Here is a 53393-nt window from a genome sequence, read left to right as displayed (position 1 = left end):
ATTTTCTTTAACTTATCTGGTCTTCCCTCTGCAGCTTGTTCTTCTTGTCATGGAGATGCAAGTATCTCCAAATCAGATCAAATCTGTCACGAGACACGATTTTATTGAATAATTTGACAATCACATGCTTATTTTGTTGCCAATAATTATGTCTTGATGGAAGACGAATTAATCCCATGGCAAAACATAAGCTTATAAATGCCTTCATTGTGGGAATATCGACTGGTGTCCATCTTGGTGAGTTTGGTTGGGGGGGGATTTTTTTCTACGCTCCTGTTCAGCATAACGATTTGTTTCATCAACAAGTTTTTTCCATATTAAATCATCCCAAAGTAACTCAAAATAATGTTGTGCAGCGGCTTCTTCTGGGTGTTGAACAGTTGCTCCTTCTAACAATTTAATTCTTGGCTGCAACTGAAGCGAAAAATCATCCCGACCCATTCCTCTTGAAAGCCTTCAAAGTCAGATTCATTCTCTGAATCGCTATCAACTTTATTCAATTGTAACCCATCATTTAAGTCAATATCATTATCAGAATCATTCAAATCCTCAACTTCAACGTCGCTACCCTCGCTATCAACGTTTACATCAGAGTTGTCGTCCATCATTTTATTGATCAGTTTTCAAGTCAACAGTTTCTTTTCCAACCATGTTTTTTTCTAAGTTTCACTGCGCATGCGTGCTTTAACCATTTCCTTTGTAGGTGAAGAAGTACACAAATATTTGTTGATGTATTAACAATTTTTTTTAGAGATGCTACACATATATGTAGTAGAGTACAACCGTAGTCGTATTAGGATAAAATGGGATATTACGACTGCAGGCGTATTCAGGACAGAATGAGGTATTACAACCGCAGGCATATTCAGGATAAAATGGGTTAATAGTCTTTGAAAAATATTCACTACTAATTCTGGCAACATTTTTTTAAAATTGGCTACAAAACACTGAGATTGGTGAATTTTTTGGGCAACAACTTTTTAAAAGCCAGGACCATCCCTGTAATGTGTATGCTGGAAGTTCAACAGCCACATGAGGCCTCATTGGCTGGTTGGCTGCTGTGATTCTGATGAGTACATGCATGGTATTGATAATTTGTTGTGAGCAGACAATCAGCGGTAGTTTACAGCAAGCATGTTAAAAAGTATTTACTTTTAAGAATATACTGTCTTTCAATTAAGTCCCAAATCAAATGTTTATTCCCTAATTTCCACTATTTAATTCTGATTTAAAATTCAGGCCATGTCAGGATGAATGTTATGATTAAATTTATATTTTGGAAATTTGTTTACATCTGCACCGATTATTTATTCCGATACCGATTATACCAATTGTTCAAATAATCAATCCAATTATGAGTATGGCCAATTAATCGGTACATCTTTAGTATATATCAGGGGTGGGCAAACTATGGTTTGCGGGCCGCATGCGGCCTGCCAAGGGCTTTCATACGGCCTGCCAAGGGTTTTCATGCAGCCTAGGAACAAGTCATCATTCGCACTGACTCTGTTTATGTTACTGTTTATCAAATAAATGTGCTTCTTTTGAAGTTTAAGTTTTAAAATATTAACAACATATTAACAACTGAAAATTAATTATGATGTTATTTAGAATAACCTTTGTTTTTGCTATTTCAAATATTAATTATTTTACTTAATGAACTATACGGCCCGCAACAAGGTGTAAATTTGTGTATGCGGCACTTGCACTGGAAAGCTTGCCCACCTCTGGTATATATGGTAGTGATCATGTATTTTGATAATAAGAATACACTAATTTGGTAGCCACCAATTACACCTTGAGTGATCTGCAACAAAGAAGTGACACTACTGTTAACACAGACTACCATATCGAGTGCCCTCAAAAACTTTTGGACCTATTGGGTATTTCACTCATAAAATTAGACCTGAGTGAAATTAGATTTTATCTAACCTAACTCAATATTTTTCAATTTTAATTGATAATCATTTAAAATGTAAAAACCCCCCATGATTTTTGTTTATGTTCTGAAGCAGAATCAATTTCTCTGCACTAATTTGATATTGGAAACATTCTCTCTAATGAGGACTTATATACATTTGGTGTACCCTCATCAGACCAAACATTTTTTACATTGTATTTGGCACATTGCATACATCTTGGCCTTTTCTTTGCATCAGTTACATTATTTACTTCCATAAATAGTAATGAATGTTTCCAAAAATCATGTTACTTAAGAAACATTTTTTCCATCATGTTTTTGGGATGATTTAATAGTGTTGGATTCAACAAATTTACCAATTATATTTGAGAAAATACTTCTCTCAACTGACTCTGATAATGGACTTTCATTTGCCTGGAAGACGCTAAGAGTTTTTGATAAACTTTAAGGCTTTACAGATTTTTACTCTCGTTTTCCTAAAATTATAAGCATCTTTCAGATATTATCTGAACACTTAATTCTGTGCAAGAAGCAAACAAGCAAAGATCCTGTCAACTGCAACAATAGAATTTAGACTGGTTTACCATACTAGTTTATGTACTAAGCACGTGCTTTTGTATGTTCTTGGATTTTTAATGTAGCTTTAACAAGTGTAGCCATATTGCTACAATGTCTGCAGTGTCGCAGTTTCTAACAATGTCTAGCACTGAGGCATCATGCAGCAGACATGTCCCACCTGGAAACATTATCTTGACACCATGCCAACCAGTCTTAACTCTATCCTCTTAAAGCTGAGCACCAAACAAGGCAGCCGCCAAGTATGATTTTTATAAGTCATTGGTATGATTCAGCCGAGGTCCAAACCTGCGACTTTCTGCATCTTTGGTAGACTCTCTAACCACTTATGCCACCAGAGCAGTCTCACATATTTTTTTTGTTTCATTTATCAATAATGTAAGTAGCACCAGACAATGACTTCAGACCAGACATTTAAATCAGTTGTTTATTTACACAAATATATGCACAGAGACATCAGTCTTTTGTTTGAAGTTTGATCCAACTTATACGCGGGTATATACATATGTGATCCCCCAATTCTTACATGCTTTTGAAGGCAAGACCATCAAATGAACACAAAAAAATTCATTTTATGGTACAACAGATTGAAACAGCCACAAAAGTGATCTCTGTCTACTGGCCAACTGAAAGAAAGCTGGGGGTGTAGTGGATGAACGCTTAACATGTAGAAAATTACTGAAAGGAAAAATATGCACGATACTTTTAAACTATCTTTATTAGAACTCTAAAATGGATTTTATTTTGTAATGGATTTGATCATTAAAGCAATGACATAAGGGGGTATTTATTTTAACATCCTAACTTTTTTACTTGACAAAAGTGCAGTTACAATTTGGATATTAGTGTTACCAGTATTTTTATTAAAAATCTGTAAATAATATTCAAATATTAAAAATATGACATTATACTTTATCACTTATTATTCAAGTTGAAAAACCCTTCGATCAGGCAGTTACCTTCCCTGTTATTGCTTTTGTTATTATTGTTGTCATTATTGTTATTATTTTTGTTGTTGCTACTTTGTTAGTGTTCTTCTTACTGCTGCTTTGGGATACTTTTTATGCTCTTGCTGTATCTAGGAAAAAGTAGAATGATAGGTGGGATGATGCTATCAAATGAGGGAAGGGTGTAGGTGGGATGATGCTATCAAATGAGGGAAGGGTGTAGGTGGGATGATGCTATCAAATGAGGGAAGGGTGTAGGTGGGATGATGCTATCAAATGAGGGAAGGGTGTAGGTGGGATGATGCTATCAAATGAGGGATGGGTGTAGGTGTGATGATGCTATCAAATGAGGGAAGGGTGTAGGTGGGATGATGCTATCAAATGAGGGAAGGGTGTAGGTGGGATGATGCTATCAAATGAGGGAAGGGTGTAGGTGGGATGATGCTATCAAATGAGGGAAGGGTGTAGGTGGGATGATGCTATCAAATGAGGGAAGGGTGTAGGTGGGATGATGCTATCAAATGAGGGAAGGGTGTAGGTGTGATGATGCTATCAAATGAGGGAAGGGTGTAAGTGTGATGATGCTATCAAATGAGGGAAGGGTGTAGGTGGGATGATGCTATCAAATGAGGGAAGGGTGTAGGTGGGATGATGCTATCAAATGAGGGAAGGGTGTAGGTTTGATGATGCTATCAAATGAGGGAAGGGTGTAGGTGGGATGATGCTATCAAATGAGGGAAGGGTGTAGGTGGGATGATGCTATCAAATGAGGGAAGGGTGTAGGTGGGATGATGCTATCAAATGAGGGAAGGGTGTAGGTGGGATGATGCTATCAAATGAGGGAAGGGTGTAGGTTTGATGATGCTATCAAATGAGGGAAGGGTGTAGGTGTGATGATGCTATCAAATGAGGGAAGGGTGTAGGTGGGATGATGCTATCAAATGAGGGAAGGGTATAGGTGGGATCATGCTATCAAATGAGGGAAGGGTGTAGGTGGGATGATGCTATCAAATGAGGGAAGGGTGTAGGTGTGATGATGCTATCAAATGAGGGAAGGGTGTAGGTGGGATGATGCTATCAAATGAGGGAAGGGTGTAGGTGTACTGCAGTACTCAACTTATTCTTGTGCCTTGTATAGTTATTATTATTGATTAGCCTCATTCCTGCACATCAAACCTAAATAATCCAAGTTAAGATCCTATCATTGTAAAAAAAAGAACAAATACTAACACTGTATATGCACACTTCTGCATTTAAAAGGTTCAATTAATTTTACAAAAACATGATAACACAGTCAAATGTCTAAAAATATTTGCTATGTTACAAAGGAAAGGCAACATAGCTGATATTTAAGTTAACAGAATTGCTACACAGATATCTTCATCTTTCTGGCTTCTACTTCATGGTATGTGAATTCTTTCTCAGCTTCTCTAATGCTTCACTAACTGGGACTTTTACACACCCATCACAAGAGCATATTGTTCCAGAATTGCTCACAGACTACACTGTAAAAGCAAGTTATCTCCGGTGACAACAGGTAGGCTCCAATGATATGCAGCTGCCTGAAGCAGGGTTAGTCCAAACTCCAGTCCAAGGAATGTTTCTACAACAATTCCATTGAAAGTCCTCTTCAGGATAGGTTATTTGTTACACACTTCAAATATTAGGCAGCTTGGTCTTTGCATTTTGACAAATTTGAAATAAACGGAATGAGAAAATGGCGCACTATCAAAGTCTAGGCTTTCATCACATGAGCCACTTAATGATGTGATAATTCTTTTTCCCTGAAAAAAAGAAACAACAATCAGTTTACAACTGTGATGCCAAATTTGGCAGCCAAATAAAATTAAATTATTGGTAGAGACTATATTAGATTAAATGGATTTGTGAGGTAGTAGTAGTTCTCCTAAGGTATTATGATCAGGTAATGTATTTGAAAAAAGAAACTACGTTGGGAGGTAGGATTGATGTCTGTAATTTGAGAGAAAAAAAAATCCAATCCCTGCAAAGATCTTTAAATAATTGCTCTTGCCATGATTTCATAACAAATAAGTAGTTATATCATATTAGCTACATAAGAAAAATTATCAACAGCAAAAAAAATGTCATGGTCAGAAAGAAAATCCCAGCTCTCCACTTGCTGAATAATTAGATGCTGCATTTTTTTCACAACTATCATAACATTGTAAACAGTCATCAAATCTTTATTTTGTAGAAAACAATATTAGAATAGAATATTTCATCTGCATGTCATAAATCAAAAATTGTCATAAAAAATGGTAAACCCTCTGAAGCTTGGACTTTCAAAGTTCAAATCCCATAGGCATCTATAACATGTGCCCCCAAATTGATAAGGGCAAAAAATGGCACCTACATTAGAATACAATATACTCATTGCACAAACATTGTATCTCAGGAAACTCCTCTAATCTGACTCACCTATTCTCATTAAGGTAATGTTTACTGGTAGTATATGGATTCCAGGAACCAGGACCTCATCTGGGTTTGTGACACGGCTATAATTTAGGTATACACCGCCTGCCTTAATTACTCTCTCTGCATCAACTATAATAAACAAGAAAAAATTAGTAAAGCCTGTGCATAATAACCATTCAGAAGTAGTTGGTATGAACAGATGGCATTTATACTGGCAAATATCTATTGCCTCAGTGTCATTACTGAATCAGGCTTGTCTGTATATTATCATGTATATAATATGTGTGTAATATAATATGTCTGTATACATTGAGGCAGATGATAATGGACTGATACTATTTTCTGTTTGAATCAGATGCCTATCATAAATGCTTACCATATCTAATTGGGCAATGACTTGGGAAACATTCAATGGTCCCTCACTGTAACCATGTAACTGGAGCCATGAAAGTGTACTGTGTGTGATACAGATGAGATTGCTTATACTGGGGTACATTATCATGGTCCTTTGTTATAATGCTGTTCAGAAAAGCCAAGAAAGTGTACTGTTAAAAGAATACTGTGATATAGGTGAGATTGCCTTGTACTGGGTACATTATACAGTGGTCCTTCACTGTAACACTGTTCAGGAGTGCCATAAAACTGGTCCCTTATTGTTAGACTGTTCATGGGAGTCATACAAGTATCCTGTGATATAGGTGAGATTGCCTTGTATTGAGGCACAAAATATGGAAAACAACGAGCCATGACCATGACCTTGAAGATAGCACCCCCGATATGATACATGGCACACCACCTAGTGATGATGTACAATGTTTCATCCCTTAATCTTAAATGACTTCAGAGTTGCAGAGCAGAAGGTAAAAGGTGACATAATACTAAAAAATACTGACCAAATGATCTTAACCTTAAAGATCATGCTCCCAATATGATATATGATACACCTTCCAGTGATGATGTAACAGTGTATCATGTTTTATCCCTTAATCTCAACTGTCTCTAGAGTTATGGCACAGAAAGGTAAGTGTGATGGAAATGGAAACCATTTAGCAGTAATCTTTTAGATACGACCCTCAATGTGGTATGTTGTTCATCTGGTTTTAACACCATTTCTCAGCACAAGATAGGCTATACAAGCGGCCAGTATAACTGGTGGAGGGAGAACCCATGAAAACCTGGGTAAGAACCACTGACTCATGGGAAGCCACAGGCAAGCTTTCTCACATACCCACACTGGCTGAGCCTGTGACATGCACCATCGCTGGCAAAGGTGACATGACAGTGATCAGTAAAGACAAGTACTTTAGACCACTCAGCCACCCAGGGCCCCCAGTGTAATATGCAACACACCTTCCAGGAGTGATGTACAAGCATATCACATTTCACCCCTTAATCTCCAGTGTCTTTAAAGATAAAGAGTGAAAGCGAAACAATGCTGTATACTGAAAATATTGAGCTGTCACCAAGGCTTTGAAGATAACGATCCCAATACGAAAAGGGAAATGCTAAACACCTTCTTGTGATGGTATACAAATATACTAAATTTCATCACTTACTTTCAATCAGTTTTAAGGTATGGAGAGGAAGAGAAAGTGTGATGATAAACGTTAGACACCAAGCCATACCTTGAAGGTAGGACCCCAATGTGGTATAGCTGTACTCTTGACCTTGAAGGTAGGACCTCAATGTAGACTAGCCATACTCTTGACCTTGAAGGTAGGTAGACTAGCCATACTCTTGACATTGAAGGAAGCCCCCCAATGTAGACTAGCCATACACTTGACTTTGAAAGTAGGTAGACTAGCCATACTCTTGACCTTGAAGGTAGGTAGACTTGACCTTGAAGGTAGGTAGACTAGCCATACTCTTGACATTGAAGGAAGCCCCCCAATGTAGACTAGCCATACACTTGACTTTGAAAGTAGGTAGACTAGCCATACTCTTGACCTTGAAGGTAGGTAGACTAGCCATACTCTTGACCTTGAAGGTAGGTAGACTAGCCAATGGATACTCCTGACCTTGAAGGTAGGACCCCAGTGTAGTATAGCCATACACATAAGTCTGTGCAGTTTACAGTTAGACTCTTCTTATAAGTGAATATATGCAGTGTATCAAGTTTCTTTGAAAAGGGGTGGGGGACAAAAATAATTCAACTCGAACAATAGGATCTATGACTATACCCGTTTTATATCAGAGATCATTTTATACTGAGGCAACTTACACTGAAGGACCTCTGTAATCCATATGTAAATTATTTATAAAGTAAAAAAAAAAATTATAGGTGAAATGACAAATACATTCCTATGCATTCATTTACATTCTGGTGTGAGTCAATTACATACTGCTGTTTTTTGTGGGCCACTGATGAGAACAACAAGAACCATTATCACAAAAGCATTTAAAACCTGATGCATAATACAACAAGAGGTCAAAGATGGTCTGATATTGCCCACCTGCTGTACATAACTTTATAAATGACCATTTCACTAAGCTGACTCCTGTAGCATTTTAAGAACACAACTCTGTCAGACTATCTCCTAGCCTTTATATCAGATAAATTTTAACTACTTTAGTCTCATATTTCATTTGTAATGATTTTACAACTTTAATTGTTGGAACATTATAAAATGTCAGGCATAGGGAAAGTATAAGTACTGAATTGCATATGTAAGTAAAGTCCAACAGCAAACTGCACAGATCCAGATCTGCCATCACATATTGCACCAGCAGATCTAGATCTGTGCAATTTGTTGAGAATAATCAGTAGAACAAACAATATAGACCCTGATCTGCAGGAACATTATGCTATGGCCGATCTTGATCTTTGTTGTTTGCAGTTTGACTCAACTTATAAGCAAGTATACATGGTAGATCCAGTATGCAATGGAAGATTAAATGAGCAAATACAATATTCATCCAATGACTAACCTGTCCTATTGAAGCATTTGGCCCTAATGACCAGATCCATGATGGTTGTGCCTGGTTCCAGGAAAAGCTCAGTGGTGGGAGCATTTTTGAAGAGTAGCCTCAATTCTGTTGCACTAAGACTCACCAGACTGTTGATATCCTCACTCCAGAGGGCTTTAGTCCATCTTACAGCTTCTGTCAGACCAGAGGCTGGAGAAATGGAATTGTCACATCTTATAAATTGGAACCCATTAAAAAGTACCTATTTTAGCCAGTAAAAATATGCATCCATCCATCCATACATACATACATACATACATACATACATACATACATACATACATACATACACACATAAATACATGTGTGTGTGTATGATTTGGATTTTTAACGTAGTTTAACAATTTTTCAGTCATATTGCTACAATGTCTGCAGTGTGGCAGTTTATAGTGATGCTGTCTAGCATTGGGGCGTCATGCCACAGACATATAGCATAATGTCCCACCCAGTCAATTTATCCTGACACCAGGACGACCAGTCCTAACACTAACCTCTTAATGCTGAGTGCCAAGCGAGGTAGCTGTTAGCACCAATTTTGCAAGTCTTTGGTATGACTCGGCTGGGGATCGAACCCATGACCTCCCACATCAGAAGCGCATGTTATAATCACTAGGCCACCGGAGTGGTACCACATAAATACATACAAAGATACATACATGTACATACATTCGTATGTATGTATTGTATTGTGTGTTGGCCTTTGTACTTGATAATATATATATATATATATATATATATATATAAAAACTTTTTATAGGGTATTAAGGTTGATAATATTAGAATTACTCATACCTACCTTAACATCTTAAATAAAATCAGTTTTACTGTTATGTTCAGTCTTAATTTGAGAGGATTTATTTATTTACTTTATTCACTGGAATTACAGTGCTCATTAATATTTTCTGGACTAAATCATTATTCTGGGATTATTGTGAATTCATTCAAGAACATTTTAGATAATATCATTGTTGTACATTAAGCCTGTTGGCACCTTAGCACATTTGAGGCTTTTGGTACATCAGCACTTTCAAAATTGGAATTCATTCGGACTACCACTGGAATTTCATTTGTAACTTATGCATTTGGACCTGTGATAGAACTTTAAGGACTATTTGGGATTAAATTCATGATAATGTTATGTTTCTTTTCAATTTTCACTTTTTATTCTAGGGAAATAAATGATTTTTGAATTTTACAAAACTTGTTGGTTTTTGCTCTTTTCTGTTACTTAGCTTAAGATTATAGAATAGTAACAGTATACATGTATCAGGCCTCCAGAATCAGCCATATATGCCAGACAAGTCAGAAGAGAATTGATTTTTCAACAGACTATAAAATGTGCAAATCATACAATGGGAGTTTCTGCAGCAGAACTCATATTCAGAGTGGAGAAATTAAACTCATACATGGTACTGACTGTATATGTAAAATGTATAATGTAACAGAGGTGAAATTGCTTTGGGGTTATGGTAGATGGTACAGATCTGTTCTTTAAAAAATATTAACAATTTTCATATTTATGTTGCTGGGTTGAGAAGTGCATCAAAGCAGGCTTTACATGAATTTCATACTACAGAACCATAACAACCACTAAACATCATCCCACATGCAGACACATTTTGTATAAAATAGACCTTAGTATAGCAAGGAGAGTGATTCTGAGCAGTTGCCAGCCTCTTTAACAACTGTTACACTAGAGTTTTTTTGAAAATCAAAAGTTTACAATATGGTATTATCAAACACAAATAATCTTTCTACCTCCATCTTTACATGTTTAAATATTTGTTAGTGTGGTGCTGCGATTATTAATTATTGACAGGTCTGTAAGCTTTATAGCTAAATAAAGATTAACTATCATAACTGAATTCAAGCACATTGAAAAAAGTTACAAGAGAATTGAAATAAATACAGTGTGATCCCACTATAACACAGTAGTTGGGAGCCATAAAACCCGACCACGTTATATACCGAACCGTGTTATATGCAACCAAGTCAGTTAGCTTAAGAAAATGTACCCCCCCAACAAAAAAATGGGGGTGGTGGGTAATAAATGCGGGCAGTAAAATACGTGCTTTGTCAGCACAGTTACCATCTTGAATTGATGCATATTAAATGAGAAATACACCTGTAGTGAAAACAGAGAAGACATAATATAATAGTTTACTTTATTTAGAGAACCATGAATTGGTACATATACGTGAATCCTGTTTATATATAAATGTCTAATGTATAGCATGAATAGAGTATCAACACCATGTACTCGCCTGCGAACCTCATCATATACATTGAATCCACAATACAAGTGATTCCATCGAAAATATGCACATGCAGCTTTAAAATATTCATTAATTTTGTAACAGGTCATATTGGTCTGAATTCAGTGGAAAAACATAGCACAATCAATTAACGAATGATGAAGCACATTTACTTTAAAGTACGTTCCAAGTCGGTAAAAGTTAGTTTGCGTTTTAAGCCGCTGTTGGCATAAACTTTTTCCCTAAAAAAAGGAAACTTTCACAGCACAGTTAACATGTTTCAGTCACATTGGAAAATGCAAAATTTCATCAGATTCCATCACTTTTATTTAAGTTTGGTACTGACTTCCTTTGAAGAAAAGTTCTTTGCTGTTATTGAAAGAATGTAGTTGGCTTTCTTTGATGAAGGGTGCATGCGCTGTTGATGTCACCGCTAATGGACAGCTTTGTAGGACCAAACGAATGCCCATTTCTTATTGTAGCAGCAACATCAAATAACTGTATTGCATGATTGAGACTGGTATTTTTTCCATTTGCTAAGTACGTTTTCATAACAGTCGGTGCTTCAAAGGTAATCTGTTTCCTTTGAAATTTCAGCAAACTATTTTATCTGGGTACATTTTTAAAAAGGAATTGGCCATCATTTAGACTATTCTAGTCACTGTCCCTCCATGCATACTGAATAAACCAATAAGTAAGAGTTTTTTTTTTTTTTAAATTTATACATTTGTGGTAGCAGTGTGGTGCTGCCTTCCACACATGCGTCTGAAAATTAACAAAGGGTCAACAGACGATAGAGACACAGGTGTTCTGATGACAGGGATTATTACAGAAAACGTGAGCGTTCTGAAGGATTTAATTCTGAGTGAAACGAAGAGGAATTTTACTTACCATCCACATACAAATGTCAGTCTTTGTAAATATATTAATTACTAGCGAGAGGCCAAAAATCCAATGAAAGATAGATTACGAGACAATGCCTTGTCCGGTTGATCTCCGTTACCAGAAATGTCAACAACAAAAAAGCGGATATTTCACAACATACAGAACTCATGCTAGATGTCAGGATAAGCAGATTATGATATACCAATGCACTGTTTAGATGGTTTGTCAGTATGGACAAAGAATTTGTTTATGTAACAATAGATAAATTTCAGTGTATTTTATATCCAGTTTGTGGCTTCCTTTCATGGGGCCTCTGAATTTCTGCACTCCAAACCAATGGCTGTATATACAAGTTTAAACAGCCAACAAAGTTTGCGACATTAGCGAAGACCTATGCGATCGCAGAATAAACTTTTTATACGTTTTTTCTTCTTCTTACTTTTAAGAAGAAAAAAATAGAGAAAAATACTTTTTCATGTACAAGAAAAATACATATAAAATTTCACGAGCCAAGCCATGATCATCTTCTATTACTCATATGCGATCTCTTCCCCAAAATGATATGTAACTTTTTACATTATTTTCATACTTTTTAAGATTTTTTTTTGTGTACAAGAAAAATATATATATATGAAATTTCGGGAGCCATGCCATGACCGCGTTATATCCGAATTCGCATTATAACAGAGCATGCTATAGCACTGTAATGTGGCCAATTATTTTCCAAAGTCATTGAAAATTATTCTAAAAATAACTGACTCAAATGCATTTATCAAATGAATACTTTTGCCATAAATCTAGTTGTGTATGTGTGTGATTTGGATTTTTAACGTAGCTTTAAAAAATTTTCAGTCATATCCCTATGATGTCTGCAGTGTGGCAGTTTATAGTGATGTCTAGCACTGTGGCATCATGCCACAGACATGTAGCATGATGTCCCACCCAGTCACACTATCCTGACACTAGGCCGACCAGTCCCAACACTAACCTCTTAATGCTGAGTGCCAAGCAAGGCAGCGGTTAGTTAAATTTTTGTAAGTCTTTGGTATGACTCAGGCAAGGATTGAAAACATGAACTCCCACATCCGAGGCGGATGCTCTAGGCACTAGGCCACCGGAGCATTTTTTAAATCTAGTTGTAAAAACATCATTGATTATATTTAACAAATTAACTTCTAAAGCAGAAATTCTAAAATATGTTTTCTGTGAATCAAAATGGTTTCACCGATATATGCAATAAAACCAGCTCTTCTTCTTTTACCTACTGACATAAGTATGACAATTTTAAAAATGAATCCCTCAGTGGCCAACACTCCACTGGATGAAAACAAATGTCAAGGAATTAATGGTACCTCAGATATTCCTCAATTATAACAAAATTTTCAACTTTTCTGCTGTTGTGGACATCATGGACGTCAGATTCTTTCAAGACCAAGTTCACCTCATTAGAGATTCTTTGGTGACAATCCCATTTCAATATGCCCATCCATTTTGTGTGAGCAGCAACAAGATTTGTTAAGCTGGCCATCGTATTAGATGTAAGACTGACACCATTTTATAATGATGAACAAAGTGTCAAAAGAAGTGTTTTCATTTAGGGCTCACTAGATGCCATAAGATGACTTTTGGTGAACACCTCTAATCAAAATGAATTTCCATTTAAGAATATAAAAATATGAATTTCAAGATGGCCACCATAGCAGTCATATTAGCTGTTAGATCAGTACCAACTGGACAAACAAAGTCTTCTGGTGAAATGTTGATATGACTTTCAATTTAGGATAAGTAAAAATAAGATTTTTTTAAATGATCATTCTGGAGATCAGCGCCATTTTCATTTAGACATCATAAGAAGTATTGAAAATTATATGTTGATATAATCATTCATTCTGTGGAAGTAGCAAAAACATTTTCAAGCTGGCCATTGTGGATGCCATATTGGATGTCTGAGCAACACCATTTTTATTTAGGACCAACTAAACACACAAGTATTCTTTTAGTAAACACCCCCATGATAATATATGACCATCCAATCAGGAGAAGCAGCAACAAGCAGATATGACTTTTCATTCTGGAGAAGTAGTGATATCAAGATTTTCAAGATGGTCATTGTAGTGAAAACATTGGATGTGTGAGTGTCACCATTTTCATTTAAAACCAGGAAGATATCATAACAAGTCTTCAGGTGAAACCCCATGTCAATTTATTTTTCTTCATTCAGGAGGAGTAGCATTAACAAGATTTTCAAGATGGCTGCTATGGTGGCCAATCTAGCTGTCATATCAACACCATTTTCATTTAGGACCAACTAGACATTATAACAAGTCTGGTGAAAACTATATTAATATGACTTTCCGTTCAGGAGGAGCAATAACAAGATTTTCAAGATGACTGCTGTTATGGCCATATTGGGTGTCAGATCAGCACCATTTTCATTTAGGACAAACTTGACATCATATGTCTTCTGATGAAAACCCTATGTCGATACGACAATCCATTCATGAGGAGCAGCAATAACAAGATTTTCAAGATGGTTACCATTGTGGCCCTACTGTATGTCCAAGCAGCACCATTTTCACTGTACCAACTAGACCATGGGATAAATGTATGTGTAAAGTTTCATGACAATCTTCCAAGCAGTTCAGGAGAAGTGGTAACAAATTTGTGCAGGTAGACAGATGGAAGGGACAACAAACTATGGACCATGAGAGCTATCAAGAGGTAAACTTGTTTACAATGTATATTACCTAACATCCATAACAGCTAACTTTCACAACAATTTGATGTAATCAGTTTCTATTATTTTGTGGAGGCATAAATCGGTGGATACTGGTTTCACATTACACCAAAGAACAAACTAATTAAGCTATATGATAAAATGCAAGTTGCTGTATCAGGAAAATTGAAAAGCACAAACAACAATTCTCAGCTATTTTATGATCTCTGAGATGATGGTATAGCAAACATTATGTTTCCTTAGAATCAATGATCACACTATTAAAGAGTATATAATGCTGTAAATGTTTCAATTATGAAATAATTTGTTGTAAATGAATGAAAACATGAAAGTTTCTGATTTCTATATGAAAGTTTCTGATTTCTATATCTTTTTCTGGGGATTCCTTTTGCTACAAAAAAACTAATTCTAACCAACTGCATAAAATCTGCAGTGATAAATGCATTTTACTTTCAAATTATGTTGTTGATCTCAAATAAGTTGTCAACTTAGTTCACAAGACTGTTAAGAAGGCTAAGAATATAGTGTAGGTTCATTAGGGAAGTTAACTCAGTTGGGTGTGTGTGGAAAAGCAATGATTATAACGGCAAATTATATAACTGAGCAAAGAACTGATACCTCAGTTGTTTAAATCTCAAAAATACGTGACAAAGATATGACTGAAACAATAACATCTCATTTAAAAACCAAGAATCAAGTAAAAAGAACTTGCCTGAAATCAATCAAATATAGTAGATTTTGAAAGAAACTGCTACTGGAATATTCACTGAGGAAGCCAATAAAAACAGAATAAAGCTGAAGATAGCATCAAATTACAATGGGTGCCACATATATCAATATTAAACTTCATGAAAGTATTTGATGTATAAACTATAAACTATTTTTTTTATCAAATACACACACCATAAAAATTCCACATTGCATCATGGGTAAACAAAGGTTATTAAACTATCATCTGTCAGTGGAACTAAAAATAGATTATTTGTGAAATCTTTGAAAATCACATTGTGCAAAAGAACTACTTCAGCATGCTCTTAAGTTCTGTAAAAATTTAGTACTTTCTGAAGCTAGTCCTTAAATCATCCAAGATGGCCCTGAATCTAAAAAATTTCAGTCAAGTTTTCATTATCAGCTTCATCTAAAAGTTTTCAGTCAAATTTTTATTGTCAGCTTCATCTAAAACATTCAACATGCAAATGTTGTGTTTTCAAAAGTTCTTTGGATATAATTTGAATTGGAAGAAGTTGTTTTGTCAAAATCGAATATTTCTGATTTCCAAGATATTCCATGCCAGCCTAACATATATGTTTATCAGAAATTACCTTAAAAATCCTGAAGAATAAACACTGTATTATAACTGTCCTTACTGACTTGCCATTTTTCTTCTAATGTTTCTTGTATATCCACAAAACTTCTGCGCCAGCCATATCTGGGCCACAACTTTTTGTTCTGCCATGTCTTTGCAATTTAAAACGATTTGTGAAACAAATTTTTATTTTATCTGATTTTATCTTCTGTCACCCAACTAGTTAGAAAGTGACATCATTTACCCAACAGTGACATTATTCCCACAACTGCTAACTTTTGAAACTCCTCCCTGAACTGGGGGGCTACTTCACAATGGCACAGAACATGATGGGTTAAAAGTAAGAATATTTTGCGACTTTTTCAATGATGGTTGTTGATAGACTTTTGCTATCTAATAACAACAGGAAGAGTGATGCTGTAGTCAACAAATTGCAGGAAAAAGGTGGAGTACTCAGCCACATAATGAAGTAATATAAACTAAAAAGTACCATTCCAAAAGAATTATGATGCTGGTATCATATTATATGTGCAAGTAAAGTGAGTTTTCTAATAAGTTCAACTTAAAAAGAGAAACTTAACAGTGTTCCCACCCGGGAAAATATCTCAATTGATAAATCACAGTAATTAATGATGTAATGCTATGCAATGTCACATGATGTCATTTGGTAAACAAAGTATACATATAAGCCATGACAGCATATGTAATAATTCCTGTGACAGCATATGTAATAATTCCTATGCTGATCCTTGATGCAATAGTACTTACTGCCATGGACTAAACTGACAACTTCCTCTGCAACTGTCTTTTGAGCCATACGATTCTCTGGACTAGCCTGGCCAGAATAAAGGTAGATTTGATTATCATTAATGATTCAGAACCACGGATTTAATATCTGAAAATTACAATAAGTCATCAAGTTCATGGGTTTTATTCATCATCAAGTTTTTAAAAGGTACACCTGTGAAGAAAAATGAAAAAAAATCAAAATAATAATAATAATAACAATAACCTGACAATGTATGAACTTTCCTAACTAAAGCCGTATTAACATGATTGCCAAGTTGTACTCTTTTTATGAATAAAGACTGTTAATAGAAATTAAAACCAATAAAAAGATTTTTAAAATGTGTGATAAGAACTACAGTTTTGCACTTTTCAAGTAAAGTGCAAATTTCTTTTATCATTTATTTAGTGCAAGTACTATTTACATGGAATAAAAGAATTTACCTTCTGTTTTCTCATCAAATTTTCAATTTCGTCATCTGATAAAAAGGTGAAAAGTTTTACATACTTTTCCACTTCTGTATCTGGAAGATTGAGGAAAAACTGAAAGGAAAAACGCCTATATTAAAACCTGTTATTACCAATAAATCATTGATAAAATGAAATGTGCTTTCAGAAGGATTTTAATGTTTTAATAATAGTTCTACTCGAATGAAGGATCAATTTGAATAAGTATTAAATTTAATTTTCATATGCGGTTATTTGGCATTATTTTTTTATTTCATCTTCAGTATTATTACTAATTGAATACCTTATGCTTTTTCTCTATTTTCTCTCTATCCTTACTTACCTCACATATCGATTTAAGGCAGTGAGTGTAAAATTATAGCTATTGGATACCTTATTGGATGTGTGCATTGAAACAATATAAAATCTGCATTGAAACAATATAAAATCATTTATAATTCTTGTTTCAAAAGGTTAAAATAAAAAATAAAACAAACACATGTAAAAGATAATATTTAATTACCAGATTACAGTATTGACCTTGATTTATTAAATATTAGTAGCTGTGTTATTCTCAAGGAATGAAACACTGTAAGAAAATGGGTGGGTCATCATCCTACGTGGCTCATTTTTCACTAGGGATTTAAATTCGTGGTTCAGGGCAACAACAAAAGCCATGAAAATTGGCCCCCCATGAAAACTAATGATACTACAGTATCTTATCTCTTCCAGGATGGAATTACCATCAACTATATAATACAAATTCATCCTCCTATAGCTGAATCATCCCAGAATGTTTTAGAAGTTTTGAGACTAAGACAGCAGAGACTTAGTCTGTTCCCAGTTTCACTAGCCATGTGCAGTGGTCATTATCTTGTTAAGGTCAAGACTACATTTGGCCATCAGAATGGTGTGGGAGGAGAGAATCTGGCAATAGCAACAGACTAGTTTTACACAAACACCCCAACTACATTTACTTCTCTTTCGATAATCATGCACAACAGGGTCTAAAAACAAAGACCACACTATAAGACCAACAGGATGTCTACATCCTACAATCCCTCCTGGCAGGCAGGACTTTGCAACCCTTCCATAGTATGTGGCATGTATGCCATCTCACAGTCACCAACAGGGTTCATCAGTAGCCTGGCAAGAAATCCCCATACCTGTATTAAAGGGGCTCTAATGACCAGTGACCTGTGGAAGCTGGATAGGAACCAGTGACTAGTGCCTGGTCACCCACCACTGACTGGTGACTGGTCAATGACTGGGTGGTGACTCTGATATGTTAGAGCTAGACTGTAGCTCTTCCCATCAAAGGTGGCCTGATCTGTCTGTTACCATCACTGCACTATGGGCTCAAAGGGTGATACTTCTCCCATATGTGTGGGTTTTGTGCACACTTTCTACCATCACCAGGCTATGGACCTAGAGTGGGTGTCTTCACAGAGACTAGGAATGAGGAGTGCCCTTCACCAACACAGCGCTAATCTTCTTCTTCTGAGGCCCATGGGATGCAAAGAAGGATATAAAGTTTTTATGAGATGAGAAGTAAAAGGGACCTTTCCACCTCCCCTTACAAGTGAATCTGCTTTCTGCAAAGTCCCAGAACTCATCCAACCATAAGCAGCAAAATGAACACTGTCTGTTGACAATTAGTACCAACAAGGCAAATAGGAGGTATCCCATGGGGCATTTTTATGCCCACTTTTGTGCACATTCTGCATCATACTGCTACCAAAATCTCTGAAAACAAGGAACAATTATCAAAAATGAGGTGTCAGTGATAAGTAATGGCAAGTGTCCTAGACCACTTGGCCACCTGGGCCTTGTTACCAGTGAAAAAACACAAACTAACATCACCAGTACTTAACCTAAGTATTGAATATAGTGAAACCAGCAAAGTGAAATCTAATTATAATGGATCAAAATTAGTGGAGAGCAATCCTGACTCACTATAAAACTGAAGTAAATGGTGTGTGACCACCTGAACACACCAATAGAAGATAATGCTGTTGTATAATCCAATTCCAAGAGTCTAAAAATAAATGTAGACTGAAACAGTTGTGAATTTGGGGGGATATGTGACAGATTTAAGTGGCATATACTCTGGGAATATAGAAAAGCAAATTTAAATGCCAAACATGCATTCTTGACATGAGAGAAGGTTTTGGCATTGTACTAATCCAATATTTTAGCCACAAATGAATGACAGCTACTGTGCATGGTCCTATGATGTGTGGAACAGACTGGGTCTATCTTCTTTTTAATTTGAACTTTCTAAACCTTTCTTTCTCAAGGAAGAGGACAAGGGTCATTTCCATTCCAGAAAAGTAATCTATGCAACTGTGACAGACAATGTATAACTCAAATTCAAACTATGTTTTCCTGTATTCACCATATGGTTTTTGAAAAACGTACCTGTTCATAATACTTGGCTTCAGATTACATGTGCATTAATGATAGTCTGACTGACAGTAACTTCATTGTTGACTGATGTTTCTGTATGTTTCCAAGTCAAGATGTTGCCAAACTGATACTGTGTGCTGAGGTTATCTGTACAGTAGATGTGTTAGATTGGTCCCTGATATGCCAACACCCATTTTCAGTAAGATGTGATCATTTGTCTGGGCACCTGGGTACTGATGCATGCAGATTGGACCATTTTGTCTGGGCACCTGGGTACTGATGATGCAAGCAGATTGGACCATTTTGTCTGGGCACCTGGGTACTGATGCATGCAGATTGGACAAATTTATAATATTGATGAACAAGATGTGCATAAACAAGGACCTTTCATATTCAGTGGATAAAAAACAAGAACCTTTCATATTCAATGGATAAAAAACAAGGACCTTTCATATTCAATGGATAAAAAACAAGGACCTTTCATATTCAGTGGATAAAAAACAAGGACCTTTCATATTCAACGGATAAAAAACAAGGACCTTTCATATTCAATGGATAAAAACAAGGACCTTTCATATTCAGTGGATAAAAAACAAGGACCTTTCATATTCAGTGGATAAATCTTGATCGTACCTGATATAGTTCATATGGTGAAGTTTTGTCTGGACTAAGCCAAATGGCATTCCCATCTGATTTCCCAAGCTTGACTCCTGAGTCTGTGGTTATTAAAGGGACTGTCAAACCTGAACAAAAAGAGTAAATGAAAATTAGAATGAAAGCATCCTATTAAAAATGTATTCCTACCACTATTGAAATGCAGCTAATAAGCACAGATCATTGCATTCTTTTGTGGCAAAGTCATTTTAATAAACTTTTTAAAAACTATAATGACTGAAGTACAGCTAAATGTTATCACAACAGGAGTGCAATACACCTAAATGCATTTAATAAAAATGAGTTGACCATACCTAAATGCATTTAATACAATTGGAGTTGACCACACCTAAATGCATTTAATACAATCAAGAGTTGACCACACATAAATGCATTTAATACAATCAGGAGTTGACCACACCTAAATGCATTTAATACAATCAGGAGTTGATCACACCTAAATGCATTTAATAAAATCAGGCGATGACCACAACTAAATGTATTTAATAAAATCATAGTATCACATTGCAAATTTTACAACCTACATTTTCCTTCTTTGTTCATACTCATCATGTGGGGTTATATAGGTATTTATGTACCTAATTAGGTAGAATAAAAAAAAAGGATATGCTTGTGTGTGACTTGGATTTTTAATGTAACTATAACAATCTATCAGTCATATCGCTAAAATGTCTGCAGTATGGCAGTTTATAGTGATGTCTATCATTGGGGCATCATGCCTCAGACATGTAGCATCGTCCGACCCAGTCACATTTTCCTGAAACCAAGCCGATCAGCCTCCTATCACTAACCTCTTAATGCTGAGCATCTAGCGAGGTAGCTGCTAGTACCATTTAAAAAAGTTTTTGGTATGACTTGGCTGAGGTTCTAACCTGAGATCTCCCATATCCAATGCAAACACTATAACCACTTAGGCCACCGAAGTGGTCAAAATAGATATGAAGAGAAGTAGATAGGCAGGTACAGAGATTTTGATAATTCCTAATACTCCTTCTTTATTAAAAATGCATACAAATACTAATCACACATTTTAGAACTTATCAACTCAGTGGCATGCTTGCTGTTGTACTACAATAAACATAAATCTGACTGCAAACAGGAATTCATTTGGACCAGCTGACAATATATAGACTGGTCAAGACGGTCTATACACAAGCAATGGGAGTTAAAAGCCTTGCAAAGTTATACTCCATGACACCTGGCTGGTCTGGACAGGATATTAACCCATTATCCACTAGCTGTCAGTCAGTCTTTTCAACAAATAACCCAACATGTTGTATAAAGAAGTGTTAAAGCAATAAACAAGTCATTCAGATTCATCAAGATACAAAGTTTTATTTTATTGCAGACTTAAACAAATTTTAATTGGTCTGTATGTAATAGGGTTAATGATGAACACATGGCTGTAAAAAAAAAATCACTAAAACCTGAAAATTAGGACACAGTTGCATAGTTTGTACATGACTCATCCACTTACCGATTTTCATAAATGAAGCTGAAATGGTGTCCAAGACACAAGCACACAGAGGATAATGCCAATGTCACTTAAGAATGAAAACTGGTTACATCCACATACAAATTTTCTGGAGTGTAGATGAAAGTGGGTCCAAAATAATATGAGTGTAATGACTGGATATGTGAAAAAGCTATTACCATGTAAAAATCTCCTCACATTGACCATGTTTTGGTATGGATGAGTTACTCAAAGTTACTCTCATTGCAATGCATCTACATATAAATTTTCATGACTGCTGGTCAAATAGGGTCTAAGATATGGAGGTGTAACGATTGGACAGCTGAAGATACAAAGACTGTAGGGCATAAAAATTAGATCACACTAACCTATTATTGGCATGGTTGAGTTGGTATTTTTGAGATGCATTATATATTAATATTTCATAAATGAAGGTGAAATAGCATTCAGCTGAGTGAGGGTGTAATGAACAGAAAGAAGAAAATACAAATCACATAAAATGTAAACATTGGGTCAATGAGACCAGGCTTTTATACAGGTAAGTCGCTCACTTCTAGATGATTCCTCAAACCTATTTTTTTAAGTTTAGGTGATATATAGTCTAAGATATTATGAATAAATAGATGAAAATACAAGTCATTTAAGCAAAAAATGATGCTATGTGACCTAGTTTTAGTACAGCTGAATTTCTCTCCCAAAGATGCATCCACATAAAAAAAATATGTGTCTGGAAGAAATAGGGTAAAACATTTGTGGATGTTATGAATGGAAAAACTGAAAATACAAAAGTAACTCCAGTGTAAAAATCAAGTCACAGTGAGCTAATTTTGATATGTCTGAATTACTATCCATGAGATGCATCAATATACCAATTTTCATGTCTTGGTGAAATATGATTCAAGAAATGTATGGCACATGGAAGAAAAAAAGAATGAATTAACACACAAACACAAGATTGAACATTACAACAAACAAACAAATTGGCTAAATGATACATTTCATACCAATCTGTAGGTAACAGCTGCTAGATGACACTAAAGACAAATTATGCATTGTCTGCAAACAAATGTAACATTATAACTAATGAATAATGAGAAAAGTTTATGTTGATCACAAGTATGCAATAAATTACTTTAACTGTAATAACTTGCAACTTTCCTACTTTTTTCATACCAATATTGACATTTCTTTTGAACTTACCAAAAGCATTGACTTTTGACTTCTTACACAAATATTCATGCCCTGCTGTTATGTTACCAAGCTGATCATTTCCTCCTATCTGCAAATATAGAGTTCTATGACACTGTAATCTTTTCCAATTAAAGAAGAACTTGTTAACTTTTTGGGGCAACATATTGCTGATGTTAAAGAACTAGACAGTGGCTATAGTATTAAGCGGTTTGGATCAGTCCCACATAACGGTAAGCATTGTGAAATTTAATCAATGTTTGGCAGGTGATGAGGAATCATTTCTTTGAAAGCTGAACTGCATGATAATTTGTATTTTGGACTGGTATGAGGTCTGAATAGATTTGCTATTAAATAATACCTGAACAGCCTATCTATTAACAGCAGAGGTAAGACAAAGGTAGGGATTAGAAATCTCCCCATGCAAGAGTAGTACCAGTTTGGCAAAATGATGCAAGTTGTGAAAGTAATTCTAGTTGTGGATGGACTGGTATGAAGGGAAGAGATACTTTCTTGCTGGCATTTTGGTTTTGGTTGATATATGTTTCTGAGGTATCAAACATGTAGCTTGAGTGGTTTAATATTGACCAGAATTGTTAACTATCTAGGACACGTGTAAGATTACCTTTCTGATCATATCTCTAGTACTGCATTAGCTACGTTTGTTCATGTGACATGAATTAGCAGGGAATGGTTTGATTAATCTTGATTGGTAAAAATTATTACAATAAACTGTTTGTTACAATTTATGTCAGCCCAAATTTGAATGCAGTAAACTGGGATTATAGTATACCTGCTTGTCTCCTCAAGGAATTAAGCGATTAGTTATGTCACTAAACATAAACTGTATGTACTCACCTAAAGCGTTGATTCCAACTGCAAACTACACAGACCCAGATCTGCTGTCACATAATGCACCAAACAACAGAGTTCTATGCAGCTGGTTAGAAGTAATCAGTAGAATAAATAGCATTATACTGCAGCAGATCAAGATCCAAGTTGCTTGCAGTTGGCATCAACCGATAGTATGTATATGTGGTATATCTAGGTGATTCTGTAAATCCTTTTTAATTCTAGGATTCTTGTTTACCCAAAGGTTGATGATCTTGTGGGTTTGATCAAACAGAAAGGTCTGGGTTGCTTGTTATTTGGGCAAGGCTTACATGGAGCGTACAGACATACACCTATTTACTTTGATACTATTCTTTCAATGGGTTTATGCTCAGAAGCACATGTCTGTCAGAGAGTTATTATTATCTTTAGTCAAACTTTACGCAAAAACACACACACAGACATCTCACAGTTTCCATCTATGTCAATTTAACCATAGTAACACACAAGTTCAGTGTCTGAATGATCTTGACAGTTAACAAGTTTGGTACATGAAATGGTGGAAATTATGACATGATAATTAAAGATGGAATGTACACCAAGAGTTCATGCATAAGCAAACAGAAATTATCTTCTGTGTCCACCAGTGTCCACCATAAGTTTCACAAAATTTTACAAGCTGATAAACGTTGCTTATGTTGTAGTTCTTCCTAGTTCTGTATATGAGGCCCTTCTAACTACAATCAGTAGGTTACAGGTCAGTCAATGTTTTAGATGTAAGTCTTTACAGAATTAACTAACCATATTTTTACCAACCATGTCATCTGACTTTGTAAAACATCCTTTGTAAAGTCCTCAAAACTGAATGAAGAGATAATTATATTGTTTATTACATAGCTGACAAAGACAGGAACCACTCTAAAAGTAGTTCAGTCACTCACTTCTTGGCAAAACTGCATCTTTCAAAAATATAACCAACATGTGGTAAAACAAGTCTCTTGAAGAGGCCTATACTCTACTGAAAATAATTTCCAGGAATTCAAAATAAAACCATCTCTTCTTTCTAACTACTGACTGCTGAAATCATCTTTGATATTTGTAAGTGATAAGATTGTCAAAATTATCCATTGGCTTCAGCCAAAACTAATTTTAGTCTGGCAGCTTCTTCATTTAGGACAAACAGAACACCATTAATGACTTTTCCTGAAAAGCCCAGCTTTATATGACCATCCATTCAGCAGAATTACAGACACATTTCAATATGTTCATTGTGGTAGCCATACTTGAGGTCAGGTCAACACCAGCTAGATATTCATCTTCTAATGGAAAGCCCATGTTAACATAACTTGAGATTTAGAAGGACTAGCAATATTTGCAAGATGGCTGCCATTGTGGCCACAATGGCTGTCAGATACGTACATTTTCATTTACTATTGACTTGACATCATATCAAGTTTTCCAATGAAAACACAATGCTGATATGACTTTCCTCCCATAAGGGGTAGTGATACAATTTTAAAGATGGCCACTTTGGTGGCCAATTTGGATATCAAATTTGCACAATTTTATTGATGCCCATCTGGACACCAAAATAAGTTTCAGATGAAAACACCATGCTGACATGATATTCTGTTCAGGAGAAAGAGCATAACATGATTTTTAAGATGGCAGCTGTTGTGGACATATTAGATGTTAGATTGACAACATTTTCATTTAGGATCAACTAGAAGTCCTTTAGTGCAACCATTTATCAGGCAGGATAGTGATGACAAAATTTTCAAGATGGCTGCCATGGCATCCATAATCACTGTCAGATCATCGCCATTTTCATTCTTTTTGTGAAAATCTCATATTGATGTGACCATTTGTTCAGGAGTAACTATAACAAGGTTATAATGATGGCCACTGTGACCAGTAGAGCTAACAACCAAATGCAACTGTATCTACATTCCAAACATTAATCCTTACCTTTTGATCAGTGGGTTAACTTACAGATATCGACTACTTGAGCATACAGCTACATGTTGCGTTGTCAGTGAATTTCATGAGCATGAGCAAGTATTTTCCACGAAAAACAACATACTTAGTGGTATTAGGTATTTTTGCAATTTTTCATGTGGAAAAATGCAAAGAATTTGACTTACGTTTATGGTGAAAAAGGTAAACAATACCATTTTTCCTTGAATAGAATGAGGAATCACTTACATTGGAGTATCAGTGGGGGTCAACAGTGCAGTTCTGTTTACTTTTTTGTAAAAGAGGATAGGCATGTCTATCATGTAATGTAACACCTGTGTGCAGTTTTTAACAGCCAAAATACCTGAATATGTCTAGGAGAAATATGCTAGAGAAAAAACTTAACAAGACTCTTGTAAACTACTTCAGTGTGTAAAAGAGAGATAAAACTGGTCAACTCAAATGAAACTCTTGATTAGTACACTATATATTATAAATACAAAATCCTGTCATTTACCAAGATGCAGGTAATGCTGACCTTCAGAAAGGGGAGATGGGGAATTTCTAAGATATATGACACTGCATCTACAAATGACAAATGAGTAGGTCAAAGATTTATATTTGTATTGCTGTGACCTTGACCATAAGGCATATCACACTGTGATATTCAGCACACCATTTTGTCATCACATATAGGTCTAAAATTTTGATGATCATAGCTGCCAACCCCAGAGTAAAAAAATACTGATTACTTATGACAAAAATACTGATTTTCAGGAACAAATACTTATTTTTAAACTTTAATGCATATGTAAATATTTACATCTACAACCGGGGACCTGAGTGGCCGAGTGGTCTAAAGTGCTCACCGTTACGGATCATTGCCATCCAACCTCTGTCTGTGCGAGTTTGAGTCTCAGGCTTGGCTAACATGGGTACATGAGAAAGCTTGCCAGTAGCTTCTCCTGGGTCAGTGGTTCTTCTGGGGTTTTCCAAGATTCTTCCTCCACCAGTTATACTGGCTGCCATGTATAGCCTATCTTGTGCTGAAAAATGGCACTAAAGCCTACAACAACAACAACAACTACATTGACAATAATTAGTAAAGTATGACAGTACCTTACTTAATTATTTAATGCCAAAGATGCACATGTTGCACTCTTGGACCTTCTGAATAGGCATCCTGTTCCATTTGGGTGTTCATTTAGAAGGTGCAAGAGTGCAACACACTCAGGCAAAGACCATTTATAGGAGCCTTTTCTACACTTTGTTTTACTGAACTGTTTTCATTCTAGCACACAAGTAATCCTTTGTGATTTTACTGTCTGAAAAACATGTGTGAAATAAACTGTCAGCAACACTAGTAACTGAAACAGGAAGATTCATTTCTTAATGCAATTTAGTAAACCAAACTTCAATTGAATGAAATCACGGTTCTCTCTAGTATTTATAAATACTGTAAGTTCAGGCTGAGTTGCTGATGAAGTAGCAGCAAGCTGATGTTTACTGGCTTTTCATGCAGTTTTATGTCATGGGTGCCTTTATGTCCAATAGCAAAATCACATTACACAATTTGCTAAACAGAAAGTTTTCTCCTTTACTAGATGGTTTCACGTCTAAACAAGATGGCACAATTGTCTTTCCAGTTCTATTTTTCTTTTCTGTCCTGGAGACAATTCTGAATCTTCTGCTTTCCTTTTTGACATGATTAGTAGTTGAATATTACAAAGATGACATACAGTGATAGTGGCAACTGTTTGCACAACCCAATATAGCAGTTAAAGACAGGCATGGTAGCCTCAATTTCAAATGAACCAATCATATTTTAAAACTCTGTTCCTATATACATGTGATACATTTCTATTAGATTGGAACAGAGTGCCTGTTCTAAACAGACAATTGCAGGAAAATTTTTCAATTTTTTAAAACTAAAAAATTGATTTTTAACAAAGAAAAACATACATCTGTATTTGGGTTCAAAATACAGGACAAATATGGCAAAAATGGGACACTTGGAAGCTATGGATGACGTATCAGAACACAGATGCTAATCATTGATTTACATGATCCCTGGCCATGCCCTTGAGGAAGTGGTTGTTCATGCTGTGCATAACACACCATCCAGTCATAATATATACCCTGTAAAGTTGTATTACATATCCACAGCATTTCAAAAGCCCCAACAAGGAGTCAGACAACCTTGACCTTTGATCTGGGGAACTTACTATGGTAAACAACACAATGTGTATTCATCAAATATTCCTGGGTAAAATCTCATCAAAATCACTCCATGACTTGCACAGTCATAGACAGGATATAAATGTTAATGGATGGATGTATGCACAGATAGACATTGCCATAATATGCCAAACATTAGATGGCATGAAATAAGAGCTCAAATACATAATGCCATAAGTTTTTATCCAAAGTAAATACTCTACCAAAAGCAAAAACCAAAAATCAGTTGTACAACCTGTATCCTACAATTATAGTTTTCCAGCAAATGAAGCCAGTCATGGGCCTGAAAAATCTGATAAGTGAATTCTGTGAAACACATTCCTTCACTGCTCTGCAATCTGCTTTTCACACTGAAAAAAAAAAAGAGTTAATGACTGATATCATTAAAATGGTGATATATAGGCGAACCATAAAAACAAAATAATTACAATTTCATGTAATAAATACTGAGTCCCCACATCTGTTTTTGAGACAGTGATTCAGCAGCTAACATGAAATCATAGAGATAATGAATAGCACGGACTCATATCTGTTGCTGCATAGTGATTCAGCAAATTCAAGTCTATGCTGTTCAATCTGCATATGATTTCATGTGAACAGCATAGATCCTGACCAACCAATTTTGTGCAACAACATATGATTTCATGTGAAAAGAAGCGACCCAGATCAGATGTCATATAATAAACTAGCAGATTAGGGTAAATGCTATTCATTCTACATATGATTTCATAAAACAGCAGTGACTCAGATCTGTTGTTGCAAAGTAGTCCAGGAGATCAGGGTGTTTGCTATTCATTCTATGTATGATTTCATGTGAACAACAGAGATCCAGATCTATTGTCACATAGTGACCTAGCAGATCATGGTGTGTGCTATTTAATCTACATATGATTTCAAGTGAAGAGCAAAGACCCTGATCTGCAACTGTATTATGCTTTGCTGCATAATCCCAAAATCAAAAATATTCAATAGTGAGAAAAGTAGGTCACTAAGACCTACTGAAGATTGCTTAATTGCAAAAATGTGAAAATATAACAAAAATTTCATTAAAATATGTGGGATCCACACTGGGAGGCAATTCAGGCAAATAGTCACCACACTGCCTGTCATTTCATCCCATTAAATGAAACTCTGAGGTACATTATTTGGCTATAAGTTTAGTACAAAAGATTCTTTTAGTGAATGTTTAAAAGCAGTCAGAGTTTTGACTTTAACAAGCTTGCTTCTCCCTATTTTCAAACCACTTTGACCTGTTCTGGCAGGAAAGAGAAGTCACTTCACCCTAAACATGGCCATTGGCATGAAAAGCAGGTAACTCAACTATTTAAGTAACTCTAGATAGCACTCTTAAACACCAATTTACCTCAACTTCCTCAGAGTATATTATATGACAGTGGTGCCTATTTTCAGCATAACCAATAATGTACTACTTACCTATTATTATTATTATTATTATTGTTATTATTATTATGCAGGTTTTGCTTTCCTGGTATTATTCCCCATTCCAAAATGAATTTCCTCATCCAATTAGTAACTGGAGGGCAAAAACAAAAATAAATAAAGTCCCTGTCTGATAGGTTGCTTCAGTCATTTTGAACACTGTCCTTCTTTGACTTAGACCAAAACAGAAAGGACATCTGAGTAGAAAGGGAGGAGGGAATCTGGTAAAAATTTAAGTATTATGTAATTAAAATCAGTTTATTCCACCCCCTTTTAAAAAAGTGTATTTCAAATACCATAACATAATATATATTATAATTAAATTGCTGACTTCTGCCAGCCTGGAAGGGAAGCTGATGGCCTCATAACAGACTTTCAGAATGAACATACAATCTGTTGGCAGTAAGGTTCCCTACTGCTTACAGGCAATGGTTTGGCAACTTGTTACTGAGACAATCAGACCTAACATTTAGATGCCTCCACTCTGGTACAATACCGAATGGTACAATACTGAATGAAGGCTGAATGAAAAAAGGTGGTGTGAACCAGCCAAAAAGTCAATATTTTTTTAATTTAGTTATGTTTCACCAATAAAATTTACCTGATCACATTAACATTCAGATTACTTTCAGCTACCTACTAATCCAGCCCTCCCTGAAAGATAAAAACATTATTCTGTCCCTAGAGCATACAGACAATGGGAAGCAACTCTTACAGGTTAACTCTCCTGTCTATCCTCAAGGTTGCTACTGGTATACCTGAAGGCAACCAGTTTTCACCCAAGTGAAATCTGATATAGGATGCTCGTATTGCAGGGAATGCTGGGAGGGATTTTTACTAATGTGATAAGGTAAGTGTTATCAGAGAAAGAGAATTTGCTAAAAAGTTTGATTTCACTATCAAATATGTTACCTGATCACAATGACAATAGGAGAATAGGTAAGAGTAGGAGAAAATACTGAGCATCCCACTTGGGTCTCAGTCACCCAGATGGAGCATGATTGCTCTACTAAAAGGATGAATTCCCTTTGTTAAACATACTTAATTTGTATTGTGTGTTGGCTTTTCTCCTTCATTATACGCTATGTATATTTAATTTGTGCTGAGTAAATTGACCTTTGTCCATAATTAAGGGTAGGAGTTGTGCCTACCTGACTAATGTCTTCTTATTTTGTAAAGAACACATTCTCAATGACTTTTGATTACTGGAGGTAAACATGTTTACAGAAGTTGACTTCAAGGTGTACTTTCTTTTTTTTTAGAAATTAAGAATGTTCTTGAGGCAAACATTGTACAAATATGACGTGAAAATGACCTTCATTCTAGTTCTGTTATTGTGTCCTAGCTTTTTCAAGGGCTCAAAGAAAAATTGCAATAACAAGATGAACAAATGTGTACAGAACAATAACCTACCCTAACACCAGGGACAAGAGGATGAAATTCATAATTGCACCACTTAGTAAGTGTGTACACAAAAACCATCAAAATAAATGGGGACACAGATAAATGCAAAATACACAAGGACTGGGGAGAGAATATCAAATGCATCATGGAAACTAGAAACCGCAAAAGCTTTTTATTCATCAGAGACATTCCACACAGAGAAAGTTGGATGTTATAATGAATGAAGTGACTAAGGTGTCCATCAACAGGCACTATGTTAATGTTTGTTCTAGGCCTCTGTTTATTAACTGAAAGGAATTCACCTTGGACCAGGAAAAGTGAAAGTAATTTAATAATAACCAATAAACAGCTATTAAACTGTGATTTTCTTCAACTTAATTTGATATCTGACATTGGTCATATTTGTTTCTTGAAAGTCATTTTACGAATCTTACTGTGCTTAAAATGCAGTATAATTTTGGTTAAGCTGATATCTCTTCCCTTCTCTCCCTCATCCTCTTGTCAATTAATACATTTCATCCAAGTTATGACCACTTTATCATACACATGATCTTGTGAGCATCATGATCTCATTTCATGGACAAGTATGCCTCATAACAAGATTTACCTGTATATATGTGTTGCTAAGCTGTGCAAGCAAGACAAGAGAGAAAATTACCTGTGTTTGGCCAGCATCTGTGACATTCTGAAGCTTCTTCCTATCACAGACAGGAAGTCTACAACATTTTGATTCTTGTACCAGTCCAGGTTATTGAGTATTCTGCATTTTAAAAAAAGTCGTATAACAAGATCCAGTTATTCAGCTTGTATAATGTATAATGTATAATGTCTTGCCTTTTGACCACTATTTCAAGGACAACACATGCTAAATAAAAAAGTAACTTACTTATATCCAATTAATGAAAATTATTAATCATTATGATTATCATTAATATAAATATTAAATTATGTTCAAATAAATACTGTATATACTCGCTTAAAGTTGAGTCATCCTGCAAATTACAAAGATCTAGATCTGCCATAGCATAATGCATCTGCAGATCAGGGTCTATGTTGTTTGTTCTATTGATTACTCCTAACAAACTGCACAGCAAACTGTGACAGCAGATCTGGGTCTATGCACCTTGCAACTGTACTCATCTAATAAGCAAGTATTTATGGTAAAGATACTGTCAACAGGTCAATATTAGTAATGCCAACTCCCAGTGAAAAGAAATAATTTATTCTACATAGCTGCTGAGTGCTGAAACCAGCTCTTCTATTTCTGAGTGATAAGATTTTCAAATCAGTCACAGTGGAAGCCATACTGAAAGTAAGATCGGCACTAACATGACCAAACAGTCAAGGAAATTAACACAATTTCCAAAATGTTCATTACAGAAGCCATATTAGATTTCTGCATGGTACCATTTTCATTTCAGACCAACTGTCATCCTATGAAATCTTCAGTGAAAACTCTATCTTGATATGACCATCAATTCTCAAGAAGTAGTAATAACAAGATTGTCAATTTCATATTGGATGTCAGATCAGCATCATTTTCATTTGGAAACAACTAGATACCATTGGAAGTCATCACTGGTGAAAACCAAATGTCAATATGATATTCCATTAGATGGAGTAGCAACAAGAAGCTTTTCAAGATGGCTGCCATTGTGGCCATGCTGGATGCCATATTGGCATCATTCTTAAGATAAACTAGACATCATAAGAATCTATCTGTAGTATTAGTTGACCAATCTGGTGGCCTAAGTGGTTAGAGAGTCCGCCTCAGATGCAGGAGGTCGCGGGTACGAACCCTGACAGAGTCACACCAAAGACTTACAAAAATGGTACTAGCAGCTGCCTTGCTTGGTGCTCAGCATAAAGAGGTTTGTATTAGGACTGGTCGACCTTGTGTCAAGATAATGTGATTGGGTGGGACATGATGCTACATGTCTACGGCATGATACCTGTGCTAGACATCACTAAAAACTGACACACTACAGATATCATAGTGATATGACTGGAAAATTGTTAAAGCTACATTAAAACTCTAAGCCACACTCACACACAAGTATTCTGGTGAAAGCCTAATGTCAATATAACTTTACATCTATGAGTAGTAAGATTTCATGATAGCTACTGTCATGGCTATATTAGATTGGCACCAATTTTGTTTTTGTTTAAGACCAACTGAACATTGTTAAAAGCCTTCTGGTGAAAACCCCATGGTAATATATTCTGTTCTAGATCAGTAGCAGTAACACGATTTTTAAAATGACCATACTGATTGTCCAATCTCACCATTTTTAACTATAAACAACAAGACATCAAAATAAGACTTCTGTTTAAACACACATGTTGATATGACTTTCTATTCAGGACTAGCAATAACATGATTTTCAAGATGGCTGATGTGGTGGTGACATAGGACAACAGAATTTTCATTCTTATCAAACAGACACTGAAAGAAGTCTTTCAGCAAAAACCCCTATGTTATGACTATCCATTTGGGTAATAATAGATTTTCAAGATGGCTACAGTGGTGGTCATAATGGATGTCTTTGCTGAATCATTTTCATCTAAGACCAACTAGGCATCATAAGAAGTCTTCAGTTGAAGACCCAATGTTGATATGACTTTCCATTCAGGCACAGTAGCGATGACAAGATTTTCATGATTGCTTTTGTAGCAGCCATATTGGAAATCAGTTCAGCAACATTTTCATTCCAGCCCAAAAGTAGTCTTTTAGTGAAAACCCCATGCTAATATGACTGTTCAGAAGTAGCAAGAACAAGATTTTTAAGTTGGTTCAGGTCATTTAAGTGGCCAAATTGGATGACAGATCAGCACCATTTTCTTTTAGGACCAAATAGACATCATAAGAAGACTTTTTGCAAAAAATCTTATGTTTTTTAACCATCCATTCAGGAGGGGTAGTGACAAGATTGAAGTAGCCATATTGGATATCAAATTGGCTCTATTCTTTTTTTAACCCAACTAGACCTCATAATAAATCTTAAAACCCCATGCTGATTAAACCATCCATTCTGGAGAAGCAGCAATTACAATGTTTAAAAGATGGCTGCTGTGGCAGTTATACTAAAAGTCCAAGCATCACCATTTACCATCTAGACCTTTGTATGAATGTGTGTGTAAAGCTTCATTGTAATCCTCCAAGTAACATAGGAGGAATCGTGATAACCAACTTACATTAATGGATAGACAAATGATGAACAACAGACCATCCCATCAGCTCTTCTCATCTATTACCACTTGAGCTAAAACAAAAGGAATTACCCTTTGTAGAATTGTTTTTATGATAAGAAAGCCATCCTCTTATGAGGTCTCCTTTTCAATGCAGAAAGCAATTCAGTATCCAGATGTGTGCAAAGGTTTGCTTTAAAATCAGGTGTAATGATGAAAGTATGTACATTTATATATCATTAACTGGTTCAAAAATTAAATGGTTAATCCAAAAAATATAAATATAAAAGGATATTTTATCTTCCTACTCTTATGTTACGTGTTTAGGCTTGAATAAACAGCAACACAAGAAAGAGTGAAAAAACAAGCTTTGAAAAATTTAACAATTATTCATTTCCTTGGAAAAATACTGTAAAACTAACAAAATAAGAACTTCTGGTTTTAAGAATCAAATCCAAAAATAATCCAAGAATAATCCACGAATAAAATTTTTAGAAGTCCTAATACTGAAATGTTTTAATGAATTCAAGTTTGAGTTTCAACAAAGAATCCTAGATGGAAGGCAATGACGTATGCTGTATCCTGTATAATCTGGTTGTCTACAGTTCCTTGCAAAACACAATAAATAACCCTCCAGTTTTGGAAATCAAAATTTTTTAAGAAATGTCTTTGTTCAAGAATTCGTAGAGCACACATATATTTCCAGAAAAAAAAGAATTAATCCTTTTGAATCCAAATAATCTGAAGAAAAATTAACATATAACTCGAAAGCTCGAAATCTGGTCACAGACACTTTCCAGTGTAAAGTAAAAGCCCAAAACTGAGAAATTCTTATCATAACATCTGTATTAAACCAAAGCTACTGTGTAAAACAGATGCCCGTATGAGGGTCACATGATCATGTTCCAGAATCTCATCAAAATTATTTACTTGTTAAAAATCATACACACCCAGTATGGCCTTGAGTACGACCAATGATTTTTCACTCTAGGAAAGAAATTTAAAAAATTGTTTACCAGTTCTGAATCAGGTATGGAAATAGGTCAACTATTATTACCTATTCACATTGTTTACGTCTTAAATAAAAAAGAAACTCTGAACTCTATACTGGACAACTTTACAGTAGCATGTAATAGAATTTAAAAAATTTTAACATCACTACATTAATACCAGATATATTTCATTGTGTGGTACCAAAAACATAATAAAGTGTGACCCCGCTATAAGACAGTAGTTGGGAGCCATAGAACCCGACCGTGTTATAAGCAACCAGGTCACTTAGCTAAAGAAAATGATGCATATACCCCAAAACAATTAAGGGGGGGGGTGTGTACAAATTGCGGGCGATAAAATACGTGCTTCATCGGCAGTTACCATCTTATGTCACTGCATATTAAATGTGAAATACACCTGTAGTGAAAACAGAGAAGGCATATATATTTTAATTTCTTTAGAGAACCACGAATTGGTACATATACCTATATACTGTTTATATATACATGTTAATGTATAGCTTGAATAGAGTATCAACACCATGTACTCACCCGCAAATCTCATCACATACATTGAATCCACAATACAAGTAATTCCATCGAAAATATGCAAACACACAGATTTAAAATATTCAATAATTTTGTCACAGGTCATATAGGTCTGAATTCAGTGGAAAATCATAGCACAATCACGTAACGAATGACGAAGCCCATTTACTTTTCAGTACCTCCCAAGTTGGTAGTAGTTTGCATTTTAAGCTGCCATTGGTAGCGTTCGTAAGCATAAATTTTTTTCCCTGCGAAAAGGAAACTTTCACAGCACAGTTAATGTGTTCCAGTCATATTGGCAAATGCAAAAATCCATCAGATTCCATTGCTTTTATTTAAGTTTGGTACTGACTTCCTTTTGAAGAAAGGTTCTTTGTTTTTATTAAGTTGACTTTTATTGATGAAGGGTGCATGCGTTATTGAAGTCACCACTAAAGTGCAGCTTTGGAGAACCAAAAAATGCCCGTTTCTTATTGTGGCAGCAACATCAAATAACTGTACTGCATGATTGAGATGGATTTTTTTTCTCCATTTGCTTATTATGTTTTCATAACAACTGGTGCTTCAAAGGTAATGTTTCCTTTGAAATTTCAGCAAACTATTTTATATGGGTACATTTTTAAAAAGGAACTGGCCATTGTTTGGTCTGTTCTAGTTACTGTTTCTCCCTGCCTATTGAATAGACCAACAAGTAAGTTTTTTATTTACAATTGTATTAGTGGAGTGATGCTGCCTTCCACGCATATGTCAGAAATTTAACAAAGGGTCAACAGATGATAGAGATGCAGGTGTTCTGGCCTGATGATAAGGATAATTACAGAAAATGTGAGTGTTCTCAAGGATTTAATTCTGAGTGAAAAGAAGAGGAATTTTACTTACCATCCACATACAAATGTCAGTCTATGTAAATATATTAATGACTAGCGAGTGGCAGAAAGTCAACGAAAGATAGATTACGAGTTAATGCCTCGCCCAGTTGATCTCTGTTACCACAAATGTCAACAACAAAAAAAGCAGAAATCTCACAACATACAGTACTCATGTCAAGATAAGTGGATTATGATATAACAATGCACTGTTTAGATGGTTTGTCAATATGGACAAAGAATGTGTTTATGTAACAATAGATAAATTTCAGTGCATTTTTATCATGTTTGCAGCTTACTTTCATCACGCCTCTGAATTTCTCCACTCCAAACCAATGGTTCTATATACATGTTTAAACAGCCAACAATCGCCAATAAATTAAAAAATTGCCAGATGGTATATTTTGCTGCCAATAAGGAAAAACTCCAAGTTTGTGACAATAGCGAAGTCCTACGCGATCCCAGAATAAACTTTTTACACATTATTTTTTCATTCTTTTAAGAAGAAAAACCTATTTTTCATGTACAAGAAAAATAAATATAAAATTTAAGAAGCCATGCCAGGGTCTTCTAGTATTATTCATACGTGATCTCTTTCCCAAAATGATAACAAACTTGTTATGTTTTTGTCGTACTTTCAAGAAAGATTTTTTTTTTCATGTACGAGAAAAGTACATGTGTATGAAATTTCAGGAGCCACACCAGGACCATATTATATCCGAATTTGTGTTATAACGGAGCATACTATTGCAGGGCACACTGTATTTTAATGAGTGGCAAAGCCATGAATTAAAATACATAGCTTTTGGTACCACAAGATGAAATATATACAGTATTAACATAGGAAATAAAATTTTCTTTTTATTATATACCAGACTTGCTCAGAATTAAAGTTTAGAAGATTAAAATCACTCTTCAGCACAACACATTCTCCACCCCCTTTTTGTAAGCTCATGACACTTTCATAGCCTGATCATTTAAAATATATGTGCTGTTGGATTTGGTGAACCTAATATGTCACAAAAAAATACATTTTTTTTCATTTTCTATACTACTTGACCCTATCGGAAAACAATCCAAGTCCAAATCAGCAATGCACCACAGCGGGTTTGTCACTGTTCTCAAGTAAAGGGAAATAACTTCACAGATACAAAAACAGCGTCTTTTCAATTATTTTATCAAAGATTAATTTCCATGTCTGAAATGCAAGGCAGTTTCTATTTATTTGTTCCAGCTCAAAAATTACTAATTTTTGTTGTTCAACTTTCGTAGACATAAAAAATCAAGCATCATATGGCATGATGGGAAATCTTATATTTTCACAAGCAAATATATAATTATATATTTTTCACATGTGGAAATATAGGAATGATAAAAATATGAACATTATTTCACAAGTAAGTCTCCATCTTTTACAATTAAGTGTAAAATAAAATATATTATAAGTTACATTTTTCCTTTATTACCCTCAAAGCAGCAAGATAAAGGTATATAAAAAAAAACTATGATTTGTAATACTTACCTCAGGTGCTGTAGTTTCTTAGATGAATTATTCCATACATACTGTTCATGATTTGCAAAGATTCTTTTCAGATTCTCACTTATGCCTAAAACATTCTTCTCAATTGTCTCAGCATCAATGGGTTCTCGATCTTTTGTCTTACCAGAGGGATCTCCAATGGCTGCAGTTGCACCACCTACCTGCAGAATGAAACTGATCCATGATCTAAAAGGCTAACCATTATACTATAGTTGGGGGGGGGGGGGTCAAAAAAAATTCTAAACACATGGACATTTTAACAAAATTCAAAATGATTTTTATTTTCATGAAGTGCTTCAAAGTTAAAAGGGACATTTGAAGTTAAGTGTCTCCATTTAAAAGTGTTTTGGTAATTACTTATGGAAACCAAATTTTGCTTGATACCAATAACTTTACATTTAAACTTATTACAAAGACACAATTCATGTATATTTTATGCCTCAGCGAATAGTTGAACATAATGAATTCTTCAGACTGACTCAAGAGACGTAGCTTGTGCCCCTGCTAAAAAATTGTGTATATCAAGCCAAAGAATCTTTGAAAAAGGTCTTAAATCTGCAGCAAAGCTAAAAACATACAAGGATCAAATAAATCCTGTAACGAAAGAAAATACAAATAGTAAGCAGAAAATGACTTTATTGAATCAATCTGGGATAAAATATTTTTTAAAATTTTGAATTCAAGTGTCAATTCTGATAATTATTTCAGGATTTTCTTCACAATGATTCTTCTGCTTCTACATAGCACACTAAAATGGCATGAAATGATCTGCAAGAGTTGTATTTGGGAATCGGAAGCTTATGCTTGACTATTATACTGCTCAAGTTCCAAGTAAGGGACCAAAGTGCTAACATGATTTACCACTTACAACAGCTATGGGACTGTGCCCTGCTCTCTGACAGTGAATTAGAGCAATGATAGCCAGTAAGTTTCCAACATGAAGACTGTTGGCTGTCGGATCAAAACCACAGTAAACTGTTTGGGGTGATGAAACAACACGAGTAAGTTCTGGAGCCCTGTAAAAGAAAAGTTCTACTTTGAACAAGAAATACTTTCATTATTCAGGGTCATCTCTGAAATCAAAGAAAAATATTTAGCAGTCTACCAAGACATCTGTTTGGTTCCAATTATTGACAATGTCTCCACTGTTTATGCATAGTTCTTCTAAAATCTGTACCTATAATTATGTACTCTATTACTTATTTTGTTCTTTAAATCTATATATTTTTAACTCGTTCTCAGTGTACTGTACTAAAAGAAATAGCGAAAATGTTACCAATGCATCTTATGTCTTCCTAAACAATCTCAATTTCTTCAAATATCTTTTTCTTTAGAAACAATGCTTTGTTTTTGCTTTTTTTTAGCAAACAGCAATTCCAAACATTTTAGAGCATCTGAAAATAATAACAGGTTACAAAGTATTTGTTTTTCATTGACTTTGAAGACTTTTCAAATGTGAACAAAATCAAGGCAAGATGAAAATCTGAAAAATTATTAAACAAGAATTAACTAAGGACTATTCTCAGATTGAAACTTTTAAGGGGAGTCCATCCACCCTTCACTGAACGAAAAACAAGAAGCACTTTCTAAATGGGGAGGGGGATTTACTTCTACAAAGATGGGGCTTGCTAATGTGAGATTTCTGCAAATTCTGTTAAATATTTGGCATGATAGTTTTTAGAAACTATCACGAATCATGCAATCATGCTTTGTGAACTAGACCCAATTATCTTTAATGCTAGGGCAAACTCTCTGTTTTCAAACGAGAATAACAAAATGATTCAGAGTGTTCATCTCACCATTCCTCTGGATGCATGGACTGGAATACCCCTCGATTCTTTAGTTGCAAGAGATCTCTGTATATTGCAGCCTTGGATAACTTTCTAACCTGCACTTTGCACAGACATCTTCCTCCAACAACAGCCCGAGTAAACGCTGTTAGTATCAGCTTATTATGCAACATAACTGAAATAAAAATATTGACTGCAGGTTTCGAGATATTCATTGTCTGGCAGTCCGTGGGCAAGAAAAACTTTTGTCATTTCCCCAGAAATACAGCTTCCAGATTAGTAACAAACTCAGCAAATCAGATTCCAGATCACCTCGCATGGGTCTTACTCATAGCTGAACTCACAAGATTTCCATGATATAAGCAAATATTTTGAGTTTGATCAAAATCAGATCAGAAATCTGGCCTCTAGTGTGGTAACTAGGTCAGCCAATCATGCAAGATTAATGCAATCAAACTTGGAATACGGGTTTATATCAAAATCTCAGATAAGTTTCATAATGTACACTATCAATGCATGTTAATGAGGTTATCTTGGATCTGTCATTTAACCTTTTTGGCTGCAGAAGAGTCAACTGCTTTTTCCAAGTCCCAAAAACTCAATTTTTGTAAGCCATTGAATACATTTTTCCTTGCTGATTGTCAACATTCTTTCTCCCAGTCTCTCCAACCAAAAGTCTATCATCATGCTCTTTTACAACTGAAATTTACATCAAGGATAACTTGAAAAACAACCAGTGGATGTGAAGTTTCTGTTCCAAATAGTACAATTCAATGTCTATCAATTACACAAGACTCTGTCCTCACAGCACAATTTTCAATGCAAGTACTTGCCTAGATTTTTCCAATTATTGGTATCCTGAGTAGTTTTGTTTCTCCAGTGTTCTCCCCAGGGACCTTTACCACAGCAGCACTAATAAGCTAACATTTTGGCTTGCTATGCTTTAGAACCCACCAATATACTATGCATCAATGCCAATACACTTTTTATTTCCCACTATCCTTTAAAAATTAATCTGCTAAAAAAACATCCAAGCACATAATTCAAAGTCCTAGCACTCACAATTATACACATGACACCTGATTCTATCCTCTTGTTTGATAATCCAGGATAATTATTCACTCATTTAGCCAAATATCTTTTGTATCTGCTTTGACCCAACTGTTGGTGCTCAACCTTTGATGCTGGTTTTGTCTTTCTACTGTCCTAATCATGTGATCAGCTAGATATGATGGAGTCTGCTGTGTGTATAATAGGCTATATATTTCAGTCAGTTCCACAACCAACTTTAAAACGTACACATTTTACTTTTTAAGTTAAACAAATTCTAAACACACATTCTGAAAACACCACCTTCAAGAAACATAAAATTGCCCAGTGCTCTTGGCTGCAAAGATAAGAGATTGGTGTCTCCAATGGTGGTTCTGACACAGACATTGGGACTTCCCCAAAAAATGAACATAAGAATCACATGACAGGTTTTAACACTGAATGGTGAATGGAAGACTTCGTATCTTTGGGTGGAAACTGCTGGATAGATTAGGAAGTTTTTCATACTGCTGACTTTTGGTCCGGATTTACTTAACAGTACATGTAATTACCAACGAGTCATGGAATGGGGGTAGAGATAAAATTGCTAATGTACTCGTTAAGAACATTTTGTTTTTATAATAGTGGTGTAAGTAGTAGTTGTTGTAGTTGTGATTGTTGTTATTCTTTTCTTTTATTTAGAACGTGTTACAAGAAAATTTTTTTAAAGAATATTGCATCTTGCTCTTGTATTTACAAAGTGAACTCTGGGTAAGAAAACAGAATAGTGTGTGCTGCCCAATAAATTTCTCTTTTCTGTCTATTCAAAAACAGCAGCATTTTTTCCTTCCAGGATATCCCTAAGTTCAAAGACTAACGAGCTTTAACAACAGGTCATATTGAAGCTTATAATAAAGAATACTACTTAAATATGTGTACTTTTTTTTACACTTCACTGATATAAAGTTTTTTTCAGTTTTATTATGATAACGCACATTTTCCAAAACATTTTATGACCCTACTGTGCACTTATCCCTATGCTAGGGTTGGTCACTGTTCTCCACATGTAATTAAAAATTTTGTTAACTCTTTTTAACATAATGATCACCTTTGTCTTAAGACCTTCCCATATGCTTTTACAAGTAATGTTGCCACTTTAGCTCCAATTTTTAGTCTTCAACTCTACCAGGAAACTGACATTGTTCTGTTTCTTGGTTCTCTTTGGTTCACTTTTTCTTTTTCTGACCATCTTCATTTTGCACAGTTTAGCAAAAGGTTCAAATATATAACATGTTTTTTACATTTTTTCACATGCATGATATTCTCTATCTTTGCCATAATATCTTCACTTGTCATACTTGTAGCAGGATTCATCTTCTTTCTTACTCTAGTTTTCTGTTTCATTCATATTTCTTGTAGTTGTATTTCAGCTTTTGTTTCAATTGCATAATAAGTTGTTAAACAATTGACCAACTGTTTCAAACCCTCTTGTTTCATTGCTTAAACTTTTGTCTTACAAAATAGGATAACTTCTTGAAGTGAGTCAAAATATTCAAACAATTTTTATATTGGAGTTCTAAAATTGTTGTCTTCCACTGTTCCAACTAAAATTTTAAAACATTTTGTATATCCATGTCTTGTGCAATGGAGGTCACATTTCTGCTTGTTATCACTAATGCCTTTTGCAAGCACAAAAAATTCAAAAGCAATCTTGCAATGTTTCCATTCAGTTGCAATCTCAATGTGGTTTCCTTGGAATCTATTGCTAAATGCCACCAATTTAAAATATTCCTGCCACTTTCATCACAGAAAATACAATGAAGGGTTGCAGTTAATATCCTTGTCACACTAATTGTTGTGTTTTGTCCAAAGACCTATTTGATGACAGATTTAACTATCAAATTAAATTACAGGTTTAATCAGAAGGTCTGCATTTCCCAAACCCCATGACAGGGAAGCTACTCTTACCAACTTAATGTAATACAAAGGGAAACAATATTTATATTTTACATCATTTATTCTTTTTCACAAGCATAGTTACACAAGCAGAAATCAGAATCTTCAAGGCAAAAATCTGTCATCAAAGCACCAGTCCTAAACTTTAAATTGCTAAATATGTTCTTTATCTTTAAATGAATCGTCATCCGAAAATATTCATCATCGTTGTGATAATGCAGAATATTATAAAAATTGTAAATGATATGTTACCAGAAATACTGTCAGTGACATTAGAGTTTGCAAAATTCTCCAGCATTTCATTTCTGAGCCTACAACATATAATTTTGGTTCACCAGTACCCAGTGATTTTATTAAGCACCAAAATTTGTAAACTGTGAGAGATGTAAAAAATAAATATTTTTGATTACATTTCAGGCTTTCTTTTGTTCTATATAACTCTAATGTAAAATAAAGGTTCTGGGCATATTTGCAAGCCAGTAAACAGATTTCAATATGGCCACCCTCTTTGCTGCTAAGAACTTAAGAGTTCATAAGTGCCTGGTGCAGTAATACAGATGGGCAAGTTGTCCAACATCAGACTTAATCCTTAATATGCTATACATGTCACCAAAAGACCTATCAACTGAATGTGACTCAGGAGTGACAAGAAATGATTGTGACTAAATACAGTCAATGTGTTGCATACAGAACTATCTGCAATAACTGCAGTTCTATGAATCCATGAGATCAGACCCACAATCCACCCATCAATATTAATGTTTTGGGGGCTGATTTATCAGACCAAAGTACCATATTTATTTGCTTACAAGATGAGTCCAAATGCAAACTGCACAAACCCAGATTTGTAGTTGCATAATGTGCCAGCACATCTGGCACAGGTCATGTAGGGTGTTGTTTTGCTATATGTGTCATTTTTGAGAATCTGATTCCACATACCTTTCGATGATGATTATTCTGTTGACTATGCTTGTTCATCAATAAATATTCCTTGCAATATTGTAATATAATCACCCCAGGAAATACATGTGACAAAATTAGTGTGTAAGTACCTGAACATATTTACACAAGGCTAGTCAAGAGGTATGATCCATTGTAAACCAGACTGAATATTACCTGTTTTGATGTCACAATGAAGATGCTGCACATGGATAAAGATATGAATTGCAACTGCCCTTTTAAAAACCTCAGATGTAAAAAATAGCCATACTGAACTGCCCTCAAGTCCACATTTGTAATTATTAACAGAAATGTAAGCAATCATTTAAGGCTATATTAGAACTGAATGATCAATTTTTTTAAAAAGTTGCTGGAATAACATTGAAAATCAAAAGTGAAGATATTTCGTTGATTGCTGAAACACTGTTCAGTGTTATTTTCATCATCTATCAGAAATTGGAAGAATGCAGGTCATTACATAATAAGGAATGTACAGACTCTGATCAAATAATATCTGTATTGACTTTTTAACAAAACTTTATATTTTATCTAAGATCAACAAGGGTGTCTAGATGTTGACATACACTTTAAACCAGAAATGGCAAAACAATTATATGAAAATGAACCCAGTATGGTAGCATCCTATAATATTATGAGTTCTATGGTATCACTGTATTCAAATTTTTCTGTATTTTTCTGCATAGCGCCATCCATCATGTATTTATTTTATATACACTACATGACCATAAGTTACTACTTATGCATCACCAGTTGATTTCGGAAAATTTCAGGATGGCTAACAAAAGTAAACTGTTTAAAATTACACCCATGAATATCAAAATAATGGCCATGCCACATATTCTCAGACATATTTTCTTTAAAATCGCTATCACTGTAACAAATACGTTAACCAAAGTTTGTCTTCTGATAATGTCCAGTGATGTTAAGCAAGAGTTATTTCACATGATTACCATATTTGTCAAGAACCAAAAACTGAATCTATGGTAACTAATAAGAGTCAAATTATGGACAATTGCCGTTTTCTGTTGGATTTCACAATTGACAAGTGTTGACTTTACAACTTTTGTTGTACACTATTTGGATGTTGGATGGCAAAAATAGCAAAATGAGTGACATGGAAGTAGCATCCAGTTTTAAGCTGATTACACTTTGTGCAACACATACATCAAGTTCTCGACATTAGGACAAGTATATACCATCATAAAAAGGTTTCTTCTCTGTATTACCACATCAAAGCACCCCCCCCCCCTTGCATTGTCTGGAATCTACATGTTGTCTGTTTATCGACTGTTTCCCGCAGTCATCTGATTTAAACTGGAAATTAACTCATTTTAACAAAATGAAAAGACAACAAATATACATATAATATTTTGAAGGTCAGCATTTTTATTTACTTATTCGCCGATCGCAAACTTTAAGACCCATGAGACCATATGAATCCGGTATGGAGTCAAGAGTTAAATTTGCGTCACAACCTAATAGGAGACACGTGTTTTATACTTATTACTGGTCACTATACTTGGCCAAAGACAGCAACTGGGATGATACTGAAAACTGGTATCTACCGAAAACAGGTACCACTCTCACGTAAGAGCTTTGATAGCACCCATTCAGATAATTGTATGTTGGAGAAATTCAAATACTTATATTGTCAGAAGCTCACAAATTGCATATACCTTCAAGCATGTCATATTATTTTGTGTATCTACGAAATAAGACACTGCATGATAAAAAGTAATCAGTGTAAATTACGGTCCGAGGTAACGACCTCCAGTACTCATCCTAAACAGTACCGGGCATAGTTCAGTCTTGTACCCAGACCGTCAATTTGATACGATCAAGGTACCAGACTGGGATTAATTTCGCATTATAGCCAATCAGGAAACGTTTACCATTTGATCCTTTTTATAGTCCTTAACCTAAGAGAAAGCTCACTTTCTGAAATTTTGTTTACATTCAGTTGATCAGATTTGTCGCTCAAGCATTATGTACTTTGTGCTATTGAATACGTCTTTATATCGCAAAATACGGCCAAGTTTCACAAACTATAAGTTTCGGGTTTTTTCCTTTAAGTTTTTTGGGTTGTGTGTGTGTGTGTGTGAAACCATCACTTCTATTTTGGCATTATGAGATTGCGAAGTACACGTAAGATTTACTTACCTCCGAAATTAAAAGCTTTTTCACAACATATAAAACTAGGATTAGACCACGGAACTGCTCCAATAAGCATTGGCAATTTTGCATTATACAAAAATAAATATTAATACACATTTTTTAAAACAAAAGAAAAGAGAAATACTTTGTTTAAAATTACTTCCAACAGCTGCATTAGAATGAGCTCAGTATGCAAATTAACAAAGTAATGGGGCTACGTTTTGGAACTAATCTGTTGCTCTTAGAATACAGACGCGTCCTTAGCGATGGTTGGCGTAAGGATGATATCCAAATTGGATAGTAAATCGCCAGATAGCAGAATCGCTTTTTTTGGCGGATATGGCGCAGAGTGTCTAGTTCCAATGATTTAGTTAAGCGTGATATTCTTTGTATTAATTCGTCTTTTGAATTGTAGCATACAGTCTATCGTTTAATTGATTAGTTCACCTGTTGCATCCCATAATTTCACACAAGTAATATTAATAAAGTAAAAACTCACGTTATAAACAAGATATAGATAACTGAATGAACGCCGAGTTCAAACAATATTTAAAGTGGTATTAAAAAGTGAAATCTACTTCATAACAGCTCTACCATTTTCCCAATTAGTGCTTCCAGCATACCGATAAATTAACCCGTCACCTATAATAATATTGACTGACTGTTTAGGGGCTGGTATCGCATATTCATTAAAACCTGCACAAATCTGCTGATACTCTTGTCTGCACCCATCGATGTAGATTTTATACACTTACTGATATTATTCGCGGCCGCTGAGCTACCGTCGGCTTAAGGGTTCCTTGGCAATATGTACATACTATTTCCGGATCAAATCCTATGTTATGCGACTTGTAAATCCACGTGGAAGAACACAAGCCTTTGCCCTGTGGCCTTTTTTAATTTCGCGCTAAATATGGCTATTACCAAATACCGGTTCGTGTTTAAACTGTACGCAGGTGTGTTCAGGAAAGACTTGCGTTCAGCAAAATTGCATATTTTAATAAACAGGTGACATCATATCCACATATCTTCCACCAGTATTAACACAGATTTGGGGGCTGATTTTTTTTAACTATGCTTCCAGATGAATACTACACGAGTAACAGTTCAGACAATTCATGCATTACAAGAAGTAGACTTGATATTTCAGACATTACTCAAAGGAGACTTACCAGGTGAAGACTACTTAAGGGACCTTTCACACACTACTCCACATAAATTTACTAGGAATATTCAGTGACTATTCAGAAATTATTCCCAGTAGACTTGCTAGGTGAGGTCAACGTCAAAGATATCTCAGACATTACTCCAAGTAGACTTACCAGGCAGAGACTATTTCTAGACTTACCAGGCAGAGACTATTTCAGGGACAGTTCAGACATTACTCCATGTAGACTTCTCGATGGGGGTTATTTCGAGGACAAGTAAGACAATACTCCATGTCAACTTGCTAGGTGATGACTGTTTCAGCCACAGTTCAGACAATACTTCAAGGACATTTCAGACATTACTCCAAGTAGATTTTACCAAGTAAAAACTACATTAAGGATAGTTCGGACATTATTCCCAATAGACTAAGCGAAAACTACATCAGGGACAGCTCACACACTACTCCAAGTACTAGGAACATTCATGGACTGTTCAAACATTATTCTAGTAGACTTCCCTGGTGAAGTCTACTTCAAAGAGTTTAGACATTACTACAAATAGATTTACAAGGCGGAGACTATTTCAGGAACAGCTCAGATATTACTCCATGTAGGCTTGCTCTGTGGAGACAACTTCTCTGACTCTTCAGACATTACATAAAGTAGACCTAATGAGTGAGGACTGTTACACTCACAGTTCAGACATTACTTCGCGACGACTTGTCAGTTCAGACATTACTCCAAGGATACTTATTCGGTTACCTATACTTCCGGCACAGTTTAAACATTGCTTCTAGGAGAATTACCAGGTCAGGACTACTTCTGGGACACTTCAGACATTACTTCAAGCAGACATTACTCCAAGGAAACTTACCAGGTGAAAATTACTTCAAGGACAGTTCAGACATTACTCCATGTGGACTTTCCAGGTGAAGAATACTTCTGGGACAGTTCAAACATTAATCGAAGAAGACATACCAGAAGAAGACGATTTCAGGGATAATTCAGACATTACTTCAAGGAGACTTGCTAGGCGAAGACTACGAGAGAGAGAGAGAGAGAGAGAGAGAGAGAGAGAGAGTGTGTGTTAAGACACGTTTCCAAGAAGACTTACTAGGTGAAGACTATAGTTCAGGCACAACCCCAAGTAATATTGCTAAGGCGTTACCCCAGCTAACACTGAAGGTAAAGGTTACTTCAGGACCATGTTAGACATTCAATTTCATTAGTCTGCTAGAGGCACAATAGCACTAAAGTAAGAGTTTAGGGATTGTCAATAGAAAAAGCTATGGAACGGCCATTTAATGGGGGTTGGGTGGTATGGGATTTTGTTTGGGGAACATTCCACTCCTTTGATGTCTTAAAAACATTCTTGCTCTGTTTTGTACAGAGAAAGAACTACTTATATCCACCGTATAAGTTGACAAAATTATATTTAGTTAGAGGAAAACATATCCTGCTTTGGAAGTCCATGCTTCCCCACCCAATCACCCCACTCACCGTTGCAGACAATTTAAAGGTCGATTTCTTACTAAGTGAAAGCTCTTTCGGGCTTAATTTTGACATTTTTCATGGAAGTGACACAAGTTTAAGATTTCCATATTTTCTGGGAGAGAAATTTGTTAATTACTCCAATTAGAGATAAAGAGTTTTGATTGCGTGAGGGAACACATTCATATGCTGTACATGTACTTCATGTTGTAAAGATCACGTTTAGCTGATTAAAATTTCTTTTTGGTTTCGTCTGTACACATTAACAAAATGAAACTGTTGACTTCTGACAACATGTACATTTTCATCTTCATTTAAATAATTTCGGGATATTTCTCATAGAGTAGATTAGAGTAACGGGTATGCTGAAGATCTGTCACAAAGTAGTGTGCACCTGGTAAGTATCATTTGAGTAATGTCTGAACAGTTCCTTAAATAGTCTTCGTCTGGTTATGTCTAGTAGTATAGTGGGATACCGTAAGGACTATGGAACTTTAATGTTAACCTAGGGGGTTTGTACCATAGGGACAATGGGAATTTAACATGAAAAATTTTAACATGGGTGGGACTATAGAGGGACAATGGATTGGGACTGTCTAGGGACAATGGGAATTTAACATGGTGGCACTGTCTAGGGACAATGGAAATTTAACATGGTGGGACTGTCTAGGGACAATGGAAATTGAACATGGTGGGACTGTCTAGGGACAATGGAAATTTAACATGGGAGATTTATATAACACAGATACAACAGACATATTTTTTATAAAAAAATTTGAAGGGGTTAGGCAAGAAAGTAGATTTCTTTTCGAGGCATATGAGGGCCCTGAAAAGGGCCTTTGGGCTTCTTCTTCTAATTTCTTCTTTTCCACCACCAACTTCTTATTCTCTCAACCACACTTTTTCTCTTCCATTTTTTTCGATTCTTCTTTTTTCTTATTCTCCTCCACCTCTTTCTTCCTCTTCTCATTTTCTTCTTCTTTTTCAATTTTTTCGTTCCAGGCCCTCGTCTGTTTTCTCTCTTCGTCATCCTCCTTCTCCTCCTTTTCTTCTTTAATCAGATCACTGATTATTACATTTAGTTTTCTTAATTTATTTACCTCCATCTTCACTCTATGCGGACTATACGAATAGCGATCCTCGTCCAGTTTCACTAACATTTCCTCTATCATCCCCAAATTGTCCAGTACTTCTTGCAATTTCATCATTTTCTTCATGTGGTTCGATGCCATTTTCGTTTTCGTTATTCCATAGAATGGCGCGAACGACGAGCGCTTTGAGATTTTATATCTAAAGCACGGACGTGAAAGAAAACATCCCCTATTTTTTCTCTTCTCATGTTATCTACTATCCACACAGAGGTGAGGAGACAAATAATTAACCACAATCTACTATCCACACATGCGGAGAAGCCAAATCCAACCCAAATCTACTATCCACACACGGGAAGCAGCAAAAATCAAACCGAAATATACTATCCACACACGGGAAGCAGCAAAAATCAAACCCAAATATACTATCCACACACAGGAAGCAGCCCCCCCCCAATAAACCTAAAATACTATCCACACACGCGAAGCAGCAATAACATTGCCATAATCTACTATCCACACACGGGAAGCAGCAAAAAACATTACCATAGTCTACTATCCACACACGCGAAGCAGTAAAAACATAACCCAAACATACCATCCACAAAGAAGCAAGGTTAAAAAAACCACACACTTTACTATCTACACAAACCTACGTGAGCGCTTACAAACCCCAATAATCTACCATCCACACAAACGTACGTGAGCGCTTACAAACACAAATACACATATACACACACACAATCAAATCAGGAAAGGAGTAAGTGTTTATAATCACAGTACTCCACATACACACGAATTGGCAACTTGAATAGTTTCTTTTCTAGATTATTGGGGTAGCCCTGAAAATGGCTGTTTTGAAAAACTTCAATCCTCTCTTAGTGTTGGGGCCAGCGTGCTTCCAGCTCCAACTCTCAATCCCAGTCTTCTGTAACAAGTACTGTAAAGATTGGTAGCTGTTTCTTTATTCTTATGGGCTCGACATGGCAAATCGGTCTCATCATCAGTATTATATCCTTCTCCTTCTCCTCCTTCTTCTTCTCTTCTTTCTGCTCTTTTAACTTCATTTCCTCATCCTCCTCCATAGCTAATTCCTCTAGCAGCCGTCTGGCATTCTCCATATGCCATTGAAGCTCAATTATTTTTTCGACTCTGCTCATTTTTTCAATCTTGTCTGGTTGACAATGGGTAGCCAGACTAACGAGTGCTTCTTATATATACGTAAAGCACGGACGTGAAGGAAAACATCCCCAAAGACCTAAATCTTACATTACCTATATGATTACCCTAAACGCGCGGACCTAAAAGAAACACTCACTCACTTTTGTACTGACAATCACTATTTTAAATTTTTTTTTGACAAGACACTTAAAGAAAATGCTTATACGCGCACTTTCTAATCAAGATAAAGAAATGATGTGCTTATAGACGCACTTCTAATTTTTTTCTAACATACCATTGGCAATGGAATGTTATTTCTTTTCTAGAGTATGGGGTAGCCCTGAAAAGGGCTGTTTTTTGTGTGAACGAGGATCTATGGCAATCTTTTAGGATCTAAGATTGCGACCTCGTCTGGCAACAGGCTTTCCCACAGGATAGGGTCTACCTCTTCGGAAAGAGAAGGAGAACTCTTTGGTGTCGACACGGCAGTCGACAAAACCTCAATCTGCTTCCTGATGCTCTTGTTGCTGCTGCTCTCTTTGCTGATTCTGAAGTCTGTACTTCTCCGTTCTTCTTTCTCCTTCTTTATTTCCTCTCTGAAGAGCTCTTCTATCAGGTCTTCAGTGACTTTCAACATTCTAACATTGTCTATCTCTTCAGGTCTCGGTATTAGACTTGTCATGACCCGATGAAAATTCTCATAGGCTTCGTTCAACTTGCCTAATCTTGAGCACTTCTTCGTAGGAGGATGAGTCAACAATGGATGGTCAGACTGGAGACTACCCCGTTTTTAAGGTCAAAGCGCGGACGCGAAGGAAAACATCCCTACACGGTTTTCTAGTCGGAACGCTAAATTAGTGTCATGTGAGGGATAGAGAGAAGTCAAAGAGCATGAATCATGATGCCCATAGCAAAACAAATGACAAACGCATTTTGTTTAAAACACAACATTTTTTATTCCAATAACTCATAACTAACAATTCACAATTTTTTTTTAACATTAACCATTTAATTCAACTAACAATTTTTTTTCAACTAACTCTCTATTTTGGACATGGCTGACAAAGTTGTGACGAAATTGTGATTTCCACTGTTGAAAGTCATTGGGCCATTGTTGTACACTACGTTTCCTAGCTAAAGACAAAAGATAAGCATAATGGTCACAAAACCATCGATCTACTTTCTCATCGTTTCTAGAAGAATGACGATCAAAATAAGTCACTAAATGTTAAAAGGAATATCCCAGGCTGCGATGATACAGAAAATACACACAATATTGTCCACACACCAAGGAATCTGCGCCTTGTAATTTCACATTATTGAATCGTGTGGTCTGAGCATTTCTTCTCATAAGGTCAATGATATCGTCTTCCAAAGGGGGCAATCCATACGAATCGAAATATTCCACACATCCTTCTTGAGGAAAGTAGACGGCTACCCAGTGGGTTCCTGGGAGATGACTGTCGTCCGAGTTGATCACATAAACTTGATGGTCTTGAGGTTTGCGATGAGGGAGTTCATCTTTAGCACATACGACAGGATTCCAAGAAGCAGTGTGCGAACTGTGGTTCAAAAGGTAATAAAATTCCCAGGTATTCATTATTTGTGTTGTTTTTTTCTTCACAGGTGATAATAAGTGATCAATTCGATCCTGACTTTCTCTTGGAAAATGTCTGACAAGTAAAAGGCGTTTAGCTCCGACATTTTACCCTGGTCCAAGAGACTTTCGATGCGACGGATATCCAGAGGCGTTAATGGAGGACAAGAATATTTACGCAAGCCTTTATACCACTGATGCAACACGACTTCTTTCGAGATGAGACCCCAAGCTTCGTCCAGATACTCGTCCAATTTTTTTCTTGACTCAACATCAGACATTTATCGTGTTCAATTTGGCTGACGTGATCGTTGTGACATCCATAGCAATCTTCCTTGATCAATTCCTTAATTTTTTCTGCCAGGACTATAGCAAAACAGCCGACTAAATGTGCTTCTTGTTCTGGCCATCTGGACTTCATCATTATGACTTCTTCGTCTTTGTCTTGGGGTTCTTCTTTCACGGTCTCCTCACATTCCATTCCAAAGTTTCTCCACTAGGTAAAGAGGGATTCTTCCATGGCTTCTAATAGTCTAGAATGACTTCTCTCAAACTGTTGATTTATATCGTATTATCGAATTCGGCATACAGGATGACGTTCACCGTTTCGTCTCTGACTTTAGTTTGATTAAATTGATTTCCACACGAATCTGACCCGATTTTATAGGGTGAAAATGTCCTTCGTCGCTGCCTTGGTCGGGAGTGAAATCAAAAGCCCTCAACGCATAGCCTCCTGCATAATCCTCGTACGTAATGCCGTGACTGATGTTGGTTCCTAACTGTCCGGTGGCTTCGTACAGGGACAAGTACGATGTCAAGTAATTCTTCTGGGCAAAGTTAGGTTCGAAAGATCGGGTACACAAGGTCTTGCCATCGCGACTGACTTCAATCTTGGATACGTCGTAGTGATGAAACTCAAAAGGATTTTCGCTGTGGACTCCGTTGAAGGCTGAATTCTTGACGATGCCAATAATCAAACGCATGGGTAACTGTCCTTGGAAC

The 53393-nt window shown here is 35.7% G+C and overlaps 1 protein-coding gene across 2 annotated transcripts; it reads right to left on the bottom strand.

Moving 5' to 3' along the window:
- Nucleotides 1-2910: 2910 nt before the first annotated feature.
- LOC149803516 (tyrosine--tRNA ligase, mitochondrial-like) lies at nucleotides 2911-45582 on the bottom strand. 2 transcript variants are annotated; one of them, XM_089953263.1, is made up of 13 exons: nucleotides 45502-45582; nucleotides 39814-39979; nucleotides 38883-39030; nucleotides 37997-38175; nucleotides 31537-31638; nucleotides 28270-28384; nucleotides 23022-23100; nucleotides 20306-20415; nucleotides 17261-17359; nucleotides 16799-16865; nucleotides 8809-8997; nucleotides 5884-6009; nucleotides 2911-5228 (listed from the first exon to the last, which is right to left on the bottom strand). In XM_089953263.1, the coding sequence occupies exons 2-13, from the start codon at nucleotides 39975-39977 to the stop codon at nucleotides 5191-5193; spliced, it is 1416 nt and encodes a 471-aa protein (XP_089809389.1). In that variant the 5' UTR covers nucleotides 39978-39979; nucleotides 45502-45582; the 3' UTR covers nucleotides 2911-5190. The 2 variants fall into 2 exon arrangements, with proteins under 2 accessions (XP_089809389.1, XP_089809388.1); XM_089953262.1 differs by having other exon boundaries at nucleotides 45426-45562.
- Nucleotides 45583-53393: the final 7811 nt, after the last annotated feature.

The sequence above is a fragment of the Sinohyriopsis cumingii genome, chromosome 3 (genome assembly GCF_028554795.1).
Source record: "Sinohyriopsis cumingii isolate HCF-2022 chromosome 3, ASM2855479v2, whole genome shotgun sequence".
NCBI classification, from domain to species: Eukaryota; Metazoa; Mollusca; class Bivalvia; order Unionida; family Unionidae; genus Sinohyriopsis; species Sinohyriopsis cumingii.
The sequence above is the reverse complement of the archived record's forward strand: the minus strand, read 5'-3'. Positions and strand labels throughout refer to the sequence as shown.

What these genes read in the sequence shown, in the direction of transcription:
- LOC149803516 (XM_089953262.1), bottom strand. An exon ending in AAGAAACTACAGCACCTGAG is followed by an intron (nt 31,639 to 37,996) that starts GTAAGTATTACA and finishes TTTAAAATGCAG; the next exon opens with AATACTCAATAACCTGGACT. An exon ending in TGTCAGTTTAGTCCATGGCA is followed by an intron (nt 8,998 to 16,798) that starts GTAAGTACTATT and finishes CCATTTCTCCAG; the next exon opens with CCTCTGGTCTGACAGAAGCT.